General features: G+C 35.3%; 3 protein-coding genes, 1 long non-coding RNA gene, 1 other non-coding gene and 1 pseudogene across 7 annotated transcripts; 2 read left to right on the top strand and 4 right to left on the bottom strand.

Annotated features, from left to right (window-relative positions):
• Positions 1 to 3593: 3593 nt before the first annotated feature.
• LOC112717013 (small nucleolar RNA R71) lies at positions 3594 to 3701 on the bottom strand. The gene has a single exon (XR_003160543.1). It is a non-coding gene; the product is annotated as a small nucleolar RNA R71 (small nucleolar RNA).
• A 21080-nt stretch (positions 3702 to 24781) lies between these two features.
• Positions 24782 to 33513, top strand: LOC112802779 (vesicle-associated protein 1-2). The gene is made up of 8 exons (XM_025846124.2): positions 24782 to 25026; positions 25127 to 25197; positions 25504 to 25585; positions 30977 to 31092; positions 31187 to 31351; positions 31453 to 31503; positions 32261 to 32338; positions 33093 to 33513. The coding sequence occupies exons 1-8, from the start codon at positions 24975 to 24977 to the stop codon at positions 33201 to 33203; spliced, it is 726 nt and encodes a 241-aa protein (XP_025701909.1). The 5' UTR covers positions 24782 to 24974; the 3' UTR covers positions 33204 to 33513.
• A 9732-nt stretch (positions 33514 to 43245) lies between these two features.
• LOC112802786 (uncharacterized) lies at positions 43246 to 46162 on the bottom strand. 2 transcript variants are annotated; one of them, XM_025846136.3, is made up of 3 exons: positions 45896 to 46162; positions 44713 to 45770; positions 43246 to 43818 (listed from the first exon to the last, which is right to left on the bottom strand). In XM_025846136.3, exons 2-3 carry the CDS (start codon positions 45441 to 45443, stop codon positions 43812 to 43814), a joined length of 738 nt encoding a protein of 245 aa, XP_025701921.1. In that variant the 5' UTR covers positions 45444 to 45770; positions 45896 to 46162; the 3' UTR covers positions 43246 to 43811. The 2 variants fall into 2 exon arrangements, with proteins under 2 accessions (XP_025701921.1, XP_025701929.1); XM_025846144.3 differs by having other exon boundaries at positions 44713 to 45763; positions 45896 to 46132.
• A 1850-nt stretch (positions 46163 to 48012) lies between these two features.
• LOC112802799 (uncharacterized) lies at positions 48013 to 55285 on the bottom strand. 2 transcript variants are annotated; one of them, XR_011862801.1, is made up of 15 exons: positions 54906 to 55285; positions 54648 to 54828; positions 54434 to 54494; positions 54290 to 54338; positions 53899 to 53955; positions 53674 to 53786; positions 53512 to 53577; positions 53278 to 53420; positions 53009 to 53069; positions 52829 to 52890; positions 52006 to 52110; positions 51117 to 51192; positions 50635 to 50747; positions 49454 to 50224; positions 48013 to 48582 (listed from the first exon to the last, which is right to left on the bottom strand). XR_011862801.1 is itself a non-coding variant. In XM_025846156.3 (15 exons), exons 1-15 carry the CDS (start codon positions 54991 to 54993, stop codon positions 48215 to 48217), a joined length of 1341 nt encoding a protein of 446 aa, XP_025701941.1. In that variant the 5' UTR covers positions 54994 to 55285; the 3' UTR covers positions 48013 to 48214. The 2 variants fall into 2 exon arrangements, 1 of the variants encoding a protein (XP_025701941.1); XM_025846156.3 differs by having other exon boundaries at positions 48013 to 48320; positions 50165 to 50224.
• A 969-nt stretch (positions 55286 to 56254) lies between these two features.
• LOC112717088 (cullin-associated NEDD8-dissociated protein 1-like) lies at positions 56255 to 57819 on the top strand (annotated as a pseudogene).
• A 6484-nt stretch (positions 57820 to 64303) lies between these two features.
• Positions 64304 to 66768, bottom strand: LOC114927684 (uncharacterized). Its single transcript, XR_003818423.2, has 3 exons — positions 65431 to 66768; positions 64654 to 64708; positions 64304 to 64549 (listed from the first exon to the last, which is right to left on the bottom strand). It is a non-coding gene; the product is annotated as an uncharacterized lncRNA (long non-coding RNA).
• Positions 66769 to 72089: the final 5321 nt, after the last annotated feature.

Below are 72089 nucleotides of genomic sequence, written 5' to 3' on the forward strand. Positions count from 1 at the left end.
CTATGAGTTTGTGTGTTTTTCTGTGATTTCAGGTATTTTCTGGCTGAAATTGAGGGACTTGAGCAAAAATCTGATTCAGAGGCTGAAAAGGACTGCAGATGCTGTTGGATTCTGACCTCCCTGCACTCGAAGTGGATTTTATGGAGCTACAGAAGCCCAATTGGCGCGCTCTTAACTGCGTTGGAAAGTAGACATCCTGGGCTTTCCAGCAATGTATAATAGTCCATACTTTTCCCGAGATTTGATGGCCCAAACAGGCGTTCCAAATCAGCTCAAGAATTCTGGTGTAAAACACCGGAACTGGCACAAGAATGGGAGTTAAACGCCCAAACTGGCACAAAAGTTGGCGTTTAACTCCAAGAAGAGTCTCTACACAAAAATGCTTCAATGCTCAGCCCAAGCACACACCAAGTGGGCCCGGAAGTGGATTTTTATGTCACTTACTCATTTCTGTAAACCCTAGCTACTAGTTTTCTATAAGTAGGACCTTTTGCTATTGTATTAGACATCTTTTGATCACTTTAGATCCTTAGATTATCTTTGGATGTCTAGTTCTTAGATTATTGGGGGCTGGCCTCTCGGCCATGCCTAGACCTTGTTCTTATGTATTTTCAACGGTGGAGTTTCTACACACCATAGATTAAGGTGTGGAGCTCTGCTGTACCTCGAGTATTAATGCAATTACTATTGTTCTTCTATTCAATTCAGCTTATTCTTGTTCTAAGATATTCATTCGCACCCAAGAACATGATGAATGTGATGATTATGTGACGCTCATCATCATTCTCACTTATGAACGCGTGCCTGACAACCACTTCCGTTCTACAAGCAAACAAGGCTTGAATGTTTATCTCTTGGATTTCTTAATCGGAATCTTCGTGGTATAAGCTAGAATTGATGGCGGCATTCAAGAGAATCTGGAAGGTCTAAACCTTGTCTGTGGTATTCTGAGTAGGATTCAAGGATTGAATGACTGTGACGAGCTTCAAACTCGCGATTGTGGGGCGTTAGTGACAGACGCAAAAGAATCACTAGATTCTATTCCGACATGATCAAGAACCGACAGATGAATAGCCGTGCTGTGACAGAGTTGAACATTTTCACTGAGAGGACGAGACTGTAGCCATTGACAACGGTGATGCCCAACATACAGCTTGCCATGGAAAGGAGTAAGAAGGATTGGATGAAGACAGTAGGAAAGCAGAGAGACGGAAGGGACAAAGCATCTCCATACGCTTATCTGAAATTCTCACCAATAAATTGCATAAGTATCTCTATCTTTATTTTATGCTTTATTCATAAATCATTCATAACCATTTGAATCTGCCTGACTGAGATTTACAAGATGACCATAGCTTGCTTCATACCAACAACCTCCGTGGGATCGACCCTTACTCGCGTAAGGTTTATTACTTGGACGACCCAGTGCACTTGCTGGTTAGTTGTGCGAAGTTGTGATTGCAATTGAGCGTACCATGTTGATGGCACCATTGATGATCACAATTTCGTGCACCAAGTTTTTGGCGCCGTTGCTGGGGATTGTTTGGGTTTGGACAACTGACGGTTCATCTTGTTGCTTAGATTAGGTATTTTTCAGAATTTTTAAGAATGAATTCTAGTGTTTCAAGGTGATGTTCTTATCATCACCTAAGCTGATTGATCTTCATCAATTTAGTTCTTGAATGCAATGTCCTGCTGAAGTTTGGCTAGCCATGTTTAATTCCTTTAGACTAAAGCTTTAGACTAACATTGCATGATTCCTGGAATTCTTATTAAAAGTTTTGATCCTCTTTATTTTCTTTTTCCACATAATTTTCGAAAAAACAAAAAAAATTACAAAATCATAAAAATCAAAAATATTTCTTGTTTGAGTCTAGTGTCTCATTTTAAGTTTGGTGTCAATTGCATGTTTCTGTTCTTCTTGCATTTATCATGTGTCTTCATTGATCTTCAAGTTGTTCTTGATGATTTACTTGCTCTGATCTTTAAATTCTCTTGTTTTGTGTGTTTTGTTGTTTCTCATATGCATTCTCAATTTGTTAGTGTCAGTAGTATACAAACTTCTAAGTTTGGTGTCTTGCATGCATTGTTTATTTGATTTTAGTTGCATTGTGATTTTTCCTCATCATTAAAAATCCAAAAAAAATTTTAATTTGTGTCTTTTCAAGTCAATAATGCAGAGAATTGAAGATTCAGAACATACAGCAGAGGATATACATAGAAAAAGCTGGGCGTTCAAAACGCCCAGTGAAGAAGGAAAACTGACGTTTAAACGCCAGCCAAGGCACCTGGCTGGGCATTTAACGCCCAAAAGGGTAGCATTTTGGGCGTTAAACGCCAGAATGTATACCATTCTGGGCGTTTAATGCCAGGATGGCACAAGAGGGAAGATTTTGTTTTTAATTCGAAATTTTTTCAAGTTTTCAAAATTTTTCAAAATCAAATCTTTTTCAAATCATATCTTTTCAATCATATATTTTCAAAATCAATTTCTTTCCATTTTCAAAAATACTTGCTAACAATTAATGATTTGATTCAACATTTCAAGTATGTTGCCTTTTCTGTTGTGAAAGGTTTAATGTTTGAATCATATCTTTTCTTGTTAGCCAAGTCATTGATTTTAAAAATCAAATCTTTTTAAATTGTTTTTCCAAATCATATCTTCTCAATCATATCTTTTTAAAACTATATCTTTTCAATTATATCTTCTTAATCACATCTTTTTCAAAAATAGTTTTCAATCATATCTTTATGAATTCTAATTTCAAAATCTTTTTCAAAAATCACTTTACTTCTTTCTCAATCTTAGTTTTCGAAAATCATCAATCAATTTTCAAAATGTTTTTAAAATCGTTTTAATTTATTTTCGAAAATTTCTTCCCCTCTTCTCACATCCTTCTATTTATGGACTAACATGTACAATTCGAACTCTATCTTTCTAAGATCGAATTCTTCTACCTCTTCCTTCTATTTTTCTTTTCCTCTGACACCTCAAGGAATCTCTATACTGTGACATAGAGGATTCCATATTTTCTTGTTCTCTTCTCTTTCATATGAGCAGGATCAAAGACAAAAGCATTCTTGTTGAGGCTGACCCTGAACCTGAAAGGACCTTGAAGTGAAAGCTAAGAGAAGCTAAAGCACTACCTTCTGTAGAGGACCTAACAGAAATCTTCAAAAAAGAAGACATGGCAGCCGAAAACAACAATAATGCCAACAATGCAAAGAAGGTGCTGGGTGACTTTACTGCACCTACTCCCGACTTCTATGGGAGAAGCATCTCTATCCCTGCCATTGGAGCAAACAACTTTGAGCTTAAGCCTCAATTAGTTTCTCTAATGCAACAGAATTGCAAGTTCCATAGACTTCCACTGGAAGATCCTCATCAGTTTTTAGCTGAGTTCTTGCAAATCTGTGACACTGTCAAGACCAATGGGGTTAACCCTGAGGTCTACAGACTTATGCTATTCCCTTTTGCTGTAAGAGACAGAGCTAGGATATGGTTAGACTCACAACCTAAAGAAAGCCTGAACTCTTGGAAAAAGCTAGTCAATGCCTTCTTGGCAAAGTTCTTTCCACCTCAAAAATTGAGTAAGCTTAGAGTGGAAGTCCAAACCTTCAGACAGAAGGAAGGTGAATCCCTCTATGAAGCTTGGGAAAGATACAAACAATTGATCAGAAAGTGTCCTTCTAACATGCTTTCTGAATGGAGCATCATAGGTATCTTCTATGATGGTCTGTCTGAACTGTCCAAGATGTCATTGGATAGCTCTGCTGGAGGATCTCTTCATCTGAAGAAGACGCCTGCAGAAGCTCAAGAACTCATTGAAATGGTTGCAAATAACCAATTCATGTACACTTCTGAAAGGAATCCTGTGAACAATGGGACGAATCAGAAGAAAGGAGTTCTTGAGATTGATACTCTGATTGTTATATTGGCTCAGAATAAAATATTGACTCAGCAAGTCAATATGATTTCTCAAAGTCTGTCTGGAATGCAAGCTGCACCAGGCAGTACTAAGGATGCTTCATCTGAAGAAGAAGCTTATGATCCTGAGAACCCTTCAATGGAAGAGGTGAATTACATGGGAAAACCCTATGGAAACACCTATAATCCTTCATGGAGAAATCATCCAAATCTCTCATGGAAGGATCAACAGAGACCTCAACAAGGTTTCAACAATAATAATGGTGGAAGAAACAGGTTTAGCAATGGCAAGCCTTTTCCATCATCTTCTCAGCAACAGACAGAGAATTCTAAGCAGAACTCCTCTGACTTAGCAACTATAGTCTCTGATCTAATCAAAACCACTCAAAGTTTCATAACTGAAACAAGGTCCTCCATTAGAAACTTGGAGGCACAAGTGGGTCAGCTGAGCAAGAAAGTTACTGAACTCCCTCCTAGTACTCTTCCAAGCAATACAGAAGAGAATCCAAAAGGAGAGTGCAAGGCCATTAACATGACCTACATGGCCAATTTGGAGAGGAGGAAGAGGCAGTGATCGCCACTGAGGAAGACCTCAATGGACGTCCGCTGGCCTCCAATGAGTTCCCTAATGAGGAACCATAGGAATCTGAGGCTCACACTGAGACCATAGAGATTCCATTGGATTTACTTCTGCCATTCATGAGCTCTGATAAGTATTCTTCCTCTGAAGAGGATGAAGATGTCACTGAAGAGCAAGTTGCTAAATACCTTAAAGCAATCATGAAGTTAAATGACAAGTTATTTGGTAATGAGACTTGGGAGGATGAACCCCCTTTGCTCACCAAAGAACTGGATGACTTGACTAGGCAGAAATTACCTCAAAAGAGACAGGACCCTGGAAAGTTCTCAATACCTTGTACAGTAGGCACCATGACCTTCAAGAAGGCTCTGTGTGACCTAGGGTCAAGCATAAACCTCATGCCTCTCTCTATAATGGAGAAGCTAGGGATCTTTGAGGTACAAGCTGCAAGAATCTCACTAGAGATGGCAGACAATTCAAGAAAACAAGCTTATGGACTTGTAGAGGATGTTCTGGTAAAAGTTAAAGACCATTACATCCCTGCTGATTTCATAGTCCTAGAGACTGGAAAGTGCATGGATGAATCCATCATCCTTGGCAGACCCTTCCTAGCCACAGCAAAGGTTGTGATTGATGTTGACAGAGGAGAATTGATCATTCAAGTGAATGAAGAATCCCTTGTGTTTAAGGCTCAAGGATATCCCTCTGTAACTATGGAGAGGAAGCATGAAGAGCTTCTCTCAAAACAGAGTCAAACAGAGCCCCCACAGTCAAACTCTAAGTTTAGTGTTGGGAGGCCACAACCAACTTCTAAGTTTAGTGTTGAACCCCCACATTCAACCTCTAAGTTTGGTGTTGGGAGGTTCCAACATTGCTCTGAGTATCTGTAAGGCTCCATGAGAGCCCACTGTCAAGCTACTAACATTAAAGAAGCGCTTGTTGGGAGGCAACCCAATGTTATATTTATCTATTTTTCCTTTGTTATTTTATGTTTTCTACAGGTTGATGATCATGGGAAGTCACAAAATCAATTGAAAAAGTAAAAACAGCATGAAAAACAGAAAGAAAAATAGCACACCCTGGAGGAAAATTTGCTGGCGTTTAAACGCCAGTAAGGGCAGCAAATGGGCGTTTAACACCCAATCTGGCACCATTCTAGGCGTTTAACGCCAGAAAGGGGCACCAGACTGGCGTTAAATGCCAGGAAAGGGCAAGAAGGTGGCGTTAAACACCAGAAATGGGCACCAGCCCGGCGTTTAATGCCAGAATTGGCATAAAGAGCAATTTTGCTCGCCACTTGGTGCAGGGATGAATTTTCCTTGACACCTCAGGATCTGTGGACCCCATAGGATCCCCACCTACCCCACCACTCTCTCTCTTCTTCACGCACTCACCAATCACCTCAATACCTCTTCCCCAAAAACCCCTCACCTATCAAATCCCACTATTCTCTTCACCACTCACATCTATCCTTCATAAAACTCCACCTACCTCACCATTCAAATTCAAACCACTTCCCCTCCTAAACCCACCCATAATTTCCGAACCCTACCCCTCTCTCCACCCCTATATAAACCATTCTTCACTCCTTCATTTTCACACAACCTAAACACTACTTCTCCCCCTTGGTCGAACCACAAAGCCACCTCCATCTCCTCTATTTCTTCTTCTTCTACTCTCTTCTTTCTTCTTTTGCTCGAGGACGAGCAAACCTTCTAAGTTTGGTGTGGTAAAAGCATTGCTTTTTGTTTTTCCATAACCATTTATGGCATCTAAGGCCGGAGAAACCTCTAGAAAGAGGAAAGGGAAGGCAAAAGCTTCCACCTCCGAGTCATGAGAGATGGAGAGATTCATCTCAAGGGTGCATCAAGACCACTTCTATGAAGTTATGGCCATGATGAAGGTGATCCCCGAGGTCCCTTTCAAACTCAAAAAGAGTAAATATCCGGAGATCCGACATGAGATCCGAAGAAGAGGTTGGGAAGTTCTTACCAACCCCATTCAACAAGTCAGAATCTTAATGGTTCAAGAGTTCTATGCCAATGCATAGATCACCAAGAACCATGACCAAAGTGTGAACCCGGACCCAAAGAATTGGCTTACAATGGTTCGGGGGAAATGCTTGGATTTTAGTCTGGAAAATGTAAGGTTGGCATTCAACTTACCCATGATGCAAAGAGATGAACACCCTTACACTAGAAGGGTCAACTTTGGTCAAAGATTGGACCAAGTCTTCATAGACATTTGTGAAGAGGGTGCTCAATGGAAGAGAGATTCAAGAGGGAAGCCGGTTCAACTGAGAAGGAATGACCTCAAGCCCGTGGCTAGGGGATGGTTGGAGTTTATCCAACGCTCAATCATTCCCACTAGCAACCGGTCCGAAGTTACTATAGACCGGGCTATCATGATTCATAGCATCATGATTGGAGAGGAAGTATAAGTTCATGAGGTTATATCCCAAGAACTTTATAAGGTGGCGAACAAGTCCTCTACCTTAGCAAGGTTAGCTTTCCCTCATCTCATTTGTCACCTCTGTTATTCAGTTGGAATTGACATAGAGGGAGACATCCTCATTGATGAAGACAAGCCCATCACTAAGAAGAGGATGGAGCAAACAAGAGATCCCACTCACCATGAAATCCCTGAGATACCTCAAGGGATGCACTTTCCTCCACAAAACTATTAGGAGCAAATCAACACCTCCCTAGGAGAATTGAGTTCCAACATGGGACAACTAAGGGTGGAGCACCAAGAATATCCCCATTCTCCTCCATGAAATTAGAGAAGATCAAAGAGTCATGAGAGAGGAGCAACAAAGGCAAGGAAGAGACATTGAGGAGCTCAAGCACTCCATAAGATCTTTAAGAGGAAGAACAAGCCGCCATCACTAAGGTGGACCCGTTCTTTAATCTCCTTGTTCTTTATTTTCCTGTTTTTCGAATTTTCATGCTTATGTTTATCTATGTTTGTGTCTTATGATCATTAGTGTCTTAGTGTCTATGCCTTAAAGTTATGAATGTCCTATGAATCCATCACCTTTCTTAAAAAAAATGTTCTTAATTGAAAAGGAGAAGGATTGCATGAATTTTGAATTTTATAGCAGATTAATCATTTTGATGTGGTGGCAATACTTTGACTTCTGAATGTATGCTTGAACAGTGCATATGTCTTTTGAATTTGTTGTTCATGAATGTGGGCTCTTGAAAGAATGATGAAAAAGGAGACATGTTACTGAGGATCTGAAAAATCATAAAAATGATTCTTGAAGCAAGAAAAAGCATTGAATTCAAAAAAAATGAAAAGGGGGAAAAGAAAAATAAAAAAATAAAGTTGTGATCCAAGGCAAAAAAAGTGTGCTTAAGAACCCTGAACACCTCTAATTGGGGACTCTAGCAAAGCTGAGTCACAATCTGAAAAGGTTCACCCAGTTATGTGTCTGTGGCATGTATGTATCCAGTGGTAATACTGGAAGACAGAGTGCTTTGGGCCACGGCCAAGACTCATAAAGTAGCTATGTTCAAGAATCATCATACTTAACTAGGAGAATCAATAACACTATCTGGATTCTGAGTTCCTATAGAAGCCCATCATTTTGAGTTTCAAAGGATAAAGTGAGATGCCAAAACTGTTCAGGGGCAAAAAGCTAAAAGCCCCGCTCATCTAATTAATACTGATCTTCATAGATGTTTTTGGAATTCATTGCATATTCTCTTCTTTTTATCTTATTTGATCTTCAGTTGCTTGGGGACAAGCAACAATTTAAGTTTGGTATTGTGATGAGAGGATAATTTATACGCTTTTTGGCATTGTTTTTAGTATGTTTTTAATATGTTTTAGTTAGTTTTTATTACATTTTTATTAGTTTTTAGTTAAAATTCACTTTTCTGGACTTTACTATGAGTTTGTGTGTTTTTCTGTGATTTCATGTATTTTCTGGCTGAAATTGAGGGACCTGAGCAAAAATCTGATTCAGAGGCTGAAAAGGACTGCAGATGCTTTTGGATTCTGACCTCCCTGCACTTGAAGTGGATTTTCTGGAGCTACAGAAGCCCAATTGGTGCACTCTCAACTGCGTTGGAAAGTAGACATCCTGGGATTTCCAGAAATGCATAATAGTCCATACTTTGCTTGAGATTTGATGGCTCAAATAGGCGTTCCAAGTCAGCTCAAGAATTCTGGCGTAAAACGCCGGAACTGGCACAAGAATGGGAGTTAAACGCCCAAACTGGCACAAAAGTTGGCGTTTAACTCCAAGAAGAGTCTCTACACGAAAATGCTTCAACTCTCAGCCCAAGCACACACCAAGTGGGCCCGGAAGTGGATTTTTATGTCATTTACTCATTTCTGTAAACCCTAGCTACTAGTTCTCTATAAGTAGGACCTTTTGCTATTGTATTAAACATCTTTTGATCACTTTAGATCCTTAGATCATCTTTGGACGTCTAGTTCTTAGATTATTGGGGGCTGGCCTCTCGGCCATGCCTAGACCTTGTTCTTATGTATTTTCAACGGTGGAGTTTCTACACACCATAGATTAAGGTGTGGAGCTCTGCTGTACGTCGAGTATTAATGCAATTACTATTGTTCTTCTATTCAATTCAGCTTATTCTTGTTCTAAGATATTCATTCGCACCCAAGAACATGATGAATGTGATGATTATGTGACGCTCATCATCATTCTCACTTATGAACGCGTGCCTGACAACCACTTCCGTTCTACAGCAAACAAGGCTTGAATGTTTATCTCTTGGATTTCTTAATCGAAATCTTCGTGGTATAAGCTAGAATTGATGGCGGCATTCAAGAGAAACTGGAAGGTCTAAACCTTGTCTGTGGTATTCTGAGTAGGATTCAAGGATTGAATGACTGTGACGAGCTTCAAACGCGCGATTGTGGGGCGTTAGTGACAGACGCAAAAGAATCACTGGATTCTATTCCGACATGATCGAGAACCGACAGCTGAATAGCCGTGTTGTGACAGAGCGCGTTGAACATTTTCACTGAGAGGACGGGACTGTAGCCATTGACAACGGTGATGCCCAACATACAGCTTGCCATGGAAAGGAGTAAGAAGGATTGGATGAAGATAATAGGAAAGCAGAGAGACGGAAGGGACAAAGCATCTCCATACGCTTATCTGAAATTCTCACCAATGAATTGCATAAGTATCTCTATCTTTATTTTATGTTTTATTCATACATCATTCATAACCATTTGAATCTGCCTGACTGAGAATTACAAGATGACCGTAGCTTGCTTCATACCAACAATCTTCGTGGGATCGACCCTTACTCGCGTAAGGTTTATTACTTGGACGACCCAGTGCACTTGCTGGTTAGTTGTGCGAAGTTGTGATAAAGAGTTGAGATTGCAATTGAGCGTACCATGTTGATGGCGCCATTGATGATCACAATTTCGTACACCAGAGGGATGAGGGGTTTATATAGGAGTGGGTAGAAGGTTTGCTTCGTGTATTTGGGGTTGGGTTTGGGAGGGAAAGGTGTTTGAATTTGAAAAGTGAGGTAGGTGGGGTTTTTTGGGGAAGAGGGAATGAGGTAATTGGTGAAGGGTATTTGGGAAAGAATGTTATGAAAAGGTGTGAGGGAGAGAGAGAATGAGTTGAGGTTGGTGGGGATCCTGTGGGATCCACAGATCCTGAGGGGTCAAGGACTTCTCATCCCTGCTCCATTTAGGCATGCAAAACGCCCTTAGAATGCAATCCTGGCATTAAACGCCAGGTTGCTGCTTATTTCTGGCGTTTAACGCCAGCTTTTCTTCCTTTTCTGGCATTTAATGCCAAGTTGTAGCCTGTTTCTGGCATTTAACGCCAGCTTGTTGCTTCTTTCTGGCGTTAAACGCCCAGAATGGTGCCAGACTGGGTGTTTAACGCCCATTCTGCTACTCTTACTGGCGTTTAAATGCTAGTAAATTCCTCCTCCAGGGTGTGCTATTTTTAATGTTATTTTTTATTTTGCTTTAATTTTTGCAGTTGTTTTTGTGACTCCAGATGATCATCAACCTAAAGAAAACATAAAATAATAATGGACAATGGAAATTTGACATAGATAAATAAAAATTGGGTTGCCACCCAATAAACACTTCTTTAATGTCAATAGCTTGACAGTGAGCTCTCATGGAGCCTCACAGATAATCAGAGCATAGTTGGGGCCTCTCAACACCAAACTTAGAGTTTGGTTGTGGCCTCTCAACACCAAACTTAGAGTTTGGTTGTGGCCTCCCAACACCAAACTTAGAGTTTGAATGTGGGGGCTTTGTTTGACTCTGTATTGAGAGAAGCTTTCCGTGCTTCCTCTCCATGGTTACAGAAGGAGATCTTTGAGCTTTAAACACAAGGTAGTCCTCATTCAATTGAAGGACCAACTCTCCTCTGTCAACATCAATCACAGCTCTTGCTGTGGCTAGGAAGGGTCTTCCAAGGATGATGGATTCATCTTCATCCTTCCCAATGTCTAGGATTATGAAATCAGTAGGGATGTAAAGGCCTTCAACCTTCACTAGTACGTCCTCTACTAGTCCATAAGCCTTTTCATGGATTTATCTGTCATCTCTAGTGAGATTCTTACAGCTTGTACCTCAAAGATCCCTAGTTTCTCCATTACAGAGAGTGGCATGAGGTTAATACCTGACCCCAGGTCACACAAAGCCTTCTTAAAGGTCATGGTGCCTATGGTACAGGGTATTAAGAATTTACCAGGATCCTGTTTCTTTTGAGGTAACGTTTGTTGAACCCATGTATTCAGGTCATTAATGAGCAATGGAGGTTCATCCTCCCAAGTCTTATTAACGAATAGCTTGGCATTCAGCTTCATGATTGCTCCTAAATACTGGGCAACTTTCCCTTCAGCAATGTCGTCATCCTCTTCAGAAGATGAATAGTTATCAGAGCTCATGAATGGTAAAAGGAAGTTCAAAGGAATCTCTATGGTCTCTGTATGAGTCTCAGATTCCTCTGGTTCCTCAAATGGAAACTCTTTTTTTGTCCAGAGGACGTCCCATGAGGTCTTCCTCATTGGGATTCACGTCCTCCTCTTCCTCTGTGCATTCGGCCACACCAAGTAAGGTTATGGCCTTGCACTCTCTTTTTGGGTTCTCTTCTGTATTGCTTGGGAGAGTACTAGGAGGAGTTTCAGTGACTCTTTTACTCAGCTGGCCCACTTGTGCCTCCAAGTTTCTGATGGAGGACCTTGTTTCATTCATGAAACCGAGAGTGGCCTTAGATAGATCAAAAACTATGTTTGCTAAGCTAGAGAGGCTCTGCTCAGAATTTTTTGTCTGTTGCTGAGAGGATCATGGAAAAGGTTTGCTATTGCTAAATCTGTTTCTTCCACCATTATTAAAGCCTTGTTGAGGCTTTTGTTGATCCTTCCATGAGAAATTTGGATGATTTCTCTATGAGGTATTATAGGTGTTTCCATAGGCTTCACCCATGTAATTCACCTCTGCCATTGCAGGGTTCTCAGGATCATAAGCTTCTTCTTCAGAAGATGCTTCTTTAGTACTGTTGGATGTATTTTACAATCCATTCAGACTCTGAGAAATCATATTGACTTGCTGAGTCAATATTTTATTCTGAGCCAATATGGCATTCAGAGCATCAATTTCAAGAACTCATTTCTTCTGAGGCGTCCCATTATTCACAGGATTCCTCTTAGAGGTGTACATGAACTGGTTATTTATAACCATTTCAATGAGTTCCTGAGCTTCTGCAGACGTTTTCTTCAGGTGAATAGATCCACCTGCAGAATAGTCCAATGACATTTTAGACAATTCAGACAGACCATCATAGAATATATCCAGGATGGTCCATTCTGAGAGCATGTCAGAAGGACACTTTTTGGTTAGTTGCTTGTATCTTTTCCAAGCTTCATAGAGGGATTCACCTTCTTTCTGCCTGAAGGTTTGAACATCCACTTTAAGCTTGCTCAGCTTTTGAGAAGGAAAGAATTTGGCTAAGAAAGTCGTGACCAGCTTATCCCAAGAGTTCAGGCTATCTCTAGGTTGAAAGTCCAACCATATTCTAGCTCTGTCTCTTATAGCAAAAGGGAAAAGCATAAGCTTGTAGACCTCGGGATCAACTCCATTGGTCTTAACAGTATCACCAGATCTGCAAGAATTCAATTAAGAACTGAAAAGGATCTTCTAATGAAAGTTCATAAAACTTGCAATTCTGTTGCATTAGAGAAACTAATTGAGGCTTTAGCTCAAAGTTGTTTGCTCCAATGGCAGGGATTGAGATGCTTCTTCCATGGAAGTTGGAATTTGGTGCAGTGAAGTCACCAAGCATCTTCCTTGCATTGTTATTATTGTTGGGTTCTGTCATTACTTCTTTTTCGAGATTTTCTGTAAGGTTTTCTCTGGATTGTTGTGCTTTAGCTTCTCTTAGCTTCTTCTTCAAAGTCCTTTCAGGTTTAGGATCTGCTTCAACAAGAATGTCCTTGTCCTTGCTCCTGCTCATATGAAAAAGAAGAGGACAAAAAAGAAAGAGGAATTCTCTATGTCACAGTATAGAGATTCCTTTATGTGAGTAGAAGAAGAAAAGAATAGAAGAATAATGTAGAGAGAAGAGATGAAGAACTCGAACACGGAGAGGGAGAGGGGGTTCAAATTATGAGTAGAAGAGAAGTGTTAGCAAATAAATAGAAATAGATAAGAGAGAGAAAGAGTTTTCGAAAATAATTAAAAGGAAAAGGAAAATATTTTTATTTTTATTTTAAAATTTTGTTAGAATTCAAAAATTAAGAGAAGAAATAGAATAAAATTAAAATCTAAAACAATTGGTTAATTAAAAAGAATTTTGAAAAAGAAGTTAATGATTTTCAAAAATTAGAGAGAGAAAAGTAGTTAGGTAGTTTTGAAAAAGATAAGAATTTTAAAATCAAACAAAAAGTTAAGTAGTTAATTGAAAAAGATTTGAAAATCAATTTAGGAAAGATAAGAAGTTAGAAAAGATTTTGAAATTGATTTTGAAAAAGATATGATTTGAAAAGATATGATTGAAAAGATATGATTAAAAAGATATGATTGAAATTTATTTTGAAAAAGATTTGAAAAAGAAATTTAGAAAGATTTGATTTTGAAAATTAAAGTTAATGACTTGACTAACAAGAAACTAAAAGATATGATTCTAGAATTTAAATGTTGAACCTTTCTTAACAAGAAAGTAACAAACTTAAAATTTTTGAATCAATCACATTAATTGTTAGTAAAGTTTTTGAAAATTTGAAATAAAAATAAGAAAAAGATTTTGAAAATCAATTTTTAAAATTTTCGAAAATATTAAGAAGAAAAATGAAAAAGATTTTATTTTTGAAAAAAGATTTTGAAAAGATAAATTTTTGAGATTGAAATCTTGACTTGACTAACAAGAAACAACTTATTTTAAAAATTTTGACTGAGTCAACCCAAAGATTTAGAAATTTATGAGTGAAATAAGGAAAAGATATTTTTTATTTTTTTTAATTTAATAAGGAAAGAGAAAACCACTAAATGACTCAACACATAAAAATTTTGGATTAAAACAAATGATGCATGCAAGAACACTATGAATGTCAAGATGAACACCAAGAACACTTTGAAGATCATGATGAACATCAAGAACTTATTTTTGAAAAATTTTCAAGAAAGGAAAAATATGCAAGACACCAAACATAAAGATTTTTAATGTTTAGACACTATGAATTCAAAAATATATATGAAAAACAACAAAAGACACAAAACAAGAAAATATGAAGATCAAACAAGGAGACTCATTAAGAACAACTTGAAGATCATGAAGAATGCAATGCATGAATTTTTGAAAAAAAAAATTTTAGAAAAATTAAAACATGCAATTGACACCAAACTTAAAAATTGACACTGGACTCAAACAAGAAACACAAAATATTTTTTGGTTTTTATGATTTTATTAAAAAAAAATTTTGGATTTTTTGAAAATTATTTTGGAAAGACGAAAAAGAAGAAAGATTTTTGAAAACTTTTTGAAAATAAAATAAAGGTTGAAAGAAGAAGAAAATTACCTAATCTGAGCAACAAGATGAACCGTCAGTTGTCCAAACTCGAAAAATCCCCGGCAACGGCGCCAAAAACTTGGTGCACAATATCATGATTTACACGTCTCTTCACAACTTCGCACAACTGACCAGCAAGTGCACTGGGTCGTCCAAGTAATACCTTACGTGAGTAAGGGTCGATCCCACGGAGATTGTCGGCTTGAAGCAAGCTATGGTCATCTTGTAAATCTCAATCAGGTGGATTCAAATGGTTATGAAGCTTTGATAATTAAAAGATAAATAAACATAACATAAAGATAGAGATACTTATGTAATTCATTGGTGGGAATTTCATATAAGCGTATGGAGATGCATTATTCCTTCTGAATCTCAACTTTCCTATTGTCTTCATTCAATCATTCATACTCCTTTCCATGGCAAGCTGTATGTAGGTGGATCACCGTTGTCAATGGCTACCATCCATTTTCTCAGTGAAAAAGGTTCGGATACGGGTTACGTAGGGCTAATCATCTGTCGGTTCTCGATCGTGTCGGAATAAGATCCAATGATCCTTTTGCGCACTGTCACTGCACCCAGCACTCACGAGCTTGAAGCTCGTCACAGTCATCCCATCCCAGATCCTACTCGGAATACCACAGACAAGGTTTAGACTTTCCGGATCTCAAGAATGCTGCCAATTGATTCTAACTTATACAACGAAGACTTTGATCTCACGGAATGGAAGGCTCTGCTTTCAGGAGAGGCAACCATGCGTCATGGACCAAGAGGCCAAGAGATACTCACTCAAGTTATAGCATGTAGAACGGAAGTAGTTGTCAGGCACGCGTTCATAAGGGAGAATGATGATAAGTGTCACAGATCATCACATTCATCAGGTTGAAGTACGAGTGAATATCTTAGAATAATAAAAAGCTTGAATTGAATAGAAGAACAATAGTACTTTGCATTAATACTCGAGGAACAGTAAAGCTCCACACCTTAATCTATGGTGTGTAGAAACTCCACCGTTGAAAATACATAAGTGATGAAGGTCCAGGCATGGCCGAATGGCCAGCCCCCAAAACATGATCAAGAGATCAAAAGATGATCAAAAGAGTCTCAAAAATGATCTAAAGATGTAAATACAATAGTAAAAGGTCCTATTTATACTATACCAGTTACTAGGGTTTACAGAAATAAGTAAATGATGCAGAAATCTATTTCTGGGCCCACTTGGTGTGTGCTTGGGCTGAGCATTGAAGCTTTCATGTGTAGAGACTTTTCTTGGAGTTAAACGCCATTTTTTATGCCAGTTTGGGCGTTTAACTCAGCTTCTATCCTGTTTCTGGCGTTTAACGCCAGAATAGGACAGGAAATTGGCGTTTGAACGCCAGTTTGCATCATCAAAACTCGAGCAAAGTATAAACTATTATATATTGCTGAAAAGCCCTGGATGTCTACTTTCCAACGCAATTGAGAGCGCGTCATTTGGGTTTTTGTAGCTCCAAAAAATCTATTTCGAGTGCAGGGAGGTCAGAATCTAACAGCATCAGCAGTCCTTTTTCAGCCTCTGAATCAGATTTTTGCTCAGGTCTCTCAATTTCAGCCAGAAAATACTTGAAATCACAAAAAAATACATAGACTCATAGTAAAGTCCCGAAATGTGAATTTTGCTTAAAAACTAATAAAAATATACTAAAAAGTAGCTAGATCTTACTAAAAACTACCTAAAAATAATGCCAAAAAGCGTATAAATTATCCGCTCATCAGTTTACAAACTAGGCTGCCATCTCCCATGACATATCCTTGAGGTTGCCTCATGTAGGCATCTTCACTTAAGTCTCCATGAAGGAGACATCTAGCTGCCTAATATTCCACCCATTTGACAATCCTACTGTGAGAATTACTCTTATTGAGGTTGGCTTTACTACTGGGCTATACGTTTCATTAAAATCAAACCCAGACCTTTGAGAGAACCCTTGTGCAACTAAACTAGCCTTATGCTTCTGTAATGAGCCATCAGCATTGTACTTGGATCTGAACACCCATTTGCTTCCAATGGCTTCTCTCCCTTGTGGCAGTGGTACCAGTTTCCATGTGTGATTCCTTATTAGAGCTTCATACTCATTATCTATAGCTTTCTTCCATTCAGGCTGAGCTAATGCTTCTTTGACACTTCTAGGCTCAATAGTGGCTTGGAGGGCTTTTGGCTTGAAAATGCCATTCTTACTTCTTGTGATCATAGGATGTACACTACAGTGTCTTGTTTGAGCAACATCATCTGGTAGTGCTGGTGGGACAACTTCCAAGTCAGATATGGGAATTAGAATTGCAAGACTAGATGGTGCTATAGGTTGTGTTACTGGCTGGTGGTGAGAGATTTCAGGTGGTGGTGTGGAATTTATAGGTGATGTGTTAGGCGATAGAGCTGAAGCTGAAGATGTGCTAGTGTTTGTCATGGTTGGCTGAGGTGAGGTTGGAGGTAGGGGTGGGCATGGTTTGGATTTTTAAAAATCCAAACTGGATCCACTTCAGAACCAGTTCTATGGTTCAGAAAACCAAACCAGAACTGGATTGAAGAGCGAAACCGGTTCTAAATCGGTTTGAAAAAATAAAAACCGGTTCTAAATCGGTTTTAAAATTTAAATCCGGTTTTATTTATAAACTGGTTTTAAATCCGGTTTTACTTGCAAACCGGTTTTAAATCCGATTTTTTTAAAATCCAAATTTAAAATCCGGTTTTTTTTTTATAAAATCCAGTTTTAAAACCAGTTTTTGAAAATCCAGTTTTAAAACCAGTTTCTTCAACCAAAAATCCAATTTTAAAACTAGTTTTTAAAAATTCAATTTTTAAACCAGATATTTTAACAAAAAATCTACTTTTAAAACCAATTTTTAGAAATTCAATTTTTAAACCATAATTTTTTTAAAAGTAAAATTAATACTAAAGTCATTTTAAAGTGTATAGGTTCATTACAACAAGAATTTGGTTCTTTATAAATCTAATGACAATAGCTAATCTATATAACATTTAATCATTCTCAAGACATCAAAAGAATACCACCGAAAAATCTCTCTAACCAAATACTACTACTATGCATGCCACCTCCATCTATCTCTATAAAACACTTTAATTTGAGCCTTCTTAATACTTCTAATTTATTTATATTTTGTGGCTGCACCTAATACACATGCACCCACCTAGCTAGGCTTATTATATATATATATCTGGGTTGTTGCTGTATCGTGTATATATAATATGGGATGTTGCTGTATCGTGTATATATAATTTCACTCAAGTAGTGCTACTGCTACGTACTCTACTATTTTATATCTATGAATTACAATACTAGCCCAATTCGGATAGTTTCAATGAACTAAATAATTTACTGCATTGCTTCATCAATGGGCTATAGATCCAGATTCACAGAGAAGTTCTCATTGAAAATCCAAAATCTCTTTTCTGTGCTTTATCTTTGGCAAAATTTTATGAAAAACAATTTGCAAATCAAGGTTCAGGTACATCAGGGACTTCAACAACAACCACTTTTGATTTTCATGTTCAGCCACAGCAACAACAAGAAGACTCAACAGAATCTACAGAGCAAACAGAATTTCAAATCTCAGATCTAGAAATCCAATCAAAAGAAAGAAAATTATAGAATAAAATAGAAAAAGAAACATTAGCATTTTGAAGGGTTGTTCACTTCCACCAGAAGGCAAAGATATAACAACCTAAACAAGATTCCAACGAGGGTCATGGAAGAAATGAATAGAAGGCTAATCTCTGAGGTCTCAGAAGAGGAAATAAGGAAAGTAATTTTCAGTTTGGGGGAGAGTTATGGAATCAGAAATCCCATAATTAATCCCAACATGCACTTCACTAATTTCATTGAATAAATCGGTTAACTAACCACAGCCAACACATTCACTAAATCACTGTCTTGTACCTCAAAACAGCAGAACAAGACAGCAGCAGTGTTTCATATCAACAAAATTAAGATGGGGACTAGTAAAAGCAAGCACTCCTAAGTCCTAAGATCTTGAGTTGTTTCCATTGCCTATATTATAGTTGCTACTTGCTAAAGCGAGAGATTCAAGGCAGTAAATAATGATAAGAAAAAGAAGGCCAAGGCAGAACATAGTTAATGATTTTTCATAACAAAATTCTATTTACAACAAAAATCAGAACAACAAAGCCAGAAACATGTATAAGATAAGTTAGTTTTCTTCAATTACATAATGATTTTTCATATGATTGCTAATTGAACCACAGTTAATACACTTTTTACTAAAGTTCTTGAATCAATGTCAACATTTGAAGTGTTCTTACTATCCCTCTTATGCAGCATTGTTCAAATTCATTATTCATCCCTGCAACTTCAACTACTAGTCTATTTCTTATGCAGCATTGTTCAAATTCATCATTCATCCCTGCAACTTCAACTACTAGTCTATCTAATTCTAATTCCTATAAGAGATTAGGAGATTGGTTGTTGGTTATATATATATAACCAAGTAGCACAATACATATAGCACAATATATAAAGATTAGGAGATTGGTTGTTAGCTTAAATCAGCAAGTAGATTTTTTATGAAATCAAGTTTTAGGGGGGTTCAATTTGAAAATTCATACACCGTATATAAACAACTAGCGCTACATATATACTGTATATATTATGGTACATGAATGAACCAACAAAATAATAAATGAGCATGGCAATCAGTTCATCAAGGATTCAACAAAACAGAACAAATCAGTATACTCATGAAGGAACAAAACAGAACAAATCAACAAAATAGAAAAAACCCAAATAAAACTCAGAACTCAAAACCAAGGGCAAGGAGGAGGCTTACCTCAATTGATGAGCATGAGCTCCGGCAAGCCACCAATGAAAGAAGAAGAGAACCGAAAAAGAGAGAAGACAGAGTCGCGAATGGGAGGTTGAGGCAGAGAGACAGAGTCTCAAATCAAAGTGAAGATTGAAGACTCGAAGAGGTAGAGGCCGACTAACCACCGGCGAGCTCCGACGAGAGGCAGAGAGGAAGAAATGTTGACGGTAGCGAAGAGTGGATTTGGTTTTGTTGAATGGATTTGTCGAAGAGAGGAAGAAATTAGGGTGTTTTTGGATCTGGATCTTAATTTGGATCTAGATCTGGATCTGGATTTAAAACCATTTAAATGGATTGGATCAAAAATCAAATTATAAAATAAATGTAATTTGGTTTGGATTTTTTTTGTTTAAAATTGTTTTTTTTAAATGGTTTGATTTGGATTTGGTTTAAAATCTAAAATTTAGATTTTTTTGCCCACCCCTAGTTGGAGGATTCAGTTGAGGTATGAGACTTGGTAGCAGAGATATTCTTGGTGGAGCATGTTGGTTGGTGTCTGGATTCTCATTTTCTGGCTTGCTGATCAGAAAATTTCCCTCTTTGAAAGGGAATATGTTTTTATCGAAGACTACATCTCTGGTCACCACTATTTTGCCACTTTGTGTGAGGCATTTGTAGCCCTTATGTGCTGAGCTGTATCCTATGAACACAGAGGGAGCAGAGTGAAAATCTAGCTTGTGCTTGTTGTAGGGCCTTAGATGAGGGAAACACAGACAGCCAAACACTCTTAAGCTATCATAATTCGACCACTTTCCAAAGAGCTTCTCCATAGGTGATGCATTGTCTAGTGTAAGTGTAGGGAGTTGGTTGATGAGGTTTGCTGCTGAAGAGAAGGCCTCTCCCCAGTATTTGGTAGACATGCCAGCTCTAGCCAGCATTGATAATCCTTTCTCTACTACATGCCTATTTTTCCTTTCAACACCGCCATTCTGTTAATGTATGTAAGGACATGAGAACCTGTGTATGATGCCCTGTGCCTGCAATTCTTTTGCTAAACTAGTGTATTCAACAGCATTATCAGTTTGTAATATTTTTAGCTTAGTATCTAATTGTAATTCAACCATACGTTAGAAAGAGGTAAATACTTATTTGAGCTGAGACCTTGCCTTGATAAGGTACAACCAAGAAAATTTAGAAAATGCATCAATGAACAAAACAAAATAGAAGTTTCCATTAGTGTCAGGTGTAGGGGCAGGGCCCCAAATGTCAGAATACACAGGTTGAACTGGAGCTGTATACATAGAATCAGAAATAGGAAAGGGAAATTGATGAGATTTTCCTACACAATAGGCTTCACATACTGACTTATTGGAATCAAAATGAACATTGCTATTACAATATTTCAGAACAGTGGCTACTATACTATTGGAGGGATGCACCAACCTATTGTGCTAAAGCAAGAAGCTATCCTTGCTGCACAGAGTTGAGACATAGGCAGATTTGGTTGCTGGTGTGAAATGAAAGAATTTGTACATTCCATTTTCAACATCTCCCTGGATTACTACTTCACTGGTTCCCTGGAATTTGACACAAATTTATCAGAATGAAACTCAAAGTATATTGCATTGTCACAGCAGAATTGGTATACACTCAACAGGTTTTTAGTGATGTCAGGCACATGCAATAATTTTTGCAGAATAAACTCCCTATTGCTCAAATTAGATTTAAAAAGAGATCTTCCAACAAGATTGATTTGCAAACCTGAACCATTTCCTACAATCACTTGATCTGACCCTTCATAGACTTGTCCTTCCATCAGATTTTGCTGATCTGAGGTCATGTGATGAGTAGCTCCCGAGTCCAGTTACCAGTTTGGATCTTGGATTGTAGAGGGAGTTGCTAGCAGTGCCTGACGTTGAGAGCTCGCTTGTAAGTTTTGTGATTTGGGCTCAGATCTTGAATCAGCTCTTCTATACCTATTATCTCTCTCATATCTGTACCAGCAATTCTTAGCAGTGTGACCAACCTTATCACATACTTGACACACAGGCCTCTCACCATTCACCATTCTTCTATTGTTCATATCATCATTTTGCACCAATCTTGAATTTTCATTGTAGCCTCTTTGTGTAAATCTTGAGTTGTCACTATACTGAGCAGCAGATCTTGAATTATTTTGATTGCTTTGAAAATTGCTGTCCTGAATCGATCTTATTGTAGTCATTGTATGAAAATCTTCCTCCTCTACCTGATTTTCTACCCCTAAAGCCTCCTCTGAAGCCTCCACCTCTTGTGTGAGCAAGATTGGCCTGGACAAAAGATTCTGGTTTCTTGAACCGTTCAAGCATGCTTTTGTGTGTTAGAAGAAGTGCTTCGAGCTCATCAACTGTGATACTTACTGGTCTTGCAACTACTGAAGTGATTACAGATCCATATTCCTTTGTTAGGCCATTTAAAATTGCATTGACATGGTCGCTCTCTCTCATTGGTTCTCCAACCGATGCTAACGCGTCTATGGTGCTTTTCAAGGCAAGTACATACTCATTCACAGAACTCCCGATCTTGATAGTGCTGAGTTTGTGCTTCAATTGTATAATCTTTGCTCTGATCTGAGAAGTGAAATGATCGTCTAGACGTTTTCATACCTCATACGCATACACACACTCAACCATTCTGGTGGTGAAGGGTTTTGTCATGGAGGCCAAGAGCCATGATATCAACAGAGCATCCTGCCTCTTCCAGACTGAGAATTCAGGATTTACTTCACCATTTTCCTTGAACCGTGTTGGTATCCTTTCTCCAGTTATGTGATGCAGCAGATTATGTCCTTCAATTATAGATTCGGCTTGGTCTTTCCATTGTAGAAAATTGTCCTCATCGAGCTTCATTGAGATTAGAGAGGATGTGAAGTTTTGTTGTGGCGCAGCTAGTGTTGCTTGTTCTTCAGCCATGATTGCAGATTCTGTGAAGCTCTGATACCATGAAAGGTACCAGGCTTTAGTAGAGAAGAAAAAAAAAAGAAGAGAGAAGAGTTGAGAGAAGAGTGGAGTAAGTTTCTGTTGTATTTTGTTAATGATTCATCACTCACAACTTTACATAAGAACAGTTGGAAGGAGTGTTTAACTAACTGATTGAGAAAGCTAACAGAATAAAACTAACTAACTAAAGTCCAACCTGGCACTCATAACTACAATCTCTAACTGACTAACAGACTCTAACTGAATGCACAACAGAAACCTTAACTGCTTGAATGCACCATTACTCTGTCATTCATTTATTTATGAATTTTTATAATTCATTGTGTGTGCCAAGATAATAATCTCTTATAATTATACCGATACAAAATTATTCCACTACCACTCACGATATTCTAGTTTGATGTTTTTTCTTATTTAAATCGATAATTATATGCATCCTACAATACCATCCTTTATTTTTAATGTTGTGTATTATTTTTAAATTAATTTTGTATCTCCTATCAAAATTAAAATAATTTATGTAGATATTTAATTATATATTATCACATCAATAAAAAATAGTTGCCTTTCAAATTTATTATTTACAAGGATATAAAAAAAACTATAAAAAGTTAAGTTCTGATTAAATAAAAATGAAAATAAATATATTGTGAAGTCAATCATTCATTCAAATTATTTCTTTTTTGATTGAGTCACTAGCTAATAGCCATAGGCAACTCCCTCAACAGAAGAAGCATGCCTTACTATGTCATCGCGACATGACAATCATATTTATAGATACAAAGATTGTACTTGTCACACTGATAATGGAGACTACACAAGCAATCAATAATCCAACCCAAAATTCATAACCAAAACCAGTCCATGAATCACACACACCAAATTGACATTACCAACTCATGTTTCTTAAGATTTTAATAAATTTTTATTGCAATTATTAGCTGCCTAATACAACTTTTATGCAAAGATTTGCAACAAAGCACTATATAACTGATCTAACGAAGAATAAATAACTAAAACTCATTCATCGTGTCCAAAAATTTACATTCTCATAGAAAATATTTCACCCATTACATGCGTAAAATTCAAAACTTACAAAGCACATTGCAACATAAATTTTTATCATTTTTCGGTCTCTTTCGAAAGAGGTTTTAGGGAATTCAAATAGAAGGACTAATAATGCTCAATCAAATGCTAAAAGTTCCAACCAAGTAGCAGAGGAGATTCATGTCTCCAATCAGCTCCCGAACGATAGGTACAACTTTTACACTTTGGATATTTTATTCTTGGAAGGGACTATTTTAAAATTTTAAAAATTTTTTAAGAATTGTCTTGATATTTTATTTTTCAGTACTTGTTTTATACTTTTGCTTTACCTTAGATACTTATTGTATATGTAGACACGTATCATTTACTTATACGAGTTAACGTTCCATATTAACAATCACTGTTAATAATTAACGGATTGAATTGGAGAAAAATTATATTCTCTAATGAAAATAAACGTTAAAAACTGTTTTGAGTATTTTAAAATTTAAAAATTAAAATATTTAATTTTAAAAAATTTCAAGAACTCATTTGAATAATTATATGTATTTTATTATCTTACCTTATTAAAAGAGTATATGTATTTTACGGTCTTTTCTTTTTTATGTAATTTTACACAAAAACACAAATCTTCTCATATGGATTTTAGTTCAACTGTTCAACTCATTCTTAATATTTTTTAATGGATTAATTGGTCAAATTAATTTCCAAAAGATCACTCATTCTTCAAATTAATTTTCGAAAGCTTTTTTTAATCAAATTCGCCTTCAAAATTTTTAAGTTAGTCATTTTAGTTTTTCCGTCACTTCCGTTACTAACGACGTCAAAATTTATTGATATGACACATTAAGTAACATCACAACACACCCTATAGTCTTAATTAGCAGCTAATATAATAAATGTATGAAATTAGATCAAATTAATCTCAAATTGAGAGATTCTAATGTCTCAAGTTATTTCTTTAATTATATTTTAATTTGATCTAATTTTATAAATTTATTATGCTAATAGTCAATTAAAATTTATATGTGTATATTATAGTATTATTTAACATGTTATATTAATAAATTTTTTAACTATCAACAAAGAAAATAATAAAAAGACTAATATAATTAATTTAAATTTTTAAAAAATAAATTTTATTAAAAATATTTTTAAATATTAATTTAAAAATTGAATAATTTTTTAGAGACTAAAATCCGACCATTTTTTTTAAATGGACAAGGGGCATGTAGAGAATGTTTTAAATTTAAACGCAAAAGTTTAAAAAAAATCTCTCCCTTTCACTCTTTTATTATTATTATTATTATTATTATTATTATTATTATTATTATTATTATTATTATTATTATTATTATTATTATTATTATTATTATATTCCTTCTTCTGAGCTTCAGAGTATGTTGTTAATTCGACCACTTTCTCTACCAAATAGAAATCAGTTACGTAAACCAAAATGAAGATTTCTTTCATCACTGCATTTTCTCAATTTCCGATTTTCTTTTTCCTCTTCCTCTAAATCTCGTTTTCGATCTTTCCTATTTTACAATCATAACTCCAAACCTTCTAGAACCTTTCGCAACCTCAATCAGTCGGAGATGAGCAACGGGAAACTTTTTAGCATCGAATCTTTCGAGCTCAAGTTCCCCTGTCAGTTCCCATTTTTGTCATTCTCCTTCGATCTATTTTTCTCATCTTCTAGAATTTTAAATTTCCATGATTTTCTAATTCTTTCTTTTCTTCTCATTAGTTGAGTTGAAGAAGCAGATCTCGTGCGCTCTCCAATTGTTCAATAAGACTGATAGCTATGTAGCTTTCAAGGTAAATGGTGACATTTTTTTTTCTAGCTTTAGCTTCCTTCTTTTTCAAAATCCAAATTGTTTGTCTCCTCATGCTCTTTATTTTCCTATCTTCAATTTGGAGAATTTGTTTTGACTAGTTGTTTTGATTCTATTATAAGATCTATTGAATTCACAATAACTGTAACTCTTCAGTAAGTGTTTGGTGCAATGCGGTATTAAAAAAATTGTACGATAATTTGTTACTATTCTATTATTTTATTTATTTGTTGATGTGATAAAATGTTTAATTTCCATGTTTACGTGTTGCATATTTGGTTTTGTTCAGGTGAAAACAACTAATCCGAAGAAGTATTGTGTTCGTCCAAACACAGGAATTGTCTTGCCACGATCAACATGTGATATTATGGGTACTAATACTTCTATGCACTATTATTGAACAGGCGAAAGGGAAAAATGGAATCAGTTATTGAACTTCTCAATTGAAGATTTATATACATGCACTATAATAAAATTGATGGCACTATAATAAAGTTGATGGAGCCTGGGACTAATTAAACCCTTATTCTAACTGACTGGTACAGCTAATTTAATTTCTAACTAACTAGTTAACTTATGCTACTAATTAGAATATCTAATATCTCCCCTCAAGTTGGAGCATACATGTTGTATGTTCCTAACTTGGCCATGAAAAACTGAAATTGAGGTGTAAGGAGTGTTTTAGTGAGAATATCTGCAAGTTGATGCTTGCTTGAAAGGTGCATCAGCTTGATAATCCCATATGCGACTTTCTCTCGAATAAAGTGGCAGTCGATTTCAATGTGTTTGGACTTTTCATGTAAGGTTAAATTGGTAGACATCTGAATAGCCGATATGTTATTGCAAAAAACTATGGCTGAGTGGACCTCATGTGCATGAATTTTAGCAAAGCAACAAGTGCAAGCACCTTACAAGCAACATTTGCCAACGCCCGATATTCAGCCTCAGTTGAGCTTCTGAAAATCACATCTTGTTTCTTGTTCTTCCACGATATCAAAGAATCACCCAAAAAGGTACAATACCTAGTGGTAGATTGCCTCATATCTAAACAACCACCCCAATCTGCATTAGCGTACATAATGCGATTGAATTTAGACTTAGATGAGAAAAGGAGCCCTTGTCCCGGTGCAGCTTTCAAGTAACGAAGGACATGATGAGTGGCATTTAAATGGGGAAGGCGCGGATCGGGCATAAACTGGGCCAATTTTACGACTACAAAGGTAATGTCTGGTCTGAAAATAGTCAAAGATATGAGGCGGCCAATCAGTCTTCTATAGTGGGATGGGTAAGGTACGGGATCGTCTTTACCAGCTCGAAGTTTAAGATTTGCATCTATAGGTGTGGTGGCAAGCTTATATCCTAAGTAACCTGTCTCTTTCAATAACAACATTGCATACTTTCTCTAAGTAAGCACCATGCTAGCTTTAGAGTGTGCAAGTTCTAAACCCAGAAAAAATTCGAGGTCACCCAAGATTTTGAGCTTGAATATTGATTGGAGTTTCAGCTTAACATTGTCAACCATCTCTTGCTCGGGGGCAGTAATAATGATATCATCCACATAAACAATGAGAAAAGTAGTCGCATCACCTTCTCCCAAAACAAATAGAGACTAATCCTATTTGCATTGTGTGAACCCGTGGCTGAGGAGAGTATTGCAGAACTTGGTAAACCATTGCCGTGAAACTTGCCTTAGACCATACAAGGACCTTGTAAGCTTGTAAACTAATCCCCCTTTCCTTTGAGGATGGCCTAAGGGTAACTCCATGTAAACTTCTTCATCTAATTCGCTGTTGAGAAACGCATTGTTGATATCTAATTGGAGAAGACTCCAATTCTTGACCGCAGCAATGGTGAGGAGAGTCCTTACTGTGGTGATTTTTACGACCGGGATAAAGGTATCCCTAAAGTCGATCCCGGCTTGTTGAGTGTAGTCTTTGGAGACGAAGGGTGCCTTATAGCGCTCCGGTGTACCATCAGCCTTTAATTTGGCTTTGTACATCCATCGGCACCCGATTGCACGTTTGGCTTTGGGTAACTCGACCAAGATCCAAGTATTATTGGCTTTGAGGGCATCTATCTCTTTTTGCATGGCCTGCCGCCACTCTTTGAACTTGAGAGCTTGGTGATAGAATTGAGGTTCAGGAATGATGTTCAACTGAGCAATGGAATTGGGATATTTGGAGCTGAGCTTGTGAGCACTAAGGTGGTTAGTGAGAGGATATGGTGTTGAGATATGGTACACATAGTCATTTAAATATAATGGTGGCTGAGTGTGTCAGGTAGATCGTCGTAATGGTGGTGGCTGAGGCTAAGTGCTGGGGACGATGGAAGAAAGGCTTGGAGAATGGGGTGCAGGTGTGGAATTGGAGTGAGGTGAAGGTGGTAAATGTGATGAAGTAGGATCTAGAATAAGTTTAGGTAGTGCAAAGTCATGAAGCATATTTGTGTTAGATTGAAGATGAGGGGATTGACTAAAGGGCATGATGGTTTCATGAAATATAATATCTCTGGATTTGAAAAATTGTTGGTGTGAAGATTGTAAAGTTTATATCCTTTATAGCCAATAGGATAGCCAACAAAGACAGAGGGGTTAGCTCTTGGGCAAAATTTAGTTCTAGAATCGGGAGTAGTTGCTGCATAGGTAAGGCATCCAAAACTTCTCAAGGAATCATAGTTGGGTGTCTTGCTAAAAAGGAGTTCAAATGGTGGCTTGAAATGTAGAAGTTTGCTGGGAGTTTGGTTGATAAGGAAGGAAGCAGTGATGATGCATTCACCCCAAAAGGAAATGGGCACTATGGATTGGAAAAGTAATGCTCCTGCAACATTCAAAAGGTGTTGATGCTTGCGTTCCACGACGGCATTCTGCTGCATATAATAAGGATAGGAGAATTGATACAAGACTCCTTGTTGCTGTAGGAATGCATCGAGAGCAAGTTCTTTGGCATTATCTGACCTGAAACACTTAATTCTTTTGCCAAATTGAGTTTCAATCAAGGCAAAAAAATTCTAAGCAATCTGTGGCCTCAGACTTGTGAGTTAGCATATAAATCCAACAAAAACGAATCGCATCATCAACAATTGTTAAGAAGAAATATTTTTCATTATAAGTTGGGATATTGTAAAGTCCCCAAACATCACAATGTATAAGGTCAAAAGCATTGGAGGACATGTTATTATGTGATTTGAAAGGAAGTCTTTTGAATTCGCTAAGTGACAAACTTCACAAGTGTAATGGTCTGACTTATTTGGTAATTGCAAGATGTTATCTTAAATTCTGTAAAAAACTAAAAGGAGCATGTCTTAAACGTGCATGCCATAACTGGGATTTGCATAAATTTATTTGATTAAAACTAGTATGAAAGGTCGGATTAGACTGAGTAGAGACATAAGGATTTGAGGAACCATATGATGATGACTCGATTGGGGTGTCAACTTTCAGGATATAAAGTCCCTGCTGTAGGTTACCCTTCCCAATTTTCTTCGAAAACTTGTCCTAAATAACGAAGTGAGTGTATCCAATAGTTACAGTGAGTGAAGAATTAGAAAGTAAGAAAGACACTAATAGTAAATTGACTCAAAATTCAGGCACATAAAATACATTGTGGAGTGTAATATTGTTATTGATGAAAATTGAGCCTATGAAATTTGCAGAAAAGATGTCACCATTTGGTAAAGAAACTAAAAAGTTTTTAGAGGTATGAATGGACTCGAAGTGATAAATCACAAGCAATATGTATAGTGGCTCCACTATCCAAGATCCAAGAATTATTGGGTAAATTTGACCTTAATATGGATGTGTTGAGAACAATACCTGTTGGGGTTGTGACGCTTGTGGATTCAGGAGTTGGAATTTCCTGAATTTGGTGATGGTTGAGTAAGGATAAGAGTTATTGAACTTGAGCAGAAGTCAGGTTGGGAGTGGCAGATGTTGATGGTTCCAAATTGGTAGACACATTGTGTACGGATGGCCTCGTATCTCTCCTTTCACCAAAATTTGGTGCTAATCCGTGGAGCTTGTAGCACTTATCGATTGTGTGCCCAAAAAAGCTACAATGAAAGCAAAGAGGACGATCTTTCTTGAGTGTGCCTTGGCCACGACCTTAAGGTTGAGTGGCATGAGGATTGCGGGCGAGGAAAGCAACCTGAGATTGTGGCAGTGAATTTAAGGAAGCTCTTAATGCTCGATGTTTCTCTTCTTGAGTCACCAAAGATAGCACCTTGTTAATCACAGGAAGAGGTTCCATGAGTAGGATTTGATCCCGAATTTTAGAGTAAGACTTATCTAGTCCCATCAAGAAGCAATGGACGTATTATGCTTGAAGAAATTCTTGTATAGCTCGAGCATCACCATAGTTGCATTGTACGGGTCTGTAGCAGTTCAATTCCTCTCCAAAAACTTTGATCTAAGTAAAGTATTGTGAGATGGTCATCGTGCCTTGGCGGAGATTCATCAAATCACGTTTTAACTCGAAAACGCGAAAAGCCATTGGCATGCTGAAAATCGCTCTTTCAAATCATTCCAAAGTTCAGCAGCTGAATTTGTATACACCAGTGAAGTGGCTATCTCTTTCGAAACAAAGTTCAGTAGCTGAATTTGTATACACCAGTGAAGTGGCTATCTCTTTCGAAGCAGAGTTCAAAATCCAAGTGCTCACTACATCATTGACACACTGCCATTTTTCAAATTTCTCTGGTTTAGTGGTAGGATCATGTTGAGGAACAGAACCTGTGATAAAACCAAGCTTTCTCTTGGCATTGTGTAAGGGACTTGGGTATTATGGGTGCTCAAAGTCCCACATCGAGTAGTATGGGATGCTTGATGTTGTATATAAGGAGAGTGGTTATTCCCCCTTAACAGCTAGCTTTTAAGGTGTGGTTCCCCACTTTCCTTAGATACTTAACAATGGTATCAGAGCGTGGTTGTCAACGCCATGGAAAGGGCTACCTATAGGCTGGATTAGGGTGAATACCGAATACTGATAGACCGTAGCAAAGTGGCTACCGTTGGGTCAGTGTCGATAGAGTGAAGCCGCCGTGGACGTCGGCTCTCCAGAGCCGGTGTATTGTTAGGGACTTGGGTATTATGGGTGCTCAAAGTCCCACATCGAGTAATATGGGATGCTTGATGTTGTATATAAGGATAGTGGTTCTTCCCCCTTAACAACTAGCTTTTAAGGTGTGGATCCCCACTTTCCTTAGATACTTAACACATTGAGGGCTTTTCATATAGCGCGGCTCCTGAGTTGTTGAGTGACTAAGATCAAACCTAGTTGATCAGCCGGAGAGAGATTGTATGGATAGATCGTCATGGATGAAGCTGAAGAAGCAGCCGAAGACGGTGAAACGGAAGGCTCCATGAACACGCATGATGAATGTCTTCTCTTTGAGGCTCGTTGATCGGAAATTGCTGTTTCGATTCAAGAACAAGGATGAAACAAGCAAGATCTCATCAATCTCTATCGTGTGAGCTAAGAACTGAGGAAGAAAGAAGATACAGAAACGGCAGAGAGGAGAGAGAGTGGAAGGTTACGGAAGCTTCAAGAAGGATTTGCTTCTGATACCATATTGAACAGAGGAAAGGGAAAAACGGAACCTGTTATTGAACTCTGGTACAGCTAATTTAATTTCTAACTAACTTGTTAACTTATGCTACTAATCAGTACATCTAATAACTATTACTCTCCCTTTCCCCCTACATTATGATGTTATTGGTTATCATCCATTAATGTTCACTTTTTTCTACTATTTTTTTGGTTAATAAGTTGCCATGCAGGCGCAAAAGGAAGCGCCACCTGATATGCAATGCAAGGATAAATTTCTTCTTCAGAGTGTGAAAACTTTTGACGGTGCTTCTACAAAAGATATCAATTCAGAAATGGTATAATACTTAATAATAGTTGCCTTTGCATTTTCATTTAATTTCTTTTTCACCTTTTTGGTTTGAATTTTAAATCTTATGCTGCTTTGTCTAGTTCAACAAAGAGGCAGGGCATTTGGTTGAGGAGTGTAAATTGAGAGTGGTGTATGTTTCTCCACCTCAACCACCATCTCCAGTCCCAGAAGGTTCCGAGGAAGGGTCATCGCCTAAAGGTTCTGTTTCAGAAAATGGGAATGTCAGTAGTGTTGACTTCACACAAGTGGGTTCTTAACTTGTCCTCAATTGGATGAACCTTAACCTTTCTCCAAGTGAAAATCCGATGATGTCAATTGGGATTCCTTTTATTATTGAATATTGCAGGCATCAAGAGAATTTACTGAAAGATCCGATACTCAAGACAAATATGCAGAGGTAAAGAAAGAAAAAGTGTGTTGTAGTTATTAGAAAAATTAATTTTTATTTATTGGTAGCTAATTTGTTGATTGATAAATCTTTATTTCTAATATGGAAGTTTTAGAAAGAATATCAACTATAACCGAGTTATCTTGTTCAATCATTTAAAGAAATCATATCGTTTTGTTTGTCTGTTAATTTGTACGACTTCTGGTTGTTTTCATGTCATTTTGCTTAGTTTGTGATCAAATGTTGACAATTGAGCTCTTTAGAAACTATTTCATGCCCTTACTTGGAGCATAATAATTGGAGAACATTTCAGTACTATGCAGAGTTTGTATGTTTCCTTCTGTGTCATTGATTGATTGGCATTGCTAGTAGTTGACCCTACGACCTTCTTTCTACAACTCAGTCAACTCTACAATTTTAATTCTATGGAATACATGAGCATGAGAATTTTTAGAAGAGCTCTGCCCGAGTTGAGAAATGGTTTATGCCTAACTTACTAAGTGGCCTGGGGATCACAGATTCTTCTCTAATATCAAATTTGGAGGATAAGTTCATATTTTCAAGTCCCAATGATGGTTTTTATGTATCTTAGATTAACAGGAAAAGGCAATCCGAAAAATATTTAAACTTATATATATATATATATATATATATATATATATATATATATATATATATATATATATATATATATATATGATTTAGATACTACATAAAGTTGTTATTGTGTGGCAACGTTATTTTGATTATAATTGTTTTGTTGCAGGGAAGGGCTCTTATCACAAGATTGACTGAAGAAAAAAGTAATGCAATTCAACAGAACAACAAGTTCCATCAGGAACCGGTGAGCTTTAATCAAATATGGTTTAGATAATTTTATCTACCAATTTGTATAGTCTATATTGATGTCTTTCTGGCAATTATATTTGTAGTGTTTGCTATTAAAGCAATATATACCACAGATATTAAAGTCTCTAAAACACCATCAAAATCTGATGCTCTTTCTAACTATCTATTTTAAAAGCATATATTCTCAGATAGATGTGGTAACAATCACAGTTCATGTCAAAGTAATGCTATGGGAGGGACCTTACATAATTTAAACTATTCTTTTGTTTTGCCTTCAAATATATTTTAAGGTGTTCTCCGAATTTGATGATTTTCAAGATATTGTGTATTGTTTGTGGGTTTCAATTTTTAGTAATATGAGATGAAAAGCACATATTTTCAACACCAATATGAGGTTTAGTTGTATGAACATTTTGTGTAGGACATGAAGTAATAATTGTGCTTCATTAGTTTTATATTGATTTTATGTATTGCATATATAATGTTTGCTTGTGTTGAGATTTTGCCTTTGCCATGACCCCTCTAATAGTCTGTTAGGGATTTGATTGTTCCGGTCAATTTCTTCCACATCAGGGTTTAAACAATTTCCTTTACACGTGCTACTCTATTGCATGTAGAGAGGGGCGCGAGCTCGTGCACATACAAACACAATCATGCACTTTAATTTGTGCCATGCACATGCATTAATTCTTTCAAACTTAGCTTTGCGCTCAAGAAAACATTTATTTTGGTGATTTTACTAATTGTAGGATCTTCTGAAGCGTGAAGGCAATAAAAATCGCAGTGGAGTCTCCTTTATCATTATTGTATTAATTGGCTTACTTGGCATGATTATGGGGTATCTCATGAGGAAGACCTAATCAATTCTGCAATTTGATCTCTCTTTCTTCTTACTCCATTTTTGTTTCTATTTTTTGGTCTCGGATGGATAGCATTCTGGAAGTAGAAAACATTGGGGAATGTCATAGGTATAAGATTGCCCTTATTTGGGACTTGGCTCATACTTTCGGTACATGAATTCCTTTCGTAACTTAAAGAGGGGAACTTTATTTGTTATTTCTCTTGTTTATCTGGTGGCTCTTGGGTAAAGTCGAAGTTGTAAAAAAAATGATGATAAGAGGCTCCTTTTCTTATCTTTCCATGTTAAAAATGTCCTTAGTACGTTACTTATGACAGTGTTCTATGTTTCTGTCGTAATCCCCCTTTTATGTATGTGTGTGTGTATGTATATACATATTGATAGTTTCTCTCAAATAAGAGAAGCTCACAAAAAGGCTACAGGTACTCTTGAAGGGTGTATAAATCTCATCCTTTCGTGACTCATCAGATATATGTTACTCTGGTTTCCATTATTGGGTATTTTAGCACATTTTCCTTCTTGTTTAGGGTTTCCATTATGAAGACGAGTTTTGTACTTAAAGATCACATATTCTGATTATTTTGGCTAATGACTTTATTCAAATTTATGGTGTCGAAAAAATATCGTAAAGCTTATGGCATAATACCTTCACTGTCAAATATCTGGTAGAAAATTGATGAATAACATGGATTCCGGATAATAATAAAAAGGATAGAAAAAAAAAACTTGGATACATAAATGTGCCAGAAAAATAAAAAATATTATTCATGAAATGTTGGTGTGTTAAAACGTTGGTGTTTGCCATAGTGCCTGCAACTACGGTCCAGAAATCAAATAGAAAGGAATGGGCTTCAAATTCATATATCTCTCCAACATCAAAAGTTGTTTATATTTTGGCAAATTCAACAAGTATTTACAAGGGCAGCTGAGGAGGCCTTAGTTCAAATGGTAAATTATATGTATTTTAATATGTTATATTTGGGTTGAACTTTGACAAATGTGTCAGGTATTGAATATTGAATATGAATCTTTTAGTATTGTGTGAATGAGTGTGTAGCGTGAGTATGTTATAGAGTTGTAATATTTAGGATTATAAGTTGTTTAATTTATTTAAAAATAAAAAAACAAGTATTTACAAGGTACTATAGTGTTTTTCTATAAATTTTTGGGTAATGCCACGGTGCGAAAGCAATTTTTTTTCTCACCTGCTGAAATGTGGTAGAAGCAGAAGAAAGAAAAGTCACCAAAAAAACAAGAAGAAAGAAACACGTATTTGCATTGGTTCCCATTTGGCCCGATAAATACCGTAATATTGTAGAATTGACATAAAATGTGGGCCAAGTTATACTTAATTAATTAGCGTTAGTTTTTGCATATAATATGATGATTAGTTATTTGAGTTTTTTTGTTTAAATCAGATCAATTTTTGGAAAAAAATGTGCTGGGTTTAAACTATTGAAGGTAATTTTTTTTCTGATTTTTAAACGTGACAATACATTTAATTTTGCAATTAACCCATGTTTTGAATGTTTGTGGGTATAATGTGTTTTGGGAATATGATGTTTGTAGTGTTAAATTATTGTGTTTAAACCAATTTGGGTTGGTCGAGTGGTGAGCTCACTCGTCCGCTTAAACAAGTGTCTGAAATTTGAACTCCGCCTTACGCATGCAGCAACTCATTGGCCAACGGCAAACCCTTAAATGGAACTCAGATTTGCGATGGATTAGTCCTTAACCTGTCGGGTTGGGAGATACCGTTTGGGTAAACAAAAAAAATTATTGTGTGTTTCTTTTACAGCTAAATTATTTAATTAAAAAATTATTATTAATAAAATTATTTATTTAAATTTAACTTTTCTACATTACAAATAATTTCAAATTTTAAAATTAGTTCTGCTACATTTTTTATTTCAAATTTTGTAATTTCACAATATATTAATAATTACAAATTTTAAATTTGAGACTTATTTGTTAATTTAAAAAATTACAAACTAACATCAACTTTAATAAATCTTAATCTATGTTGTAAAATTTTTCACTTGAAAAAAAAATTCAAATATTTTTATTTTCAAATTTATAAAATAACGTAAAAATAATAAAATGATAAAGTTATATTTTTTATTATTTTTATGTTTTTAATAAAACTTTTAAAATAAAAATAAAAATATTTTCATAAAATCAAACTAAATTACAAACCCTAATCCCTAAATCTTACGCCTTAAATCCTAAATTCTCAAAAACATACTCTAAACTCTAACTCCAAATCTAAAATACATCAATCTTAAACCATAAACCTTAAATTACAAACTCTAAACACTCAATCTATAATAATAATAATAATAATAATAATAATAATAATAATAATAATAATAATAATAATAATAATAATAATAATATAAAAGTAATGAAAAATATAACTATCATTTTATTATTTTTACGTTATTTTACAAATTTAAAAATAAAAATATTTGAAAAAAAATTTTTCAGGTGAAAAATTTTACAACATAAGTTAGAATTTATCAAAATTGATGTTAGTTTGTAATTTTTTAAATTAACAAATAAGCCTCAAATTTAAAATTTGAAATTATTAATATATTTTAAAATTATAAAATTTGAAATAAAAAATGTAGTTAAATTAATTTTAAAAATTAAATTAAAAAATTTAAAATTTGAAATTTTTTAAATTTGAAATTATTTATAACATAAAAAAGTTAAGTTTAAATAAATAATTTTATTAATAATAATTTTTTAATTAAATAATTTAACTGTAAAAAAACACACAATAATTTAATACTACAAACATCATATTTCCAAAACACACTATACTCACAAACATTTAAAACATGGGTTAATTACAAAATCAAATGTATTGTCACATTTAAAAATAAATAAAATTACCTTTCATAACTTAAACCCAGTTTTTTTCTTCCCAAATATTGATCTATTTTAGACCAAAAAACCTAAATAATTAATCATCATATTATATGCAAAACTAACGTCAATTAATTAAGTATAACTTGGCCAATATTTTATATTAATTCTACAATATTATAGCACTTGTCGGATCAAATAGAAACCAATATAAATACGCGTTTTTTTTTCTGTTTTCACTATATTTTAACATATGAGAAAAAAAAATTTGCTTCTGTATCGTAGCATTACCCTAAATTTTTAGGATGAATTTGTGGGTTTCTAAGTGGTGATTTTGGAGACATTGGAAAGTGAAAATATTTTTGTTTTAAAAATCTCTCTTAATAATTTTCCTAACATTACCAACAAGGGTAAGAAATTAAAGTCATGAATGGGTCTACTTTGTACGACTCCCCTCCCCCATCCCTGAATTGTAAAAAGGATATATATTATAAAAATAAAATTTTTATATGAGAATGTTAGAATGTATTTATAATTATTGGATTAATTTAAAAGGTTAAAATTATATGTAGCTAATAAATAATATACAAATAATATATTTAATATAGTAATTAAATTTATGAGAGAGAATATATTTAATAGGCATTGTATTTATAACAATTGTCTTTATTTTTTATTAAAATATATCTAATAATAAATTAAAATAACTGAATTTCACATAATTATAAAAATATAACATCATTAAAAAGTTCACATACAACAAATATTTTTAAAAAAACTAGAATCATACTTAAAAAATTTTCACGTTTTATTTTTTCATTCAAAAAAGTAATAGTTTCTTAAATCTGTGTTAGATTAAAACAATATTTTTGTATTAGATTAAAAATTTTGAAAAAGTAATAATTTCTTAAATTTCAGTTATTATTGTCTAATTTTGTTACCGATATAAGTATATAACAATACAGTATAAATTATTTGTATAATTTAAATATTTTTTATTTTTTATTCTCTTATTAATATGAGATTATCAAATATCTACTTTTTTAAATGAGAAAATAAAAAAATTATTCTAAAATAAAGATTTAATTATTAAAAGAGATTTTATTATGAAAATAAGAATTAGGATAAGAGAAGGAGGAAAGAGAATAGGGAGAATAATAGGTAATTCTATTATTGATTGTGATATTAGAGAATATGAGAGGGGCTATTTATAACCAACGGCCCAACACCTCGTTAGGATATTCACAATAAATATATTTATAACACTCTCTCTTAGATGTCTCTAGTAGTAATAGTAGATTAGTGCCTCATTAAAAAAAAATCTTTCTAAAAAAATATACTCAAGGAAAAAGAGTACAGTGTCTTGTAATATGTTAGGTAACTGCCTAATTAAAAACCTTACTAGAAAAAATCCAAAGTGGGATAAAACTATGGTTAAGGAAAAGAGCACAGTCCGTATTACTCCACTTGATAATTACATTACTTGATATCTCTTAATTGGCGCATTCCTATCTTGTATACTAACTTCTCAAATGTTGAAGTAGGTAGTGCTTTAGTGAACATATCCAATAAATTATCATTGGAACGGATTTGTTGACGGTCTATATCACCATTTTGTTGAAAATCATGAGAGTAGAAGAATTTTGGTAAAATGTGCTTTGTTCTATCTCCTTATGTATCCTTCTTTTAGTTGATGTATGCAAGCAGAGTTATCTTCATGTATGACTATTGGCATTTTCTTCACAGATAAGCCATACATAGGGGTGAACGTGAATCGGATCGGATCGGATATGGCCAAAATTTCGATCCGATCCGCACTAAAATTATCGGATTCAATATCCGCAGTTTTTAAGTTTGGATCCGATCCGTACATTTGCAGATCGGATCGGATCAGATATCGGATATATCCGCAAAAACACAAAAATATTTTTAAAAGCTTATTTTTATTAAAAAATATCAATAAAATTTATTTTTTCTATTTTTTAAATATGTTTACTCTTAAAATAATATTAAACATATTTTTTTAAATAATAAATTAAAATAATGCAACATATATGATAATTATTAGTTGAAATAAAACATAAAAAGAATATTTACTTATTTATTTCTTATTTTTGCGGATACGCAGATATGCGGATACCAATACAAAATCTACAATCCGATCCAATTAGTGTGCGGATCTGATCCAATCCGATAGCCTTGCGGATCAGATCCATATCCACAATTTTCGGATCGGATTCAGATAAATACCGCGGATATGCGGATCCGATCCGATCCATGAACACCCTTAGCCACACAAATCTTGGACTATGTTGGGTGATTGAACTAAGCCACACATATCTTGGACATTTGAGGATGTTGCAGCAATACTTTGCTTTGTTGGTACCAAGATATAGTTGTGCCTCCACATGTGAATAGATAACCTGTTTGTGATCTGCCTTTATGCGGATAAAAAAAACCTGCATCTGTATATCCAACTAATTGAAATATTGATTCATTAGAGTAAAATAAACCCTTATCAACAGATATTTGAAGATATCTTAATATATGTTTGACACCTTTCCAATGTCTTCTAGTTGGGTAGGAGCTAAATCTCAATAATACGTTTACTGAAAAAGTTATATCTAGTCTTGTATTCTTAGCGAGATACATTAATGCGCCAATAGCACTAAGATAGGGTACTTCACGACCAAGGGACTCCTCATTATTTTTACATGGCCGAAATGGATCTTTATCCACATCTAGTGATCTCACCACTATTGGAGTGCTCAATGGGTGTGTCTTATCCACGTAAATTTTTTCCAAAAGTTTCTCATTATAGGTTGACTGATGGATGAATATACCATCCTTCAAGTGTTCAATTTGTGAATCAAGACAGAATTTTGTTTTACCAAGATCTTTCATTTCAAATTCTCTTTTTAAATAATTCACCGTTTTTGGAATTTCTTCAGGTGGTCCAATGAATGTTTAAATCATCAGTATATATTGTAATAATAACAAATTTGAATTTAGATTTTTTATGAACACACATGGGCATATACGGTCATTTTTTACCCATCTTTCAATAAGTACGACGTTTATACCATATAACCCCAGATTGTTTTAATCTATACATGAATTTTTGAAGTTCTCCTAAACAAATCTCTGAAAAATTATTATATGCTTCAGGAACTTTGAGTCTTTCAGGGACTTTCTTATAAATTTCTTTATCAATTGAGTCGCATAAATAGACTGTAACAATATCCATTACAGGAGAATATGTTTTCACATAGTCAATACTAAGTTTTTGTAAGAACCTTTATGCTACTAGTCGTGCTTTGTATTTTTTTATTTCATTTTTCTCATTTTGTTTGTGCACAAAAATTCACTTGACTGGTTCTATACCTTCAGGGGTTTTGACTATAGGACTAAAAACTTCACATTTTTTAAGTGAAGTTAATTCAGCGTGAATTGCGTTTTTTCATTTTGGCCAATCATCTCTCTATCTGCATTCTTTGACAGATTTTGGTTTATAATTCTCATCTTGCTTTGCTATTTTTCCAGCAATATTATAAGCAAAAGTGTTGTTGACAACAGTATTTTTTTGGTCTCATATTTTTTCGATAATAACATAATTTATGGAGATCTCTTCATTTTCAGGTACTTGAATCTCTTCGAAGGTTTCATCAATAATTATGTCTTCGGATCCTCTTTGAGTATTTGCCTCCATATTATGACCATCATGATTGATTATCTCTCTTCTTTTTTGGAGATTTTTGTTCTTAGAACCAATTGGGCTTCCATGCTTTAGGTATGGATTGCTTTCATTTGCACTAACAATTTAACCTTTTAAAATACTTATTTTTATTGGTATATTTGCGGCTAGAATGTAAAGTTTTGTTACCCTATTTAGATCAATAAATGTATCTAACAATTATTTTGCAATATTTTATATATGAATTAATCTTTGTACTTCTATTAACCTTTGCATATGAGTTTTTAATATTATCAAGAAGATTAGGTTCTTACTCTATAACTTCTTCCGTCGCCATTGCATAACATTCAAAGTGGAATTATGAAAAATAGAACAGAAACCAAAAGCTAGCTGGGACTATGGGTTTAGAAAAGATAATTGTGGAATGTGACTAAGTCTGTTATTGAGGTCCTCAGCAATCTCAAAGACTTAAAGAATCATCTAAATGCTCTTATAAAAAATATCTATAACTGGAAGAACAGAAAATCGAACATTCCTTTTATAAATATATACAGGGAAGATAATAGACATGTTGATTATCTAGCACACAAAAGCATATAATTGAGATAGAATTTCACTTTGAGGAAATTTCTCCTGAAGAGTTAGTGACTAGCATGTATTTAATTTCCTTTTCAAATTTTATGCCTTATTTCTATACCAAAAAAAAAAATTTATCCATCACTCAAAGTCAACAGATTGATACTTTCATTTCATCATCAATTGCATCAAATTACACTTTTTCTTTCTTATTTTTTTCTTTTCTAAAACATAAAATACAAAATCATAGTAGTTTATAATTTGCTATTCTAAGTTTGAATATATGAAAAGCAGCATAACATATTACTTAACAAGTAAAACGGCAAAAATAAGGACCAAATCAAATTTGCGATCGATTCATTGTATGACCAGTTCGACCAATCAGTTCAATCCAATTTTGAAGACCATGGTTCTCATAAATAATGCTGGTTAGAATGGAAAAAAATTGAAATAAAGATAGAACTGTAATTTTATGTTTTTATCATGTTTTTACATCGAGAACCATAACTCTATAAGGATGATGATCCTATTATTACTTTTGTTCCATTGAACACAAATTCATATGGAACATTTATATGTTTGTAAAGCTCATCAAAAACGTAGGAGTGTTCATAAAAAAATCAAAATGTAGTTAAACGGTTAAAAAATTATAACTATATTATGGTTAACCAGTTTAATAAAATAATTTTAAAAATTATATTCATATTTTTTAAAATTGGTTAACCAAAACTAAATTAAAAAAAACGATTTTTAATCGGTTAACCAAAACCAAAACCAAATTAAAATCAAAACTTAATTTTAAAACCAAATTACATACTCTTTCTCTCTCTCTCTCTCTCACTCTCTCCCCCTTCCTTTCTTTCTCTCTCCCTCCCTCCCTCCTTTCTTTCTCTTCTTCTTCTTCTTCTCTCTCTCTCTCTCTCTCCTCTTTCTCTCCCTTCTCTCTCTCCTCCTATCTCTCTTTTTCCTTCTCTCCCTCTTCTCTCTCTCATTTTCCTCTTTCTCCTCTTCTTCTTTGTCCTTTCCTTTTCTCTCTCCCCCTCCTCTCTCTCTCTCTCTATTCTCTCTCCCCTTCTCTCTCTTCATTTCCCTCTATTTCTCTCCCCTCTCCCTCTCTCTCCCCCTTCCTTCCCCCTCTCTCTCTCACTCATTTTTCTCTTTGTCTCATCTCTCCTTTCTCTCTCTCTCTCTCCGTTTTTCTCTCTCTCTTTTTCCTCTTTCTCTCCTCCTCTCTCTCCCATATCTCTCTCTTTTCCTTTCTTCCTCTCTTTCTCTCTCTCTCCCCTCTCCCTCCTCTCTCTCTCTTTCCTCTTTCTCTCTCTACCTCGTCTTTCTTTCTCTATCTCTTATCTTTCTATCCTTCTCTCCCTTTCTCTCCCTCCTTCCCTCTTTCTCTCTCTCCTTCTCTCCCTCTCTCTTTCTCTCCTTCTCTCTCTGTCTCTCTCTCCTTCTCTCCGCTCTCTCACTAACTCTCTCTCCTTACCTTCTTTCTCCCCCTCCCTTCTCTCCCTTCCTCTCTCTCCTCCTCTTCCTCTCTCTAATCGTATCTCCCCTTTTTCTATCTCTCCTCCTCCTCTCTCTCTCCCCTCCTATCTCTCTCTCCTCTCCTCTCTTTCTCTTTCTTCCATATCTCTCTCCTTTCTCCTCTCTTTTTCCTTCTCTCTCTCTCCCTCTCCTTCCTCTCTCTCCTTTCCCTCCCCTCTCTTTCTCTCTCTCTCTTTTTTCTTTTCTCTCTCTCTCACTCCTCTCTTTCCTTTTCTTCTTTCTCTCTCTCTCTCTCTCCTATTTTCTCTCTCTCCTCCTCTTTCTCTCTTTCTTTTCTCTCCTTCTCCTCTTTCTTTTCTTACTCTCTTTTTTCTCTTTCTCACTCAACCTTCTCTCAATCTCTATCTCTCTTTTATCTTTTTTCTCTTCTTCTCACTGAAACGAGAGAGAAGAGAGAGAGGAGGAGAAAGAAAAAAGGAGAAATAAGAAGAGAGAGGAGGAGAAAGAAAAAAGGAGAGAGATAAGAAAAGAGAAGAAGGATATGAGAGAGAAGAAGAGAGAGAAAGAGGAATAGAAATAGGACAAAGAGAGAGAAGGATAGAGGGGAGAGAGAAGGAGAGAGAGAAAAGAGAGGAGGGGAGAGAGAATGAGAGAGGGAGAGGAGGGGAGAGAGCATGGGGAGAGAGAGGGAGAGAAGGAAGAGAGAAGAGGAGAGGGAGAGAAAAGGAGAGAGATGGAAAGAAGGAGATAAAAAAAGTTACTCGTATTAATTAGAAAGAAAATTATTTATATTAGAAAAATTATTTATAGAAAATGCTAAAAAGAGATAAGAAAGAAAAAGGAACGAAAGCAATGGAAGAGATTTCATTATTTACAAATGTTACTAGTATTATTTAAAAAGAAAAAAATTAGATTAAAAAATTCAATTAAAAAAAGATTTAAAAATTTAGATTTTTGCATGTAAAAATATTAATTTTTGTGTAAAATTTACATATATAAAAACGAATTTTATGGTATAAAACCAATTTTTTAGCATAAAAATCGTTTTTTTATACTAAAAAAAAAAAACAGATTTTTTATATAAAACATTATTTTTTAAAAATCGATTTTTACTTTAATAACCGATTAAAAATCGGTTTAAAATTTCATTAACCGGTTAATAACCAATTTCATCGTAAAAAACCAATTTAATTAATTAACTAATACTATATTTTTAGTTAAAAAAAACTGATTTAATTTTTGAATTAATCAAATCATAAACACCCCTAAAAAAAACGTATAAAAGATAGCATGCTCTACAAATAAACAAATATTTATCCAAAATGCATGCCTAATTGTCTTGTATGAAAGGTTTTCGAAATTCCCAGTATAAAAGTATTTCTCTAGTAGTATAAACCCCACGTTGCAAGGTCAGAGGTTATTTTCAAAAACAACTGCATTATTTTAATCATCAGCATTTCTTCATATACAATTTTTTTTTTTTGACAGACGACAGTCGTTTCTTCATATACAAGTTAATGATCAAAACTCGGGTACAAACTTGACAAACTCTAAACTAAAAAAATAACAACCAATGTTATTTCCCACTTTTTCACATAAGCTCAAGCAATTTGAAGATCCTTTCTACACGGGGCAATAACCGAAACTAAGCTTCATCTAAAAGCTTTAGAAACTCCAAACCAAAAAATATAACGTGATTCTGCTTTCTTTTTCCCCTTCGGACAAGCAATTTGATTCCACTGGACTCGAGTCTAAGTAATAGCACAAGCTCTGACAGGTGATTTTACAGGGTCTATTTAGCAAAGTGGGAGCTTTGATGTGGGTTGCAAGAAACTGCATGTGATTTGCGAATTTGCAATGAAATTACCCTAGAACAAAAAGAACAAAATCCCAAAGGCCATATCCGGCAGAGCAAATCCAGAGATCCGTGCAACAAGACATGGGAGGAAGCATCAATAAGGAAATCTGTGTCACTTACTGAAATTATCGCCTGTAAAACAATAGAATATGGGTTTTCATTAAACAAAATAATGAAACAGAATAACCAATAAAATCGTTATCTCATAACATCAGGTATGATGTGCACTTTTTGGCCTGTCATCACCTGGGGTCAGTATCAAACATAATCCACTGTTATATGTAAATGTAAAGAAAGAAATACGGCGAGTAGTCCATTTTCGCAAACATAACATTCACCCAACAACATTCCTTTACAGTTATATCTCTGACTATATACTTTGGAAAGGAAAAGTCCAAAGGGTAAGTTAAAAATTATTAAAATTATGAATTCTAATGTTAAGTATCATATTTAGATGTGGAGCAATTCAATAAATCAATATTAGAAAAAAAATGACACCATTCAAATAGTGACCAGTGAAACAGCAACCAATCAGAAGATTGAAAAAAAAAACCCTAGGTTAAATAAGATGGACTGAGGATCTCAGCCATATTCTGAATTACTTCCTGAAAAACTCAAATAGACAATGTCATATTCATAATATGTTTTACAATAGTGAGACCCCAGAAGTAAGAACCTTGTGCACGATCAAGCAAGAAAACAGTTGCAAGTCAGATACAAAATTTGAATGGGGGGCATATATCTCTGCTAATTTTGTAACTTTATTTTAGAAATATATGATCCTAACTGTATTTCGACATTTAGAATTACGAGATTACTTGATGAAAGAAAACCAAGCCAATTTTGATTTTTGATTCGTTACATTATTCTTTTATGTTACAAGATTACTGAATCAACAACTTTTTACACAGCATTGAATTTCTAAGCTTGTCGTAGTAGACATACCAAGAGCATTTATCATTTAAAAGAGCTTCACACAAAATTGCCAAATGCATAACATTAAATACATGGTCAATATGTGATCACCTGTTAAACTTCTTGTTCCCATACACATCTCTATCGCTGCGGCGCTCACTATGGCTGCTGCTGCTGCGGCCCTTCTCCCCGGTCAACGCCCTCTCCCGCTCCTTCTCGTGCTTCTCCCTCTTCAACCTCTCTTCCCTCAACTCCTCCAAAGTCTTCCTCCCATTCTTCTTCTTGTTCTCATTCTTCACTTCCCCATCACCATCATCCCCATCGCCCTTCTTATCGTCGCCATTACGCTTCTCAAGATACCAAGGCATCTTCACACCCTTCCCTGCTACCCCATACCCTAACCTATACTTCTCATCCTCGGGACCCACCACCACCCCCGAGGACTTTCCTTCTTCTTTCTTCATCCTCTTCTCCTTCTTCCACCCTTCCCTTTCCCCTAACAACTCCTTCCTCTTCTCGGTTTCTCGTACAGGATCGAAAATCTTAATTCCCTCGAACAAGTTAATGTGTCTGTTGTCACCCGAATTCTTCAATTCCGGTTCTTCTTCTTCTTCCTCCTCCTTCTCTTCCTCTGCCTTGGCCTTAACGAGAGGAGCCAAACCCTTGGCGGTGCGGAGGCGCTCGAGGCGGAGCTCGGCGTCGCGCTTTCTGACCTCATCGCGCTTGATCTGCTCGTCTCTGGCGGCTTGCTCCTCGTCGCGGCGGACCTTTTCCCTGTTCTCGTAGTTGTAGACGTTCCACCGCTTCTGCGGGAGAATGTTGAGGCCGCCATGGCCTCCCATTTTCGGTGGCTTAACGATTTAGCTTGCCAAGGTTGCAGATTATTGGGTGTAAAATTTGTAATATCGATGAACTATGAGCTTGATGATAGGCCTCTTTCGATTTTCCCAGCGAGAGATACGATATTGATAACAAATTTGCAATACTTTGTTGTGAATTTAGTTTGGAACACGTTGTGTGTCAGCGGGTGTAATTGGGAATTCTGAAAACCCTAAGACGATACTGTAAGGGGCTAAATAGTGATAGTACAAAGTAACCTATGCCAAATCAATATGATCCTTCTTCTCTGTCTTCAATTTGTGTCGCCTCTCCATGTGGCTTCCTGCAACCTAGGAGATGGAAGGTGAAAAAAAATTCAACGCCGGAAGAACAAGAACAAAAAAATTAAGAACTTAATTAAGCAAATTAACAAACGAATACAACGCAGCAAGAACACAGCAAAGAGAGGACTCACCTACGAGAATTTCGGCGAGAACGGAGAGAAACAAAGCAACACAGAAAGACCGCGAGAAGCACCGTAATAGGCAAGAACTACGCGCATCACGGCGAGGAGGGTAAGAAGTTGCTTGGCCAACACGGACAGAAGGGGACGGCAACTATAGAGTTGGGGGATGATGGCTTGGGTCTCTTTGGTGTTTGTTTTCTCTTATTTAGTTGTTTCTGAGTTTGAATTGTTTGATGCTGAAAAGTGAAGGAGCAAAGAGGAAATTAGGGTATATATTGTTTTCCTTTTTTATTTTGGGTTGTTTTAAAGGATTAATTTTCATGTACAAGCCTTTTCACTATACAAGCCATACAAGTCCTAAAAATTTTTAATCCCTAAAATGCATCTCTTATGACATGTATGTTTCACGCACTTCCTTAACAGATTTTTTAATCAATCAACGCACAAATATATAACTTTCTTTTTTTAAAAGATTTCGTTTTCTTTTTTGAATTCCTTCTGTAATCTCTTTCGTGCGTTTCTCTCTTTCTTCTCCTTCGCCGTTTACGTAAGTTTCTCTTTCTGTTCTCTTTCTTCTTTTTTTGTTTCCATTGTTTCTGAAATTAAGCTCTGAAATCGTTTTGAAAATAATGGATGATTCAACTTCAGATTATCAGCTCTATATACTATTTGGAGATGATGATAATAGATTAAAAATTTGAAATTCAAAAAAACTTAAAAGAGAGTTTGTCGGAGGTTAGGGAAACTCTATAAAATTTATAGAGCTTGCCGGAGAATTAGGCGAACTTGCTAAATTTTATAGAGTTCGTCGGGTCTGGTGAACTTGCTTAAATGCCCAAAAAAAAATTGGAAATTAAAGTCTAAAAATCATGTTTAGGGAAATATAAATTTTTTTTATTTTATTATTGAAAAAATTTCTGTTTTAGGCTTTAGGTTTTAGGTTTTTTTTAAAAAAAAAAAAACTAAATAATTTTGGTTCAACTCTGTTTTTTAAAATAGGCATTTTTGTATATCAACAAATCAAATTAGCTACTGATTTTAAGTTCAATTAGTTCAACCGGCCGGTTCAATCCAATTTTGAGAACATTGATAGAATGTAAACAAAACCATCACCAAAAGATCGCACTCCCTCCTAATTTTATATCAAAAGAATAAACTATTATTTTTAATCGTAAATATTGAGTTAAGTCTAAAAGTGATTCTTAAAAATTTTGTATCAAAAAAGTTTGAGATTTCAATTGCACCATAAATATTCCTAAAATTAAAAATATGGTAGATACTACTATGAAGACTTTATAATTGTCTTCATATGAAAATGTTTGCTTTTAACTCTTAGATAATAGATTGTATGGTTAAATTTTGATATGTTATAAAAGTATTGTCTTTGTTTAAAATTTAGCTAAATAAATAAGTCACATTTTTTAACAAAACATCTTCATAAAAAAGATATTTTTGCCATCTTTACTTGAGTAATTGCCTGAAAATATTACACCACGTTAATTCCTCACTCTCTTTCTATCGAATTATTAGTCACACTGCGAGTGACGCGACATATACCATTCCACGCTAGACTAGACGAAATGACGTCATTTTAGTTTTGACACCAAATGCTTGATGAAACGACATCGTTTAACCTTATTAATCATACATTTTTTCGTGGGACATAAGACATTTTGTTGAAACGATATCGTTTAACCCTAATAAACAACAAAATATCTTATGTCCCACGAAAAAATGTATGATTAGTAAGGTTAAACGATGTCGTTTCATCAACCATTTAGCAGCAAAAATAAAGTGACATCTTCTCTTCGTACATTAAAGAGATGTATTAAGTCACTCATAGTGTAAAGAGTAATTAGACAGAAAGAGGTGTAGACCAACATGGTACAATTTTTCAATCTTGAAGATCTTTATAGTGTATTTGGAACCTTGGAAATCTCTTCGATACAAACAGCCAATTTCAGAGACTTCTTTAAAGTTTAACTCCACAAAAATTCAAACGTAAAAAATATACCTATAAATGAACGAAACTAACTTTATACAAAACCTACCAAACTATATAGGCGTTAATTTCCTTCGTGAGTAAATTTATAAGCGTTTTAATTTTTTTTGGATAAAAATGATAGTTTACTTTGGAAAGATAGAAAGACATGTATACGTTTCCATTTAAAAACAGATACATGATTATGTTTCTAAGGATACAAAATTAATGTATTTTCTATATATATCTTTTAATCTTTACATTTGCATTATGTCCCTTAAACCTCACACATTCTTCAAAGTGAAGCTCAAATTCTTCCAGGACAAACTGAGCGAGTGTCTCAACCATCAAAAAATGAAGTCACTAAGTTGCCTAGGTTTACCTCTTCGACCGTCATTTTTAAAAATATATGCATTAACTTCCACATCTGCATTCAAACAATTCATCCTGTGCCTGATCCATGATAAAGTAATGTTAGGTGAAAGGAACAAAAAAAAAAAAAATAGTGGATGTAGAAAACAAGATGGAAGTGCTCAACAGACGCACTTTCACCTAGGTTTCAAATTGGGCAATTTAACTAAATAAAATGTTTGGAAACCAATATTACTCAAATGTTCTAATTTGAATCAGGTTACATCTTTTACGAATTACTAATTCGCTAGACTACGAAAAAGAACATAATTTGCTAGATGCAGAAATGAATTAGGAGGATATTCTGCCACAAGCTAATTCGTTGAAGGATGCAACGAATTACTTGGAGAAACATAATTCATGAGTAATTCGTTGTTGGCAGCAGCGAATTATTATGGGCAGCATAATTCGTGGCTCGCTGAAGCGAATTATGAATTTTCCTTTCTACTTTATCCTTCATTCTCATTTTCAGAAAGGGACACAAGAAACACAAAATAATTTTTTCATGGTCATATTTTATAAGTAAATATTTTTGTTTTTTGATATTTTATTTCTCTTCCAAAATTTTGACCTTTCTACCAATTCTTTGTTGTATTTTCTTGATTCATATAACGAATGTTTTTTTAGATAGACCTCTCTTTTAGTGTTTTATGATGTATGCTGTTATTTTTTAATGGAGTTTTGAGTATAGTTTGTTCATGTGGGTCCTTTTTTATTGTTTTTGCTACTTTCTAATGCATGTTTTTTTGTTCATACATCATAGAACACTAAAAAAAAGGTCTTTTTAAAAAAACATTCATTATATGAACATAAAAAAGAAAAATTGGCAAAAAAAAAAAATCAAAATTTGAAAGAGAGGAAATAAAATATCCAAAAACTAAAATATTCACTTATATAATGCAGCCATGAAAAAATCATCTTATGTTACTTGTGTCCCTTTCGAAAGATAAGAATGAAGGACAATGTTGGTAGAAAGGAAAATTCATAATTTACTTGCAAATCATGCTTTCCCAAATAATTCATTGCAGGCTCCAATGAATTAGCAAGACAGAATATCCTCCTAATTCGTTTCTGCCTTTAGCGAATTACATTCTTTTTTGTAGTTTTGTTCATGGGTCCAGCAAATTATATAGATGCGTAAAAGAAAACACATGTAACCTGATTCTAATTAGGACATTTGGGTAATATTAGTTCTCAAATAATTTATTTAGATAAATTGCCCAAGGATTGGGCAGGAGTATCTCTTCAGTTTACAATATCTTTTATATACCACAAAAATTAGTAACAGAACTTACGAGGGAAATCATAATACCACTCTCATTTTTTATAACGCCACTATACACATGATTTCTTTACATCGTATGTTTCATAAATTTATATAAAAAAGAGTAACATTATCAAAATAGGAGTAGCAAAATCCATTTCCAACTTATTGGTATATTAAAAAATTAATATTAAGTCGCAACAAAACAACAAATGTTTGAGATGCAATATTCCTTTTCGGGATGTAGAATTCTTTAGCATCAGACTAAAGAAACAGAAACACTTGGTCCACATAGAAGAATTACAAATCAAAATCCAAAAAACTTTAATTTGATAAAAATTGTACTGTTATTAAACCATAAATTGTATCCTATCATAAAATTTGATACTACTTATTTATAATTTTTTATAAAATTGGCGATGATGTTACAAAAATTCAAGTCAAGCATACTAAGATTTAAGACTGCTAAGGGGAGTCACAGGCATGACACATCCCTAAATCTAGGATTACTTACTAGCAATGAACACTGATGGAAATATCTCCAATACCAGTTTTGAAGGCATATAAGAACCCCATATGATTTTATCAGACACCGCCAAATAGAGATAGAGGAATTACTTACCAGGTGAAGTGGTCTTCACAGCATATAGAACCCCATATGATTGAAAGCCCAGCCTCCTTCCTGCATATGAACAAGCAACAGGACATATTAGATGAATAAGAAAAGAAAGGTGGCAGAAGCTGACATTACAAAGGAAACATTTAAACAGAAGACTATAATATCTATATATTCACCACATGCATTAAACTATAAGAATAGGCAACTGCTATTCTGATCCATCTTAAACCCAAAGTTAGTCTTGATATGTATTTATTGCCCGATAAATGCTCTTCACATGAAAACCCTTTGAAAAGTAAAGGCAACAACACGAAAGAAGACGACTATATTACAATACTATTTGAAAACTCCATTTCATGACATTGTATTATGATTTGATACAGGAATGCGTTTTATATAATATAATCACTTATTCAGAACTTCAGAAGTAGAGAAGAAAGAGGATCTGGATATGCAGAACTTGAAATGCTTACCACGTTGCGGTATACATGTCATAGAACTTTTCAAAGGCTTTATCAAAGCAGTAGTGGCAAATCAAAAGATCCTTGATGTCAGTGACATTGCATGTTGACTTGCAGCATTTTACCTATATATAATGCGAAATGTTAGATCTTGCCTCAGACAGTTTGTTCTTGAGTGTAGAAGACTTGTAGAAGCCCCAGTACGGAGTATATCAGATCAAGCATAGCACAATAATAAGAGGAAAAGGACTTGCCAAAAGTGACAGAAAGTGCAGACAAAGGAGACAGAAATAAGTATAAGGCAGAAAAATGTATGAATCAAATTATCCTAGGTCTGTCATTAGTTTTCAGAGTGTTAACATGGCTGGTAAAAGGTTACATGGCCTAGATTAGGTTAAGATTCAACTCCAGAGTTACTTGCTGTGCATTTTAAATTCATTTGTACATATGAAGTAAGATTTTAGCCCTTGTTAAATCAAAGCATGGTAACTCACCAGACGTTTTAGCTTGTGTGAGTAACACTTTTGATGAGATGGGTGTGTCTTTATATGTTCATCCAAGTGTCCTGCCCTGGAAAATCAAAATCTTAGAGCAATAACTACTGAAATCTGCATTCCTACCACGTTACGTGTTTGTATGCTATCTATTTTATGGAAACAATGTTCATCAAGAAGGTGTAGTATGAACTACAAAATTTCAGCACAAGTTCATTTAATTGGAATGGAGCATAAATCACAATATAATCCATCTTAATGCCAACTACAAATGCATAAAACTATGGCAGCAAAATATTATACCACTCAAGAGCAACAGTATGTCCAAATAGGGTAAAAATAAAAGATAACACACAACATAAAAAGTACTACAAATATGCATGAACTCAAGAATTTAGTTTTAGTGAATAACAACTATAGGTATATGAGGATTTATGCAACAAAGGAAACAAGAAACCAAGTAAAAAATTACGAAGAATTTAGTAAATTAGAACTTAGATAATTCTTGTTAAAAACCAGAAACTTAGTATCTCCGTTTACAAGTGTTTTTGAAAAAGTTTTTGAAAGTACAAATTTTCACAAAACATGTTAGATATCTTTCAAGGATCAAATAATCATTAGCCTTAAGCTTTTAAAAACATGAACTCTATTTGTTTTTCTTATTATTTGCGCAAATTTGTTAAAAATGTTAGTACTCAATTCACCACTCTTGAGTAATTATGTTTATTGACTACTAACACATTTGTTCTAGCATAGCATCAACTACCATCATAAGTTAGTAGTTTTCACAGCAATATCATCTAATTCAAAAAGAGGGGCATGGAGAGGAAAATAACTATCCTTAGACATTTTACAGGAAATGTAGCCAGAGTACAAATTTTCAACTTACCGGTCACAAAGGACTACACTACAATCAAGGCAAGTAGCCAAATTTGATGAGTTACGGCACACATTACAGTTTGCAGCCAACAAGTCTTTACCAATTTGATGGCATCTACATAAAATCAATAAAAATAAATAAATTAATAAATTCTGCTGATTTTACTTCATTTGCATGCCAAAAATCATTCAATAACAAATTCTCTTCAAAGAATATGCAATACAAAATGAGAAGCACTACTACTAATTCACTCGAAGTATGGACCACGAAAATAATTTCATTTTTTGGTCACCATAAGATATAAAATTCAACTTTCCAACATCCAAATTTCAAGCTATACAGGCAACAAGTCAACAACAACTTTACTCCCTTTGACCTAGATACAGAAGCATTTAACAACCACAAAACTTCTCCTAGGAAGTATGATGAAGTCATAGCCTCATAAGGATAGGATAGAGGTACTCAAGGAGGAGGGAAAATTTGCTTTCCTATGTACATTAACAACTTCAAAATTAATCTGAACATGACATTTTTAAAAGAATTTATGTTTGTCATTCACATTCCATAAACTCAACATGCACTTCAGAAAATCATTTGAATAAAGACTAAACAACAACAACAACAAAGCCTTGTCCCACTAAGTGGGGTCGGCTAAATAAAGACTAAAGGCTAGACAAAAAAAGAATAGGTCAATAATAAAAAAGACAGATACTTGAAAGCTATCCTTGATAATGTGTCCTATTATCAACCTAAGAACTGATTAAATGGAAAAATGGTACAACTATGGGAACACTGCATTATCAAAAACTGACAGAAAACAGAAATTTGGAACCTTCTATACAGTCCAAGAAGATCCTTGGGAATGGAACTAGATCTATTACTTGATGGTGTGATCTGTATATAAAAATAGTATAATTCATTAATCACTATCCATTATAATTTATACAATTTTTAAACAAAAAGGAAAGATGAAAGGAGTGAACTTTTGTGTATGAAGGGATTGATGACAAACCTGGCTACAACTCTTTACTAGACAGTCTTCAGCTAGGTGCCCAGGTCTATGACATTTCCAACTACAATAAAATAAAACCATACGCACAGCCCAAATGAGAAAAGGATTAGAACACAAAGGTACTCAAGTGCATGGGCATGAAATATGCAAGCATTGATGGGGATATTCATCTCTTAAGTTTCTCAAGCATATAATCAGAACTGCTAGCATCTGACATTTTGACTAACTACGTAAGTATTGAGTACTAAATTCCCAATGAAAATATATACCATTCATATGTTGAAAGGCTAGATCTCTTTTTTGTCCAGCGATGCCGATCATAATCCCAGTTATCATCACTAAATACAGGCTCCAGCAATACATTACTGATTCCAGATGAGGAGAAATGTCTGACTTGGATATGGGAGGATCCCTAAATACATTATGAAAGAAGAAGAGAATATTAGATGGGTATGATGGCTAGAACTTTTAGACAGAAATAAATAATATTATAATAGATGTACCTCATTCAATTTCAGAGTTTCCAAAAGCTCCTTTTTGCACTCCATGCTACAGACATCATCATTTGTCTATGAAAGCCAAAAAAAAATTATATAAATTGTCATTGAAATAAGAAAAGCCCATAAACTACAAATTAGAGTGAATAATTTAGATCACAAACTCACCTCATTGCATATGTATTCTCCGCATCTGCCACATATGAGACAAACAGGTTCTCCACTGACAGGAAAGCGCTGCTCACTTCTGCTTTTGATTCCATCAAATTCTTTTTCTTGGTCTTAAGAATATAGTCAAAGCCATAATTGATGTAAGCATTCTTGAATGCTAAAAGTGTAAATAAGAGAGGAATTTAATATACAAAACTTAATCTTAAGAATGAAGAAACAAACCAGTAGTATCGGGAGGAGTGTGTGCTTCTTGACGGTCTGAAGGGCTACCTTCATCACCTATCCATCAGTATAATTGAATTGTTAGAAGCACAGATACATTCCAAGATGATAGCATGTTTCAATAAATTTTTGTTAGAAAAGATACATTTCTTTATCAACTAATCATGAAACTTCTCACTACACGTGATAAACAATAGGTGCATTCCTCTCCCAAAAAGGAAACAAAAAAACGAAGACAGAAAAGTGGTAAAAGAAATTAATGAACAACAAAATTAGTATGCATGATCATGAAAATAATATCACGTGATTTTTTACATGCTAATTATCAAAAAAAAAAATTGTCATTGAAAAAAATGCAAAAAGTTGAACGAAAGTTTTCCAAGAAACTCACTAGCATAATCCACCAAGGCTACAGCAGAGTTAGGGTTTCCCCGGCAGTGCTGTCACATGAATAAGCAAAATTTGAGGAGAAAATTAAATAATCAGGCAATCTTCAAAGACATGACATCAATCAAACTTCAGTAATTGAAATTACCAACAACACATCTTCAGTCAATTCTACACGATCGGAATTCCGAGACGAATCAACTTCGTCCCTGGCAAACCCAAAAATAAAATAAGAAATTGTGATTCACGAATTTTCAGAGCAAAAAAAAAATAGGATAAAAAAATTAATGCATAAGAAGCAACGGTGGCAACAACTGCTTATTTGAGGAAATCATGGTTGACGAAGGAAAAGTGAGAATTACCTTCTTTTTTGGACGTAATCGCGGTGTGACATGGAGCTAGGTACATCGCAATCGGGCTGGGATTTCGGAGACTTGGGATCGCGGTGGCGTTTGAGGGAGCGAGTATTTTCGACGGAGGAGCTGGCGGAAATAGATGGCGGTTCATCGGATGGAGGAGCGTTGCCGGTGGCAGTATTGTAAGCTGGACAAATGAAAAAAAAAATAGATGAATTGAAAGGAAGGGGAGAAAGAAAATGTAGAAAGGGGTGTTTTGTGTACCTTGTAGGTTCTGAAGAACAGAAGAGAGACTGAAGTGTTTGTTGTAAGAGATGGATGGGTTCTTGTAGAAATTCGATCGAGTTCCCATTTCCTTACCAAAGAGAGACACTGACAGAGTAACAAGAGAAACTATTCTCTAGGCCAGTCTTGAAAGTGATTTTGGCTATATTCTTCTTCGGGGAAAAGTTGCCTCCTCCATTCCATCTTGGTAGCTACGCTTCCTCTAAAATCTTCAACAAATGGAAAAAAAGACTTAACATTCTCTGGTTTCTATCTCGGAGCTTCTTTGGAAATTGCAACCTTCTAACGGCTTGTTTGGTGAGCCTACGAGAAAAGATTTTTTTTGAGCCTTTTTTTTTTGTCATGAATTTTTTATTCCTACTTTTTTTAGGAGTATTTTTAACCATTATTAAAATAATTATAAAATATACTCCATTTTTTTTTAAAAAATTACTAATTAGATTTTGATTCCTCTAAGTTTTGATTTTTTAATTTTTTTTCCTTTTTTTTATTTCAGATTCAGAAAATTCTAGTAGAATAGAAGTTCTGGACCCTGTACCTTACAACTTGCAGAAGAGCTGTTCGTTACTATAGATGCATCTTATCTGAACAGCGGATCATGATATCGGGGAGTTGTTCACAGCGGAAGAAGTTGGGAAACGCTAGGGTTTTTCTTCCAATTTCAATCACTGTCATTCTCTCATCTTCTTCCTCTTCTCGTTCGCTTATCCTCGCCGCCGCAACACGCCTCAGACGACGCGAGGACTAATTCGTCGCTGCCGCGCAACCTGCTTCTGTCACCGCCGCGCAAAACGCCATTTTTGCTCCTGTGAGCTTATCCTCCTTCCACGAGCTTTTGCTCTGGTAGCTTTGCCTTATCCATTAACGTGCCTTCGCCTCCTCGATCTGTTTCTCAATTTGCGTTCTAACTTTGCACGTTTAGATCTGTAACTAAATTCACATCCTCTTGTTCTAATTACTTTAATCATTGTTATATGCTAATTATTCTAATTACATCCTCTCTCAATAATGTTTTCGATTTCGATTTTGTATTCACTCTTAATTATTTTTTCTAGTATTTCATCTTTCATGAGGCTTTGATAATTGACTCGATGCTCTTTATTACTTATTTCTTCCTAGTAATTTCATGGAAGTTCTATTTCGGTTCATTTCTTGTGATGTGCTGTTATCAAATTACCGAATTTAGGGTTTTCCTCTTCTTGATTTTGGTTTTGGTTCCATCGAATTCTGATTTTGGTCCACATCCTGCTATTGCTAATTTTGTGATTGTGCCACTACTTGATTGTTAATTTTGGTTTTGGTTCTATGGAATTTTAATTTTCTTACTGATGCAGAGGTACATAAAGCAGAACAATGACGTTGTCCTCTGTGAACCAGAGATGGGTATCAATTTCTTTCACTTCTCTACTTTCTTTGTGCACATTATTACCTCATTACTTCTTTTTCCATTAGGTTCCATAAAAAAATAATCATTGTTTTAATAAAACCGATATGGTATTATTACTTGATTGATTGTGTTAAAAGCAATTAAGAATTAAGATACAGGAGTTTTAGATATAATTGAGATATCAGCTGAAAAGTTCGAAGAGCAGCAGCCAAATGCCTAGCAGCATTGATTGTTTCTCGCCCTGAAATGCTTTCAAAGCTATATGATGAGGCATGTCCCAAATTGATCGGCAGATTTAAAAAGAGAGAAGAAAATGTCAAGATGGATGTATTTAATACTTTCATTGAGCTCTTGCGTCAAATTGGCAATGTAACTAAAGGGCAGATTGATGCAAATGAAACCAGTCCTAGATGGTTGTTGAAGCAAGAAGTTTCAAAGATTGTCAAATCTATAAATAGGCAATTGCATGAGAAATCTATCAAGACAAAGGTTGGTGCGTTTTCTGTTCTAAAAGAACTGGTGGTTGTCTTGCCAGACTGTCTTGCAGACCACATTGGGTCACTCATTCCAAGAATCGAAAAAGCATTAAATGACAAATCATCTACATCAAATTTGAAGATTGAAGCTCTCGTATTTACTAGATTGGTATTATCTTCACACTCTCCTGATGTTTTCCACCCATATATTAAGGCTCTTTCTGCTCCTGTTATATCAGCTGTTGGTGAGCGATATTATAAGGTCACTGCTGAGGCCTTGAGGGTATGTGGAGAACTCGTACGTGTTGTCCGCCCAAGCATTGAGGGATCTGGATTTGATTTCAGATCGTATGTCCATCCCATTTATAATGACATTATGTCGCGCATAATAAACCAAGATCAGGATCAGGAGGTTAAGGAGTGTGCCATCTCCTGCATTGGCCTCATTGTGTCAACATTTGGTGATCATCTAAATGAAGAACTACCAGCATGCCTTCCTGTACTTGTTGAACGAATGGGAAATGAGATAACTAGTCCTATAGCTGTCAAGGCATTTGCTGTCATTGCTGCTTCTCCACTTCTCGGGTGGATCTGTCGTGTTCTGGAGCTTGTAATAGCAGATTTGACTGCATTTCTACGGAAAGCTAATCGAGCACTAAGGTAGGCAACATTAGGAACCTTATATTCAATTATAGTTGCATATGGTGATAAGATTGGTTCTTCTGCATATGAAGTTATTATTGTAGAACTCTCGGGACTAATTAGTGATTCTGATTTACATATGACAGCTATTGCCCTTGAACTCTGCTGCACGTTAATGAGTGACAAGAGATCCAGTCCTAGTGTTGGTCTGGCTGTCAGAAACAAAGTTCTTTCTAAAGCTCTGACATTAATTAAAAGCTCCTTGCTGCAGGGGCAAGCTCTTTTGGCTTTACAGAATTTTTTTGCTGCTTTAGTCTATTCTACAAATACTATATCTGCTAATGTAAAGATTTATGATTTGTTGATTGTATGAAAATATTTGAAGCTTGCATTGAAATTAATCAAAACCTAGATTGGAAGTCTCTCTCTCTCTTTTTTGAAAAGTGGGGTTAGAATCCTCTTTTCCTTCTTCCCTTTGTCTTACTTCTTTTAAAAACTTATCAGAGTGCACAATATATTTCATTACCAATGAGATTGATTAATTTTATTTTTTCCTTCGTTATTGCCTTGTGTTTGAAGGATACTTGTTTATCGAGGTTTTTCTCCTTATGGTCATTCTTTCTTGCTTTCCCAAAAAAAGTTACAAGCCTCCTAAACGACCTTTAACAAACAAGGTTTGTTCAACAGTACCCCGTGGTGTATTTTTATTTTTATTTATTTTTTTAAATTTCTTTTTCTAATACTATGAAATATCTAAGTTTATTGTTGTTTTTGAAAGCCATACTCAAATTATTCTTTGCATGAATAATAATGAGCTTTTAAGTTGAATCCCTATGCTTATTGTTTTGATGTTTGTTCTAGAGCAAGTAAATCTGAGAATAATCATGTTTAGGTATTTTGACTCTCTTTCAAAAATTGCTTAATATCTGCAGGAAATTGACGAGTTATGTGATGAATGGGTTCCTGAGCCACTTATTCCTTCTCTTAATGAAGAGCTGTATGCACCACTAGTGCTTGAGAAGTGATTGCATGTTCTTGTCTGGAGGCATCTTCATTTATTCTTTATTGATAAATGTTTCTAACATGTTATAACTTATCTCACTGATAAGAAACTTTGAAAAATCATACTACAAAAGTTTCCTACCCTATAAACCATCCACTATTATCCCATATTTTCATTGTGGGACTCAAGTCCTACACCTTGTAAAGTTGTAACTAGATCCTAAGAGTTTCTTGTTTGCTTAGATGGAGTTACTACTGAAAAACTACATTGTTATGGTTGCATTTCTTGGACTATACACATAATATTGGTGGAGTCACTACTTGCCAGCGCCAAGCCTTTACCACAGTCAGGTGGCATTGCCAAACAAGCGTTGCATTCAATAGATCAATGTATGACTGTTCTGTGCCTTGCTGTTAGGGGATCAGAAGTGTTCGTCCACAGTGAAAATGCTTACAAACATTCTCAAGGATGACAGCAATTCTAATTCTGTTAAGCAGCACCTTGCCCTTCTATGTTTGGGAGAGATTGGTAGGAGGAAGGATCTTAGTGCACATGCTCATATAGAAAATATTGTCATTGAATCCTTCCAATCTCCCTTTATTTGAACTTTGCTCTTGTTCATTTTTTGGATTAAGATAGATCAATTATATCTTATAAATTCAGGATATGTTTGAACTTTACTTTTGTTCATTTTTTGGATTAAGTTATATTGTATTTATCATACTCATCAATAATTAGTTACGGGAATATATAGGTTATGAATAATTTATATTAACCGATAAAGTAAAGAAAATTAGTAATATAGAATTCTAATATATAGAAGAAGGATAAATTAGTGTACAAACTAATGAAACATAGCTTAATAATTTATCTTTCAAAGAAAATATTAAAAATATCTACAAAGATAATTCCTTATTCCCAAATATCTTCATGCTCTGCTTCCACCTTGGTCTTATATTGCCAAGCATTTTCATGGATTACGAGACACAAATTGTTGTACTCCTCTAAAACCATATCCACGGCAAGTCTCTTCGTGTGGAGTCGTTAATCTGCTTAAACCACCAACAATATAATTCTAATTAGAAGTATGTTGAAAAAATTATGTTAAAAATACTTTGTTATAAATATTACCTGAATATTGAAGTCATCTTGTAAAGTACATTCTCTCATCCAACTGGTCACCCAAACTTCGCTATCATTCCTAAGATATAAAGCATTCAACAACAAGTTATTATATACATATAAGATATAAACTATAGAATAAGTTATAATATTTAAACAAAATTAAATATTAGACTTACGATCTATTTTTTTAGTGGGTAGGCCAAAAGGTGTGATAGGCCAAAAAGTGAAGTAATCTACAACTTTAGACTTATTATCATAAAAAATATGATCATCTAACATCGCTTCTAAATAAGTTGCCTGTACAAGAGTGAATTCATGACAAAAAAAAGAGTGAATTGTAAATGATTTAAATTGACTAAGAGTACTAGTTACAACAAACAGTTATTTAAATTGTTAAATTCTTAGGCGATTTTAGAAGATTGAGTACTGATTTAGAACAAATAATAGTTCTTCACAGATAGGGATAAAAACCTGTGATAAGCCTTAAACCATTATAAACATTAAAAAATATAATAGTATATTAATGGGAAACAAATTGGTCACTTGTACCCTAATGACGTGGCTAATTTTCAGTGACGTATATGCTCCAAGAAAATCAAAGATAACCTCGGCCAGTGTGTATTTGTCACTTAAAGCATATCGCTGCATACAAAAAATATTGTTAAATGAAAATATGTTTTTAATTTAACAACTATTTTTGAATTGATAATTTAATTATACACTTTACTCGTGTGAGTACATAGCATGGTTTAGTCTAGAAAAAAAAACTTCTTTATAAATTAGTATATCCACTCAAACTATTAGACAAAAATATTAACTAATAATTTAGAAATATTATAAGGATAACTTTACTATAAAATGTTTAGGAATGAACCAGCAAATTGGATCTTCATTCCTACCTCGAACACGCGTCATCATAAGTGCCACCAGGTTTATAACCTACAATATGTTAAAATTATATGTAAAACATGTTTATATGTACATAGAGGCTTAAAAATATAATTACAAGAAAAAGTATATTATGTATTGACCTCTATACTTACTCGTGATTCGACACATCTCTCCGATACAAGACATCTAAATGTACTTCTATAACCTTTTTCATCTGAGATTACCAACTCTTCAGAACTGTCAAAGTCATAAAATGGTTAGCTGAGAGTATCATAGAATTTTTAAACCATTATATATTACACATAATCATAAACCACACATACGGATCTAACGTATCCGAAAAAATATAGGCTACAGCATCAGCTTGAGAATCGGTTAACATCATCGAAAGTGTAGGCTCAAATGCAATAAGTGTCCACCACTGCAGTTAAAAAAATAGTTTCAAGATTACACTAAAAAATAAAGAAAAAATAAAAAAATAAAAGAAAGAAGAAAAAAAATAAAGTTACCTTTGGCAGTACAGCTTCTACTCTAACATGTGGTTGCCCATTAGGTGGAGTTATTGCTTCACGAGTAATATCCGAGTGGAAAAACTTTTTCGGTTGAATTGACAGGATACTAGTAAGATCACTAGTTTTTATACTTTCCGAAGATTGCACAACTACAGTAGGATCCAATATAGAACTACTATTTGTGGAAGTTATTTGTTGTGCCATGATCACTTCAATTTTTTGGTGTGGAACATGAATGACAGATTCTAAGTTTTTTATCCTTTTTGTTATATCGTTAAACATACTCTTGACCTGCATATTTTTCATTGGAATAATTTTTTACTACTCACTTAGATAGTATTTTGTCTTATACGATACCATATAACTCCTTAGGATGTATATATAGCAAATTCGGTTATAAAATATAAAATAAGATAAAAATAATACAATTTTAAAATATTTTATTTCTATCTTTTAAAAAAAAATATCTAATTAAAATAAGATAAAAAAAGTTAAAAATAATAAGATTATATAAAATAATCTAATTTTATCTTTTTTAAAAAGCTAATATTTAAAATATAACCTCAAATTTATTATTATTTTAATACAAAATAAAAGGATAGTAATTTTGGCCATGGGAAGTTGTTAAATTTTGTATAAATTTTGATTTTTAAGTTAAAGTTAAGTTATAAATTATTGGTTATCATATTTAAATTATTAAAGGAGAATTAGTTGTGTGAAACATAATCTTATTCTTATATATAAACACTCAAGCATAGAACACTATTAACTATCTTTACTAAAACTACAATTACAATCTAGTAGAGTAATGGAAGAAAAAGTAGTAGACGATCACATTGGATCTTCTTCGATAGAAATTATTGAAAATTCTCCGTTAAAACAAATACTACATGCAATAGCGGTAATATATCCAACTCATGATAAATTACAATGTTAGTTATATATATCAATGCTAATTTTCTTTTTATAATGTAGTCTTTATCCAAGAGAGTTGATGGATAAAGCAATGTGGATGGCGAAGAAGTCACTTGATAAATTAACCGCCCTTCAATATAAAACTGATGAGAAGCATGAGAAATTCGACAATACGGATCTATATGAGATGAAGAATAAATCCTGTGGTGATGTAACAAAGAAAAACTCTTGTCCATTGCAAGTAAAGTCCGAACATTGTGTGTTTACGGATTTATCGGCGAAAATAAGGACGTTGAGATTTTGCACAATCTGCCACCATCGTTCTACAAAGGAACGCAAACATGCCTGGATGGAGAAGAAAAATCGAAGCCAAAGTCAAGATTGGATTTTCAAGGAAATAGCAAAACTAATAAAACTGTGCAAGAACATCCGAATACGTTTGTAAGGCAAAAAGACAAATTGGCAAGAGTCAATAATCTACCATCTATCCAAAACATAGCGTTTGCACGACCAGCTAAAATGCCAAAACTTGAGCACAAAGGTCAACTATCAAGCAAGATGACGGAAACTAGAGTACGCAAAGGGCCTTTAACTTTCACCATAGACAATACACGGTTAACGACCTCTGCAAAACAAAAAAAATGGTTTTCAAGTCAACTTCTATCCCCAAGGTATTTGATTTATTTAAAAATAATTTTTTTGGCATAGTATTCAAATACGTATATTGTGGATAACCTTTATATTTTGTGCAGAATCTTAACTGTTCATTCAAACCACCACAAGATATGAGGTTGAGTGAGGATTTGGTCAATATGGCTATGTACATCTTTGCTGCTGATAATGATATAGCGTAAGCATTTTTTTGTAATCTTTTATCTTTAATTTTAGTTATCTTTGTGGCTAACATGTTGGCTTCATGTTAGAGAGGATTTGGTTCATATTCACGATACAACTGCAACTAGAGAAGATCTATTCTGTCTCGTACCTGAAAAGCAAGTGTCTGAACTGATAATAAAGCTGATGGCATTGAAGATAACATCAAATATTAGCATGACCAAATTAAAGAATGTTTGGTCCCTTCCACCATCATTTGCGGTAAGTCAAAATCTTGATTTACTCATTTTAACTAAGTAAAATAAATAACCATTGTGCCCAAACATACTTAAGATGACGTATCGTTACATATGGAGGATCATGACCTACTGAAAAAATATGCACATTATATGTCACCAACCCGTGACCTTCAATTTGTAAGTTCTCATTAATTATTGGAATATTTTTATTATAATAAAAAGTACTCAAAATTGTACTTATACATATTACATCCTATTTATTATACAGATATATGTACCAATCAAAGAGAATGATCACTGGTATCTAATGGTAATGAGCATTCCTGACAAAATACTTTATCATTTAGACTCTCACTGTAAGGTTGAAGATGGTGAACCACGCAAACATCATATTAGAAATATAGTAAGTTCTCCTACTATAGAAACAAAGCTAATAATAACATTACTTCAAATAATAAAGCACAATATTCTGATTACAGGGAATGGCTCTTTTTGAAATAATATTTTCAGAGAAGTATGCAGAATGTGGTATATAAGAAATAGTGAGTTTCGAGGGTTGGGACGTCCGTAGGGCAATATGTATTCCTAGGTGCACAAATAGGTAATTATTCAAATTGTTGGTTATTTAATTTAATATATATATATATATATATATATATATATATATATATTTTGCTTTCGACGGCCTTATGTTGTATTACATGATACGTTTTCACACAGCAATGATTCACCTGTATGGGTTATGCAATGGATGGATGTGCAATAGGAATTCACTCCTATGGTCCCCCCAAAGTTAATTTTTAACGTAGAGAATTTCGCTCTTTAATTACACTAATACATGTGTTAACGTTTAGGAAAATAAATGAGGAAAGGAGTAGAATGTATTTAGCATTAGATTTCGTCACCGGAGATTGGAATAAGATACGGGCAGATGTTAATGAGGGGTTTCAATTATGGTGGCTTATGATACACCCATAACATCTTTACTGAAATTGGGAAGAGTTATTCATGTCTTCTTGTTAGACTTATTAAAATAGACGAATTTTTTAATTATGTATTTTTTATTTCTCTCGTTGTGTATCACTTTTTCATTATCCTATTAAGAACTTATAATTTTGAATAAAACTCAAAATCATCAATGCTATTTACCTCATTTTTTTCAATTTTTTTATGATGAACTCTTCTTTATTAAAGTAAAAAAATAAACTTTATAATATATATTTCACAACTATAACAACAAAATTATTTAAAATCTTGAAATTTAGATAATAATGATTCATTCACTAATTATGCTTATTATTTTCTAGGGAATAAAAAGGTGTATAAAAAAATCACTTAACAGAATCTCTTTTTATCAATCTTCTATTCTCTTGGACATTTTGTACCAAAGTCCATCGCATCCAACATATCTAACCATTAAGCCGAAACCAATCAACATACTTTGACTATCTTTATAGAAAAAGAAATTGATCAACCAAAAAAAATTCCATTTTCTTTGTCTTTAATAAAAAGGACTTATAATTCTACCTAATAGAAAGGTAAACAAATCAACACTCGTATCGCTATCCAGCTCAAGCATAAGTGCTTCAAAAAGTTGTCCTGGAAAAAAAATAAAAAATAAAAAAGGAAAAACGAATAATCTGAGAACATTAATCCATAAGACAGAGTAGAACTGAATGAATAGCAGAAACACAATCACTCACTTTCTTCAGTATCTTCGAACTCCGGCAGAACCTTGCCATCTTCCTGGATTGATTTCTGAAAATAGATAAAAACACAACATCCATACTAATGAGAAATTCCATCTCACAAAAGAACAAATACCAACTCTAAAAACTAACAGAGTAATATATACAAAACATGGCAATGATGCAACATAATCCTTCCTGAATCTCCGTATACAAATTATAAACAAGAAACAACTAAACCGAATAATATATACAAAACATGGAAAGGATGCAACATATTCATTCTGAGTCTTCCCAAAAACTATGTCATGCTACAAACCTAAACAATACTCCCCGAATTCTTCACCAAAAATCAAGGTTATAATTGGAAGAAACTAAATAGTATATATATAATTGTATAATTTAATGATTCATCCAAGAGTCAAACCTCAATAACCATATCATACAATCTAGCAAGTTCTAAAGTTGGAAAAATTTCTTACTCTCTAGCAATTTCTGCCTATAAAAGAGAGTAGGAAAAGTAATCCATTTCCTTAGCATCTATCATGATTGAAATTCTTCCTTTTGAACAAAATAGAAAACAGATAAGAATTTTGCTTTTATAATAGAAAGAAATGACTTTCAACCACTAGAAGTGCACAGTACTAATAGAACTAAAGCAATTTATACCGCTAGAAGCTTAAGGTGAACGAATATCCAAAAGGGTATCTTGTTCTCAACACAAGAAAACCCACAGAAAAATGAGAAAGAAAAAAAATTAAACAAACAGTTGGTGTGCGTAAAAAAGCTCACTTTTTTAAGGAGTACTGCTTCTGGGAAGAAGCCAGTGGACTCGTTGGGGTTGGAAACTGTTCCGAAGGTTACCTGAAACTGTAGGTCGATCTCGGACGAGATCTTCTATGTAGGTCGGAGTTGTTGTGTCCGACTTGTTGGACTTGGTGATGGTGCTGATCCTTCGTCCCCGGAGGGTGGAGGGTACCTGCAAGGGACTCCGATGCTTAAGTTAGCAAGGGTATTAAGCAGGTATTAAGTAGAATCAGAGTATGAGTTATACATGGGTGCTCCAGTGTATTTATAATGGTGTAGAGTGACCTTTGCAGATAAGATAAGTTAGTTATCTTTATCTTTATCTTTATCTTTATCTTTCATGGGAACTGCCCTTATCTCTATAGGCTTGGGCTGCCTTTTGGATTGGGGTCGTGTTCCTCTATTTGGGCCCTTTATTGGGCTTTCCTGTGACTTGGCCGAGCTCTTTGAGAAGAGGTCGGTTTGTCCTGACCTGAAGAGGTCGGTCGCTTTGTCTGTAGAACATTCCGGGTCGAACATCTCGATCCAGGGTATGAACAGTGCCCCTGCTCGAGCTCGGTTTCCCTTTGGAGGTAAAGTCTTAGTTTTTAGGACTTTGAACCTTCTTGGGTGGAGCCGAACTCGAGCATTTTGTCGACTTTTATCTTTGTAGAGTTCCTTTTTGAATGCGGAACATTTCGCTTCCTTTGAGAGCGTAGCGCTTTTGGATTAGCGTCCTTGCCTTGGGAATGCACAAGGGTTTTTAAATGCCCTCATTAATTGGTTTTAATGCTTCGTTTCTTTGATATTTTTGAAATTTTCACCAAACGGTTTCTCTTCTCTATTTCATGACTTCCCTTTTCTTTCTCATCTTCTGTTTTCCCCTGAAAGCTTACGTTTCTTGGTGTCTCAACGTGGTTTCGATGATCGTGAGTGCTTCCGACGACAGCTTCTGGCCTCTTCATCTTCAACCTTCTTCCGCATTCTTCTCCTTTTTTCAAGTTATTTTTTTTCTTTTTCTTCCGTCGTCTATTTTGCTGCTCTGTATTTGTTTTTTAAAGTTCTGACTGAGTGCATGTTGGAAAGCTTGAATCTTTGTATATTGTCACGCTCGGTTTATCACTGTGATGCACGCCTTCTGGTCTTCCTTTTGCCTTTATGTATGCTTCTGGGTGTTTTCTCCTGATTTTGCTTTTTTAGGGCTTTGTATGCTACTCCTGTTTTGCTAAACTTTGTTTGTTTTGAGGAAGTTTTTCTTGGAAAGGGTTTCTGCTGAGACATTAGTCTTGTGGATTTTCCTTGAATCTTTATTCCCTGATTGCCTCCAAAGGATGCCCCTGGACTTTGGGTTGTGTCCTGGGGTTTTCCTTTTTATCTGCTATACCGCGCTGGATTGTGCTGTCTGAGTTGTTTTGATTTCATCTAGGATGTCTTTACCTTTTTAGTAACCCAATTTTTTTTCTTGCTTGTAGGATTAGTTGGCCATGTCTTTCCAAAAAAATATTGTCAAGGCGTCTTCTGAGGTTCCCGAAGGGATGTCGATTGGCTGGACTCTCTTGTCTTGCTGTGTGTTTCTTTAGTCAATTCAGAATTTTGTGTGATGCTTAGAAAGCATCATTGTGTCTATAGCAGTGAGGATCAGGAGGGCAATTATGAGTTGGTAGCACCTGATTCTGGTGATAGAGTTTGCTTCCCAGTCCTGATCCAGGGGGAGCGTCCCTTCTTCTATGTTTATGACTTCTTTTTTAGCCAAATGAACATCACCTTTCCTTTTACGTCTTTTGAAACTGACCTGTTATGGTCTTGTAACGTAGCCCCTTCGCATCTCCATCCGAATTCATGGAGCTTCATCAAGATTTTTCAGCTTGTTTGTCAAGAATTTGGTGTTACGCCTTCGCAAACTCTTTTTCTATATCTTTTTGTGTTGACCAAGCCTGGGACTACTAAGAAGAAGGCTTCTTGGGTTTCTTTTAGGTCTGCCTAGGGGCATAAAGTTTTTTTTCATGTATGACGAATCTTTCCGGGATTTTAAGAACTATTTCTTTAAGGTCCGGGTTGTTGAAGGAGCCCGACCTTTCTTTCTGGATGAAAATAATGAGCCCTACTTTCCCTTAGAGTGGCAGAGAAACATAGTGGTATCCCGATATACTTGGGAGATGCTGGATGAGGTCGAACAGGCCTTTGTGAATGTCCTGGAGGATATTTGGGGGGAACCTCCTTACTTGGATACTAAAAAATCTTTGGGAGACCCGTCCCTTATTCGAACTGCATTGGGTATTTGTCTTGATATATCTTGTTATCTTGTTTTTCTCCTGCTTTCTTTCCTGGCGTGATAATTTGTTGTTTTTCATTTTGCAGAGATGGCCAAGAATAATGATGCAATGAAGGCTTTCAATAAGGCGAGGAAAGCTACTGCAGCTCAAAACATCTCGGCCCGGGCTGATGGGGAAGGAACTTCCCAAGCTCCTTTGAAGCCATCCGTGCTGAACTCTCTTGGCCCGAGGAGAATGATCCCTACACCTCGGGTCTGTTTAGTGGATCCCTCTCAATCTTCTACTGCTACTGTGGTTTCTTCTTCGGTCGCCCCTCCTCCAAAAAGACCTCGAACTGTTGAACCTTTCAATCTAGATGCCCCGGATTTTGATCCTATTAGTTTTGTGGACCAACAGATCGCACCTTATGGTGCTCTTTCAATGGATGATGTATCTCTCCTTCATCACTTGGATTTTATAACTTGGAGTAGTGTTAAGATGGCTCATATGGGAGCTGCTTTGTATTGCACTGCCCAAAATCTGCCTCTGTATGCTACCAAAGTTTTATGGAGGAAGCTAAGCAAGAATTTAATCGGATGAAGGGTCTCAAGGAGGAGTTTGAAGCGGAGGTGACTAAACTGAAGAGGTAGCTGGAGGGGGAGAAAGCCAGCTCTCTTGCCCTGGCAGCCTCTGTGCGATTTGCTGAGGATGTGGCGTTGAAGCACAAAGAAAGCTATGTCACGTCCTACCAAGAAGTGATGCATCTTCGGGAGGAGCTAGAGTCGGTCCGGGTTGATTATTCCGAGCTCCAGGGTCATCTTGTGGGCAGCGTAACTGCTGCTTATGAGAACCTGAAGGAACAGGTTCGGGTTATTGCCTCGGATGCTGACCTTGCCTTGTTTAGCTTGGATAATGTTCTGAAGGATGGCAAAATCGTTCCCGAGGACCCTGATGATGATGATGTTGAGCCTCCTCCTGTTCCTTCTACCAAAGTCTCCGTTGTGCCGCCCTCTTCTTCTCAGGCAGCTGAAGTCATTCATTTTGAGTCCGATCCTGATGTCCAGATCCTGAATCGGGATGATGGGATGGTAGATGCGGTGCCTCTTCAGACTCGTCCTCCTTCACCTCGGGATGTTGCTACTGGGAAACCTTTGGACTCTCTTTGATTATTTTTTATGTATTTGTGTATAGCTCGGCCTGTGGGCTTTGAACTCTTTTATTTTGTAAATGGTGTTTTGTGGACTGTTGATACTTCTGTTGCTTGTTTAGCAACTTTGTTTTGAAAAACAAAGCGGCTTTCGAGCTTCCTGGGCTGATTTTGGTGGCCTCTGAAGCTTGCTATTACCATAACTTAGTAGTTTTTATATCCTGTCTGCTTTGCACTCATCTTGGCACCTTCGTAGGTTTTTGTCTAACATGATCAGCTTGATTCTTTGGCCTGATGCTGCTCTCATCAATCTTAAACTGTTGTTTTTCGTTTGGAGTCGTAATATTGAGATTGCCGATTTTTCAACTTGGTTTTTGATTGTTTGTAGCCTTCCTTTTTGGACTTTACTTAAGGTCTCTTCCAAGGGTAGCTTTATCATGTCAGTTCCTGTCAAATTACTTGGTAATCCTCTTTCTTGGACTTTGTTCAGGTCTCTTTCAGGGATTACCTTTGTAGCTTTGTATCTTGGACCGAATTCGTCATGTTAGGCTTTGTCGAGTTAGCTTGGTAATCCTCTTTCCTAGACTTTGTTTTAGGTCTCTTTCAGGGATTACCTTCTGTAGCTTTACATCTTGGGCCGACTTTGTCACATCAGATCCTATCGAGTTAATTGGTAATCCTCTTTCTTGGACCTGGTTCAGGTCTCTTTCAGGGATCACCTTCTGTAACTTTGTATCTTGGGCCGACTTCGTCATGTTGGGCCCCGTCGAGTTACTTGATAATCCTCTTTCTTGGACCTTGTTTAGGTCTCTTTCAGGGATTATCTTTTGTAAGTTATCTTTCTGGGCCGACTTTGTCACGTCGGGCCCTGTTGAGTTAGTTGATAATCCTCTTTCTTGGACCTTGTTTAGGTCTCTTTCAGGGATTATCTTTTGTAACTTATCTTTCTGGGCGGACTTTGTCACGTCGGGCCCTGTCGAGTTACTTGATAATCCTCTTTCTTGGACCTTGTTTAGGTCTCTTTCAGGGATTATCTTTGTAACTTTTTGTAGGAGTCTGACTTCATCATGTCGGGCTCTTCGAAGTTATAGTAATCTTCTTTTATAGGGTTGGCCAGACCTCTTTCCAGGGCTTTACTTATAACTTGGGTTGTTGTGGCTGGTCCGACTTTTTGTGCCGGTCAGTCTTTAAGTTATTTTATAGCAATTCATTTTATTAGGACCTCGTCAGGTCCTTTCTATGGATCACTTTCTATAACTTCTTGTATTATCCTGTTTTCATCTTTGCTGATTTTGTAGAATTTGGGTTTTAACCCTCATTTTTATCGTGATCGCGCAGTGAATTTTGGTTTTCACTCTCTGTCGATTTGTAGCTTTATAATCAGGCGATGAATGTTTCAGAATAATACGACTTGAGTGTTTGTAGAGAATCTGAACAAATTTTATTAAAAAGGAATGCAAATATACATGGGGTTAATTTTCTAAGTCGGGTGATTTATAGGTCTTGGCTGGGGGCCTCGTTAAAAAACCTTTTTTTAGAAAAAAGGGTGTGCTTTGTCCAAGATCTTTTATCATCCCTAGCTATAGTACCTTCTTAGGTTGCAGGCGTGCCATGATCTAGGAAGCTCTTGCCCGTCGAGTTTGGAAAGCCTGTAGTAGCCCTTTCCCAGTTCTTCTATGGCTCGGAAGGGTCCTTTCCAGTTTGCTGCCAGCTTTCCTTCTCCAGGTCGAGTTGTTCCTATGTCGTTTCGAATTAGGATGAGGTCATTTTCAGCAAAGGCCTACTGTATTACTTTTCGGTTGTATTTGGAGGCCATTCATCATTTCAACGCCTCTTCCCTTATCCGAGCTCTTTCTCGGATTTCTGGAAGTAAGTCGAGCTCTTCCCTTTGAAGTTGGGAATTGGCTTTTTCGTTAAAATGGATTACTCTGGGTGATCCTTCTTCGACCTCCATTGGGATCATCACCTCTATTTCGTAAGATAATCAGAAGGATGACTCCTTTGTTGTGGAATGTGGAGTCGTTCGATATGCCCATAGGACTTGTGGGAGCTCCTCAGCCCAGGCTCCATTTGCATCATGTAATCTTCATTTTAACCCTGCTAATATAACTTTGTTAGCAGCTTCAGCTTGCCCATTGGCTTAGGGGTGCTCAACAAAGGTGACTTGTTGTTTTATATTCAGGTCGGCCGCTAGTTTTCTGAAGCCTGCATCTGTGAACTGGGTACCATTATCTGTAGTGATGGAGTATTAAACTCCGAACCTTGTGACGATGTTTCTATATAGGAATTTCCAACTTCTTTGAGTTGTGGCATTGGCTAGGGGTTCTGCCTCGATCCATTTTGTAAAGTAGTCTATTCCTACTATGAGGAATTTGACTTGTCCTGATCCTTGAGGAAAAGGTCCGAGGAGATCGAGTCCCCATTTTGCGAATGGCTAAGGTGAGGTTACGCTGATGAGTTCCTCTGGCAGAGCGGTGTAGAAGTTGGCATGCTTCTGACATGGTGAACATGTCCTTACAAATTCTGTGGCTTCTTTTTGTAGAGTTGGCCAATAAAATCCTACCCGAAGTACTTTTTTGGCGAGTGCCTGCGTTCCGAGGTGATTGCCACAAATGCCACTGTGTACTTCTTCTAGGACATCTTTTGTGTTGGAAGTCGGCACACATTTTAGCAGTGGTATTGAAATTCCTCTTTTGTATAGAGTATTATTTATGATGGTATAGTATTGTGCTTCTCGTTTTAACCTCTTTGCCTCTTTCTCATCTGTGGGGAGAGCTTCTGTTCTGAGGTAGTTAATTATGGGAGTCATCCATCCCTGATCGCGACCTGTTATGGCTAGGACTTTTTCTTCCTCTGAGATTGATAGATTCAGTAGAATTTCTTGGATGAGGCTTCTATTGTTGCCTCTTGGTTTGGTGCTGGCTAGTTTTGAGAGTGCATTGGCCCGGGTATTTTGTTCTCGGGGTATGTGACGAATCTCATACTCTCCGAGTTATCCAAGTTGTTCCCTGATTTTGTCCAAGTACTTTTTCATAGTGGGATCTTTGGCTTGGTAGCTTCCTGCTATTTGTGAAGTAACTACCTGTGAATCGCTGAAGATGATAAGTTTTTGAGCTCCAACCTCCCTAGCCAGCTTCAAACCAGCTAGTAGTGCCTCATATTCCACTTGATTGTTTGAGGTAGGGAACTCGAATTTCAGGGAGAGTTCGATTTGGGTTCCCTAGTCGCTTTCAATTATTACGCCAGCGCCACTTTTCATTTTATTT

This window comes from Arachis hypogaea, chromosome 1, assembly GCF_003086295.3.
Source record: "Arachis hypogaea cultivar Tifrunner chromosome 1, arahy.Tifrunner.gnm2.J5K5, whole genome shotgun sequence".
Taxonomy (NCBI): domain Eukaryota; kingdom Viridiplantae; phylum Streptophyta; class Magnoliopsida; order Fabales; family Fabaceae; genus Arachis; species Arachis hypogaea.

Coding starts and splice junctions, on each gene's coding strand:
- LOC112802779 (XM_025846124.2), top strand. CDS start 24,975: ATGAGCAACGGGAAACTTTTTAGCATCGAATCTTTCGAGCTCAAGTTC. Junction 25,198..25,503: donor ATAGCTATGTAGCTTTCAAG/GTAAATGGTGAC, acceptor GGTTTTGTTCAG/GTGAAAACAACTAATCCGAA. Junction 31,093..31,186: donor AAGATATCAATTCAGAAATG/GTATAATACTTA, acceptor TGCTTTGTCTAG/TTCAACAAAGAGGCAGGGCA.
- LOC112802786 (XM_025846136.3), bottom strand. CDS start 45,443: ATGGGAGGCCATGGCGGCCTCAACATTCTCCCGCAGAAGCGGTGGAAC.
- LOC112802799 (XM_025846156.3), bottom strand. CDS start 54,993: ATGGGAACTCGATCGAATTTCTACAAGAACCCATCCATCTCTTACAAC. Junction 53,421..53,511: donor AAACTCTGAAATTGAATGAG/GTACATCTATTA, acceptor TAATGTATTTAG/GGATCCTCCCATATCCAAGT. Junction 51,193..52,005: donor AGTGTAGTCCTTTGTGACCG/GTAAGTTGAAAA, acceptor TTGATTTTCCAG/GGCAGGACACTTGGATGAAC.